General features: G+C 32.4%; 1 protein-coding gene and 1 long non-coding RNA gene across 3 annotated transcripts; both read left to right on the top strand.

Moving 5' to 3' along the window:
- The first annotated feature begins 339 nt into the window (after positions 1 to 339).
- On the top strand, positions 340 to 6,073 carry LOC146999528 (uncharacterized). 2 transcript variants are annotated; one of them, XR_015044137.1, is made up of 3 exons: positions 340 to 1,015; positions 2,774 to 2,838; positions 5,737 to 6,073. It is a non-coding gene; the product is annotated as an uncharacterized LOC146999528 (long non-coding RNA). The 2 variants fall into 2 exon arrangements; XR_015044135.1 differs by having other exon boundaries at positions 342 to 1,589.
- Positions 6,074 to 21,383: 15,310 nt separating this feature from the next.
- Positions 21,384 to 49,378, top strand: LOC118204470 (hepatic sodium/bile acid cotransporter-like). The gene is made up of 3 exons (XM_035376786.2): positions 21,384 to 22,036; positions 33,455 to 33,626; positions 42,301 to 49,378. The coding sequence occupies exons 1-3, from the start codon at positions 21,500 to 21,502 to the stop codon at positions 42,933 to 42,935; spliced, it is 1,344 nt and encodes a 447-aa protein (XP_035232677.1). The 5' UTR covers positions 21,384 to 21,499; the 3' UTR covers positions 42,936 to 49,378.
- The last annotated feature ends 11,570 nt before the right edge of the window (positions 49,379 to 60,948 follow it).

The following is a 60,948-nucleotide window of genomic DNA, read 5'->3' as shown; positions in this document are numbered from 1 at the left end:
ATTTATTGTAAATGAAGACAGCTTCTTCTCCTTTTAACTACACTCATGGACACAATCGTATTTTGGGATATTTTCCACTTCTTTTCCTTTTCTTTCTATAGGCCCTTTTTTTTTTACCTCTATTATTTTTGGGCCATTTATTTTAAATTTTATTTTGTCCCATCTTTTCTTTCTGGCCTTTTGAACTCGTAAAAAATGTACGAAGTTCCTTTTTACTCTCCTCAAACACGAAATTGCCCCTCTTTCTATATACCTTTCCTTCGCACCTGTGCTTGATTTTTCGCCCATCGGTGCAGAAAGACTTAGCGGGTGCAAAACAAGACATCTGTCTACTTTGTCTGTCTGTCTGTCTTTTTCCCTTCACCACATGTGTTGGTGTTGGATGTGCTCAAGGTGGACGTCTGTAATTTTTTTCTGTATAAGTTTTTAGTGCTGTTCATGGTTATGAATAAAAGTTTGCAATGAGTGGAACTAATAACTCCTTTCTTCTTGCTTAAAAGCAAGATTGCTAAAGATGCTATTGTACAAGAGTGTAATTTTGCCGGTTCAGTGAGAATGAAGCCTAAAAGGCGCATGACGATAAGAGTTTCCTGGCATGTCATTTTTTAACTTAAGAGAAAGGGAAGAAACTGGAGAAGAAGGGGCCACAAATCAAACAAAAGCCAGCCATCAGGAAAAGTCACTGTAAAATTAATTAACTGAGAGGTTTTCCTCCTTTTATAAGCTTTTTAAATCACGCACGAGCATATTTTGTTATTTTCTCGATTTTTCTCAAAAAGCAATTACGAGAGATCTATTTATTAAATGCTTAGCTTTAGCTAGGCGTAGCTTTCTCTTCAAATAAGTCGCGTGCAGCACTGCACGGGGAAATGAAACAATTCTATTAAAAAAAAATAGCAAACTAAATAAATCAATACAAAAACTGTAACAAAATTATTTCTTTAAAAGCCTTTTTGAAAACAATGATTTTTAATATAATATCTTTTTAATACGTGATCACGAAATTTCTTAAAAGGTATTAAGATGTTAAGCTATATATATTTTTTTTTGTTTTGTTTTTTAAAATATGCTATTTTATTAATACTGATGTAATAACTTTTTTTAATCACGCGATTAAAATCATGATTTAAATGGTTAAATTTTAATCAACAGTTTAAAATCAGATACACCCAGTGCTTAAATTGTGCCGGAGCCCACCTTAGCCCGGCTCCGGTACGCGTAATGGCAGACCGCACATTGAGTTGAACAGTGTTAAACGAATGTCGCCCAGAAACAAATTTGGCGTAATTATTATGTTAGCGCGATTTGAAAAGAGGATAAATACGGTATGTGGTAGATATACCGCCATCTGATTGTAAACAAATCCGGCGTTTAAGTCTTCGTAGAGTATATGTGCAATGTAAAGTAATTACTGTGTAAAATTAGATTTTTTTCCTGTACTGCTCCAACAACTGGAAAGTTGAACGATACGATCACGCTTAAATTTGATTGAAGAGTGCAAAAAATGGGTAAAGGAAGTCAGCGTAAATGCAGTGCTCCAGTGGATAGCGCGAGCTTCAAACCAAATGCTATTGCAAGATTGCTTTCAGGTATGTATATATTTTCTCATTTCAGTAAATTTGATATGTTACATGTGCAATATGTAATATATTGTATTTTAACACATATACAGTTCATTAACATTTTTTAACATTTCCTAAATTTCTATATAATGTAGCATTAAGAAAGATGTTTTAAGAAATAATTTGTTTCCTTACTGTTTTAATTTTTTCGAAAAGAAACATCATTTTCGAGAAACTTCAAGAAGAAAGTTATTAGTATGTACAGCATAATTTTATTACAGCTAAAACTGATGCAAGGTACTTGAGTCTTTTATCTCAAAATGTGCTGAAATGTTTTGGTTGAAGTTAATATGATATAAAATAGTGTAATAAATTGTGGTAAAGAATTGGTAAAAATAAAATATAATTAGTTCAAATTTACTTAACTCCTTATATTATCAAATATCTATTGAATAGAAAAATCTGTTGAAATATTAAATGTAACAAGTTCTATTTTTAAAAGGCAGATGATTGTACAGCATCTAGGAATTGATGATGATTTTTAATAATCCTAAAGTAATAGTAAAGTCAACAATAAAGTATATTTTGATGTATGTAATTTTCATCAATGATTACATAACATTGCACTTTAATATAAAGTATGCTTGGATTGTTTTCATGTGTGCTATATATTATTGCAAATTAGTTCTTCATAAAATTGTATATTTCTGCAGTGAAAAAGTATGTATGCAATCATGCAAGTTGTAGGAAAACATGTACGTGTACTGCACATATACCAGGAAGACAAGATAACAATCTGTCAATCATCATTTGCTGACTGTATCTGTCAAGCTGACTACACAGACTATAGTAGCCAAAGATAAGTTGTAGAAAGTGTGTTTCAGAGTTGAATATATGAATTAAAGTTAGTAGGATAATTATTCTTAACTAAATAGTAAAATTTAAATAAAATAAAGATAAAACCCCTTATTTCATTTTTTATAAATTCTCTTATTATTATGATGTGATTTCACAACCATTGACCTTCTCCTATTGTTAAATAATTCATTCAGCACTGAACAACATATTATTTTATTGGTATAAAAAATAATATATTTTGTATGTATGACCAAGTTATGATCTAAGATTTTTCAATACTTGAATCATCCTTTTAAAGATTTTTATAATTTTTTTTTTTTTTTTTTTTTTTTTTTTTTTTTTAATAATTTCAGGCATTGGCACAGTGAATGGCAGCTGAAAAATTTTGACCCTTGTTTCTGGAAGTGAAATGTTAGATGTAAGTAATGATGTCTGAGACCCTTATCACACAGCATTTGTTTCACATGAACAACTTGTTTCGGACAATTGTTCTGCCTGGTTTACTATTGAAAGAAAGACATGCGACTTTTTCCTTCCTTTCTAAAAAAATTGCAAATTGTTCGTTTTCAATCAATCAGCTATCAGCTTGTTTGTAATGGAGAAACAGTTCCCCATGTTAACCCCAAAGTGATCTATGATAATTGGCTGTTGTGACAAAGCAGAAAAATTGTTCCAAACAGTTGTTCTTCCGAAACAAACTGACGTGTGATAGCATCCTTACTGTTAATAATACTGTGAAGCACTTAATTGTATGCTTTGCTAATGAATATATACTAGGCAATTGTGGTTATTATGAAAGAGGTGAAATTTCAAATACAATTGTTTCAGTTACAATTATTACAGATATTATTTAATTTTGTAATAATGCTAATTAAAAATATGAATTAAGAAAATGCAAAAGTTAGTGTATAAGCATACTAAGTAGTTCAGAGTAAGACTTGTACTTAATTTATAGTAAGCACTCATTCACACATATGATGACTCGTACACTGATATAAATTTAGTATGCTTTTATACTGTTTACATGTCTTCTATATTCAGATTTGAATCATCATCTGCCAACAAATTCAGTTAATCAGGCATTGTTGACCTTATTAGTTTCTTGCAGATGTATGAACTTTGGAAACATTTTTTATATTTAGTATAGTTTTTGTTTGCTTGTTAGGTTTTCACATAATATCAACTAGAAACATTACCTCTTCATTTTAAAGGTCAAAGAGATAAAAAAAATTAATTAGTTAATATCATACCTAAAATGTTCTTTTATTACACAACTATTATTTAAGCCATCCAAATGGGCGCAATATTTTTATAATACTTTTATTTAATTTTCCAGTATATGTTATTGAAGCCATTCAAATCCCACTTGGGCCTTTTCAAGCATATTAGTTGTTGAATATTATGTCTGACTGTAAACACACAGGCAAAGTATGTATAATTATTATGTAATTTAACATATCTTTCCTTCAAATATTTCTTTAAAATTACAGGAGACAGGCATACATTTGAGCTTTGATTAACAGACTTAGTGTAGTCGCCATGACGGATAAGAAAACAGATCAATAATAGACCACCCATAATCACCAACATATAATGCAAGGATTTGAGAATAATGATTGTTTATTAGCATAATAGTGCACTGAATATTAGATATAAAAATTATAGAACTGAAAGATTTGTCACGTATCATCTTTGCTTATTATTATATATTTTGAAAATAAACAGTCTGCTTCTGCAACAGAATAAATATCGAGTGTCTTTAAATGTTTTGTATACCTGGAGCTTTACAGTTCAGTACATTATACAAAGAGCAGTATATAGAATGATTATCAGGTCTGCACAGAAATTTTTAATGGAAAATTCTTGTGTATAGATTTAGTTGATATTTTGTATCTTGTGTACAGATTTAGTTGATATTTTGCAAGACACTGCAATATTTCAGACTTTTATTCTAATTACTGTGACAAAACAATTGTAGTATATTACATTATGTAGCTTATATTAATAATTTTCATACGTGTATATGTAATATTTTGGCAGGCACAGGAATGACCAAAGCTTGACAATATAACTACATCATAGGCCGGGCATTGTTATGGCTGGATAGAAGGTTGCAAAATGACAACAAAGAAGGATTTAGCTGTTTAGATCCCACATCTTTATTCAATTCTCCCAGCATTTTGCCTTTAGATGAAATTCTCAAAATTATATATTCAATATTGATTTAAACTAAGTAAGATTAAATTTAGACTTTACGTCATATCTGCTTTAACAAACGAAAGAACAAGATGGAAGGAGCAGCTGCAAGGTCTTGTAGCAGCGGTAGAAGAAAGCAGTCTGACGAAAAATGGCATGTATTCAGTATGTGTACTAGCAGTTATATAACATGCCAGAATGTTCTCTATTTTACATGTATGTAATACATATTCTTTGTGTCTTGGTGATTACGAGATACATTCTACCTTGTAATAGAAACTGACGATCAAAAGATATTGATGAATATTTAATAATTTTGATGAGATTATCTAGGAAAGTAAAATAGTTTAAAACATATTAAATGTGGTTTTCCAGAATGTTTCCTAGCATAGTTTTTAATCTCAGACTAAATGATACACATTATCTGGAAGTTCATATTCTTGTGTCATAAAGTATGCTTTATTGTAATTAGTCTTAGATTGTAAAGTTAAATTTATGAAAGTATGATGAGTTAAAAATGTATTGCAGATATTAAACTAGATTTTAATTATATGCAATTTTGAAATTTTAGAGATATTGCTTCATGTAATTATTTTTAATGTTTTTATTAAATTCTTAATTAATGCTATCATGCATGCATTAGAAAGTGAAATGAAATAATACTTAGGGATATCATTTGGCTGAATTCTGTTGTTTCTCAGTTAAACTATTCTGTATTCAAAAAATTACTCAAGGATTCTCACGAATACCAGCTCAAACAGTTCCGAAGTATTTCTGCAAAATATACGTAATTACTTAAGAATTGTATATTTTTGATAATATTTTTTTAGCCTTTACAAGTTACTGCCAAAATTATTTTCTAATTCAGAAATCTTCGAGGGGATTAGTGTGTCACATAGTTACCCTGGTGCCACACTATAACACTGAAATTGATAGATGTATAATTGAAAGGTTAATCAAAAATGTCTAATTCCTCTTTTATATTTCAAGAATTGATACTACTGAAACAAGAAATATTGGTACATTAACATTTTCTTAACATTCATTGTGTATTTGTTATGATGCATGTATTAATGTCATTACAAGTTAGCATTTGGTAATGTTTGTTTCAACAATTTAGGGTTTGATGAAGTGCTACAGAGATTATCCTTAAAGAATGCATGCAGGCTAACCACCAACACAAGATATTAAAAGAGCAATGAAAATGAAGATTTAACTATAAAGAAAAATCTGACTAATATTATTACTCATAACACTTAATTGTTTCATATTATTGTAAATTTATGTGAGTTTTCCTGTATTCTGTTTATTTTGCAGCTTATGTTATTGTAAATTCATGTATGTTTTCATTCTTGCTCTGTCATGCATTTCATACAATAATCGTTTGTTGTACATATTAATTATGTGTATATTACATCATTGAATTACTGTATTTGAATTTTAATAAACCTTTTTACCATTCAGTAGTACTTTTCCATAAAACTCTGAACATTCTAAACATCCCATATCACTAATCCTCGATTCTAAATAATGCTTGAGTTTACTTAATTCATGTATTAATAATGAATTTGAAAAATAATACAGTAGTAACATATTTTGAGGTAAAACAAATACTGCTCAATTGGACATTTTAAAATGTTTTTTCTTTTAATAGAGGAATATTTTTTAAGGATTTAATAATTAGTATTTGAATATTGTATTAATATATGATTAATAAGTATATGAATATATTGTGTGTAATGAATAAGTAAGGCAGTGAATAAATTTTGAACAATAATTTCATATGAGGAAATATGATCTGCCTGGGTTAAAAAAATTAATCTTTAAATGCTATTTATGAGATTATTTGGCTGAAATCTGTAGGCCAAAAGCAGTTGAAGCAACCCACCCCCAAAAAAGAAGACATTTTAAATAGTTTCTTCCAAAACTTGAAATATTTAAACATTACACGACCCTAAATTTCTAATGAATTTAAAATACTCATTTCATTCAGTTCAGCTACTGGCCATTATATGAAATTTTCCTATGCTATTAAAATGTTCCTCATGATTTTGCAAGGTGAAGACCACAAATGTTCTGCCCTCATAATTAATGATGATATAATAAGCATGAAGTAGACTTCAGCATAAGGAATATGGAATATATATTTTGCTCTTTGTTTATTAATTAGCTTACTTTTAAAAAATTCATATCTTATAGTAAGTAATATTCATAATTTTTGTCAATATTTCATTGAAGTATTTAAATGTTAATTTAATTAGCAATACCTAATAATGTCAAATGCATATATTATTATACAGAATGGGATTCTAACCATAACACTCGGGCAAAGTGATATACATGTTAATTTTTCAACAAGTTTCTGTGTTATGCTTTTTACTCTCTACACAGTGTTTAATTTTTAATTATTATTTTTTATTATTTGTAGGACCTTAAATCCTACAAATAATAAAAAATAATAGTAATACCAGAAAGTGTGACTTTCTTATATTATCCAACAGGAGACCTATGTTCACATCTTATATTCTGAATTTACAGTTTTCTTTTGTAGATGACAGACAACACCATATATTCAAAAGAAATTAACATGCTGCAGGATATATGCATGTGTTTTTCATATTTACAGCTGTTGCATGTGATGTTATGTAATCAGGTAAAAAATGAAAGAATTAAGTTTATTGACACCAAAACAAATGCATACTTCGATATAAAGGCTGCATAAAAATGAAAATGGCTAAATTAAAATAGTGAATTGACGTTGTAGAGTTCTCATTTATTTTTATTAACCAGCTATTTTATGATAATTAGCTTTTCTTTCTTCCTTTCCATTTTCCTGCCAGAATGCTAATTTTGAGTTTATTCGTATGAGGTAGAAAGCAGTAGTATTGAAAGGAAGAGGTTTTAGGTGGTAGAATCTATTTGAATATCATACTACAATATTAGGTCTGAGATAATTTGTGCAGTTTTTTTCTGTGTAGCCTTCAGACTAACTAAAATTTACTTAGTTGAATTCATTTCATTACTTTTGATTTATGCCATAAATGCAGGCTGATTCTGGATGAACAACCTATGCACTCTGTTAATTTGTCAGAGTCTACAAAAGGGTTTTTTTACAACTATTCCAAACCTCTGTTGTAATTTCCAAAACATAACGAGAAGTCGCTTAAGTTTTCCAGAGTTCTCACACAGTATATATTACCAAAGTGGGTGAAACTCGTATAAGGTGTAAGAAAGACCGAAAGGAGATTTATTAAATCAAGAAAAGTAATCGGTGGAAAGGGCACGTAATCTTAATAATGAAAAATCGAATTTTACACCAAATATTCAAACTTTTGTAAATGTTTTATATTTAATTAGCGAGAGTTAAAAATAAAAATTACCTTTATATTCATAACATAGGTTACATTCTGTTAATTTCTCATAAATAAACATAAAGAATACATTGACAAAATCATTGTACTAAGCTATTTTGGTAAAATAAAATCTACTATTTTCATTGTACTTCAAGTTTAGGTTGTTTTCATAAAATTCTTTTACTAAACATTAACTTATACTTGATAATCAATCTTCAAGTTCGAAAATAAGTTAACTGTAATTACATTTGTTTTATGATCAAACATTTTAATTTGCATTTGAGCATTTCTTTTTCTGTTTGACATCTCTGCTCTGTTAAGGTTATAACCAGTTAAATTGTTACTGTGTCTCTGAAAAATCAACAGCATTCTTAAACACCATTTAAAAAATATTTCTGTGTGTAGTATTTTATCAGTAGAATTTTTTCTAAATAAATTCAGAAGTTGTTATGGAAACATTTGAAAGTACATGTCTTGAAAGAGAAACAGTATTCTTAATGTTTAGTCAATTATGATATATTAACAGCTATAACTTTGCATGTATGTTGTATGAATTATATATATATATGCATAAAGACCCAATTTTGGCAATAAGTAGAGCTGTTACAAAATAATCACGAAGTCTAATGGAACGTACTCGTCACACGTACTGGGGGGGAATCAAATTTATGTACGCATTTGCCAGTCTTAAAGAATTTTGAGGGGGAATTACAAATGTATCAATTTCTTATTAATATAAAATCATTTGTTAATATTAAAGAAAAATTTATTTATTAACTTACTAAGCCAGCTAAATCATAGATTGAAATATGTGTTTCTGCAGATATTCAGAACTTCCGGAACTACTAGTACATTCACAGTTACAAAATATGTGAAATATATTTCTTTTAAATGCTTGGAATATTCGGAAAAATATCTAAATTCAAAGAAATGGTAAAATGCGTTTCACTTGCAGATTCTTTGTTATTTATTTGATTATATCACCATTAATAACAATGTTCACCCCCCAAAATAAAAAATATATTGTTTATGTACTGGTCTTAGTTTGTTTCCCTTTACAAGTCAATTAATCTATCATCAATGACAATAGCTACCTTTTAAATAATCTTAATTTTGGTACTTAAAAGGTTTGCATTTCAAAATAATATTTCTATGCAGCTTTTAAATAAATTTTAATGCAACAGAAATCTAAATAACATATTTTCCACTGCAGTGGAATTCTAAATAACTTCAAATGCTGACTAAAATTCATTCCAACAATTAATCGCTTTAAATTTCTGTTCCTTGCAGATGATACAGGAAAAACCTTTTCTAATAATATATTTCTAATTCTACCAGGAAATATTGATAAATAACCCGATGAAAAAATTGATACAGGCATAGATGGAGGAGATGTAAATAATTATTACGAAATAATGTGAAGCAGTGTTTGCATTCAAAATGTAAGATGTTATACTTATGAAATTCTGCACTTTACTTTGGAACTGTACGAATTTTCGCTCAAAAAAAGACTGAAATTTAGGATATATTAGTTGAATATTTATTCATTACACTTTTAAGGAATAAAAACAATTCAGAATTTACCATACGTTCCATTCGTACATACGTAAAGAAACACGGACATACGTAAAAAATATAGCAAGTGTTTGCAAATATCATTGAAGAAATTTTACAATTCCTTAATGCTGTTTATTTAATTCTTTTAAATAAGAAATAAAAGCGCGAATATACGTTAACAAACTAAGCGGGAAAATCAAGTTTACATTACTGAGAATTATAACATGTAAACAAATTACATCTAAAAAATGAATTATTATGCAATATATGGTAACAATTATTAAATGCACTGTTAGACAAATTAAAATGAAATATATATTAGAAAAATAAGCAAGTACAATCGGTATGAACGTTAAAATAACTAATAAACAAAGTTCCACAACATTGAAGTTGTAAACATCACTCGACAGCCATGGAGATCACGAATAAGCTAGCATAGGGTTGCTTTTAGTCGCCAATATTTCTTCCCGCGCCAAAGGTACACCATCAAGCATGTGCAGTAAGCGAAATTCGCTTAACACTGTTCAACTCAATGTGCGGTTTGCCATTACGCTTCCGGTACTTCTGAATTTTTAAGATAAATTACAATTCTAGCCAGAGAGCACCGGAGCCCTAACTAAGATGAGCTCCGGTACTTCTTTTTATAAAACTGAGCAACAATTTCAAGGGGACAAAATAGAATTAATAACGTTTTAGTTTAACAATAAACAGATCTTGCAATACTCTTATTTCCCTAGAAATACGAGCTCATTAGAACATGAGACGTTCAAGTAAAGTCCCCTCACTCACATGCGGAAACCTTTCCCTTTAAGAAGGGCAATAAGTTTGGGGAAGTTTGTTTAGGAACGGGTATATTTCTCGCCCTGCCATCATTTCTTGTGTATTGTTATCGATGGTTACAGTTAGTTATCCTCGCAAGTTGTGTTCTTAAATGTGACAGAGAGTTAAGTGACAGAAACTACAATAAGAGTGAAATACTGAGATAAACTGTTCAAGTACGTCCTATACATCGTATTCCCAGAGTATTCACTAATGTAACCAAATACTGGGAGGGCGAAAAGCATAACCAGCAACTTTGCATTCATCCTTAGGAGTCAGATTCAGAACTCATTTTACCCCTGACCCACATTCGCTTGATGGCTATAATTATATCAGCAAGGAGCCGCGGTCAAAGAGAACGTTCTCTCTCACCAAGATTTTTCTCATTTTTTGTTTCCATCCACTCATACCCTCACGCCTTCATTCAGTTTCGCCCTCTTTTTAGCATTATCTGAATTTTCATCAGCTATATTTTAAGTATATTTAGTTTTTGTGATGATGGAGCCCACCGGATCCCGGCTCCAATGCTTCTTAGTTTTTGTAATAAATTATAATTATAACCGGAGCCCTAAATAAGAAGGTTGCGGCACTTCTTTTATGTAATTGAATAACAATTTCAGTAGAAATTTTATCTCGAAAAATTGTTTTTAGCAATAAAATTATATTAAAAATCGCTTATTTAATTTTAATGTTATCTCTTTACATTTAATTTAATTTTAATTATTTAATTATACATTAATTATTGATTAAATAACAATTTATAAACATTAATTAAATAGCTATTAATTAATTTGATAATAATTAACCATTTAATTTAAAATTATTAATGATTTTAATAGTCATTTTATGTATTTATTTACTCTTGTTCCTCTTTGCTGACGGTCTTCCATAGGGCTCCGGCATTTCTAATTTTAGAAATGGATTAACCTATCTACATTAAACATATACAAGTTGTTATAAATAGAAAAAAATCATTTATTATTACAAACTTTAAATCATATGTCTCAAGTAACTCAAATGATCAGTCTTCACAAGAAAAAAAAAAGTGTGTCTGTGTGTGTGTATACGTTTCGTGTATGCGAATATAAACTTTTTCCTTGCGTAAATGTTGGTTGGCCCTTTTCACGAACAATCGGATCCACTGGCCCTGAGAAGAGCCGTTTTTCAACATAAATTTTTGAGTCATTAGCGACAGAAAAATAATTGGGAAAGCGGGTGTTTCATCTATAAAAGAGCGCATTTTCAAGAATTCTAACTTCCCTACTCCCCGATGAAAATAATAGAATCACCTGAAGCGTAGACTGCCGTTCTGCGATGTAGACGCTAGTCAACACAAATGTAAACAAACTATTTTGCAGGACTTGTTGGAATGGGCAGATATTTCAAATGTGTCTTTACGCAACCGATCGGTCGCCTAGCATTTTCACAGAGCATGAGCTAAGTGTCCAACGTCGGACAGGTAGACACAGCCGGAGATTGAGGGGAGCGACTAAATTTCAACTCGGCAGGAAAATTTGATTGGTCAACGGTACACGTCACATGTGACGTCAAAAGCGGGGTGTTTTAGATTTACCCCACAGGATTACCTGTCTTTTTCGGTTGCTTGTTTTCTGAGCTCTGCAGTGATATTTTTTGGCGAGCTAAAAGAATTTTTTGATAAAATATTTTAATTGGTAATTTAGATATTGTTTGCTTGTAATTAAACACGTGATTACAAATTATTGTAAAGTATTTATTTTTGAGACAAACTTTTTGTAATCTATTTATTTTTCATGTATTGCCTTTTGAGAACAGATAAATTTAGCGGAAATTTCCTTTGTTGAACAAAGGAAAATGAAAAATGTTTCAGAATAGCAAACCGTGTTAGTTTCAGTCAAACATTAAATATTTTATACCATTTTTTGTGTCAAACATTAAATATTTTAATATCATATGCTACCATTTTTTTGTGTCAAACATTAAATATTTTAATATATGCTACAGTTTTTATTCATTTTTTAATATTTCTGATGACAAAATAAGTTTTTTATTTTCTATTGTAGTACATAACTTTTTGTTATAACAATGGAATATGAAAAGATAGCAGTATTTGAATGTATGTACTGCTGCAAAAAGTACAAAAAGAAAAAGGTTTTATATGAACACATTCGGGAAGTACATAAAGTACCTGTTGTGGCTGAAGGAAATTTGAAATGTCCTATTAATGCCTGCAATTTTTCATGTAGAACGTTTGAAGAGTTAAGAAATCACGCAAGAGATCAACATGGATACACTCTTAACTCCATTGAAATGACATTTAATACATATGAAGGTAAGATATTAGAAATTTGCATTTTCTGCGATAAACGTTTTTAATTTGAATTACCCCAAACTGAGTACAAATTACTATTTTTGCAAATTCATTCATCAAGTTGGGGAATAAAATACATCTATTTTTGTGAGTATAATTGATAACAGAATAATTTCCTTAGCATCTTGCTTTTTTCTGTTAGCCTGATAAACCCCCATTATTCTTCAGTAAAAATATTTCAAATAATTATTATTAATAATAATATTAAGATTAAGTAATATTTCTCTTCCTCAACTATTTGAAATATGAAGTAAACATTTTCTAAATAATAAAAACATATATAGAGATGTACTGCTACATAATTATTTATACATGTAATTCAGTGCTTCATTAAAAAAAAAAAAAAAAAGACTATCCTGTTATTACACAAACGGATCTCTTAATGCATATGTATGATGAAGATATCAAAAATAATGTGGATCTAATAAAAAAATTGTTAAAATCTTTATTAAAGTGGCAACCTTCAATCGTAAGTTTAGTATCATAATGATAGACACTTATTTTATTATATGTAAATGAGGCTTAAAATTTATTATATGTTATTTTAAAACTACTTAAAGAAATTTATTCAATGTCTTAAAATTTTAATAACCTATACACATTGTATCAGTTATCAAGAAACAGGCTACAATGTTTTTTTACTTTAGACATAGGCCAGATGACACTCATGCTATAGAAAATGTCTGATGACAATTTGTCTCTTAAGAATAAATTTCTTGCATTATTATACAATTTTGGAGAATATGTTTTAAGTCTAGTTTAGCTGGAACATGAGTACTAGTAACTGTCAAATAGGAAGAAAAATATGCCAATGTACAACTTAAAATAGAGTCGTAGCTAGGGTTTTCAGCGCCCAGGGACAACTGAAGGTTTCGCACCCTCTACTGCTTGCCAAGGATGGAAAACATTTAATTCTAAAATGTCGTAACATCAGTTTGGTGCCCCTTCGAATCTGCGCCCGGGGACAGATGCCCTCCTCTAGCTACGCCCCTGACTTAAAATTAGGCAACTTTATTTCAGTGTAGATTTTAAATAAAACTATCAGTTTTGAGAGCAATTAGACACAGGTCCCTCTTCTTGAAGAGAAAAAAAATTCTGCTAAAGTGACCAGTATCTATTTACAATCAGTGCCAAAATAAGATTTTGGTTAGTTTTAAATTAGTAATTTTGTTTTAAAAATTCACTAGTTCACAATTATAATGGGCTTTTATATTGTATGTAGGCTAATGTTTACCCTTCAAATTTAGATTTCTTACAATGGAAAAGTGAGGAAGAACGAAGGGAAAAAATTTCTTACTTTTTGAGAAGTACAATAACTCTTAAAGAAGGTGGGAAAAAGAGTTACTTCCTTTGTAATTGATCTGGATTTTATAATTCTAAAAGTAAAGGTGTAAGAGCTATAAAATCACAAGGTACCTGCAAAATAGAGGGGCACTGTCCATCTACTATTGAAGTTACCAGTAATGGCATTATTAAGATTTTATATTTCCAAACACACGTGGGACACACAGTAGATCTAGAACATTTGCCGTTAACAAAAGATTTGCGAGAAGTGATTGCAGGTAAGTTTCTTTATGAACTTGATTGTGAAATTCAATATAAAACAGACATTATTATACAACATTATCATATAAATGTAATATTTTCAGGTAAGTTAAATGAAGGCATTCCACCACAGAAAATATTAGATTCCACAAGGAATAGTATTAAAGAAGACATTTACAGGGAGCATTTATTGACAAAAAAAAGACATACATAACATTTCTAATTCTTACTGTATTGGTAATGATGAACAATATCATCCAACTGATGCTGTCAGTTTAAGGATCTGGATAGAAAAAAATGAAATGTTTAGATGATAATTCAGTTCTTTTTGTAAAATTCCAAGGAGAAGCAGCAGATCAGCACTTGGAAATTAGTGACTTCTGCATCATCATAATGACAAATGTTCAAAAGCATATGCTTTTAAAGTTTGGATCCGATAGCATATGCATCGCTAGCACACATGGGACTAATGCTTACAATTTTCAATTATCAACAGTTTTAGTCATAGACGAGTTTAATTCAGGATTTCCTGATGCTTTTTGCCTAAGCAATAGAGTAAATTTAGGTTCAATGCAAAAAATTTTTCAGTGTATTAGGGACAAAGTTGGACTGCTGTCTGTAAACCGCTTTATGAGTGATGATGCACCAGTATATTATACTGCGTGGACATCAGTAATGTGTGATGCCAAATTTAGGATTCTATGCACCTGGCACGTTAAAAAGGCATGGCTGCAAGCAGCAAATTCAATTATCCCCTCAAAGCGAAAGGAAGTTTTGAAATTTTTAAATGTAGTATCTGAATGTCATGATATAAAAGAATTTGAAGCACTGATATCTGATTTCCTCAGCAAACTCTTTGCTGATAGAGATACATACAAGTTTGCTTATTATTTTGCTTCAAATTATGCAAACAGATGCGAGTTGTGGGCTAAATGTTATAGAAAAAGATGTAGCATCACAACTAACAATCATCTTGAAGCACTGCATCGAGTTTTAAAATATTCTTATCTTGATGGATTGAAAAACAAGAGGGTTGATAGGTGCATTGCGAAGCTTATTAATATGGTGCAAGATAAATGGTTCCAGAAATTTATCAAAACAACAAAAGGGCCAAACACATCAAAGATCAACCAAACAAATTTACGACACGACAGCGCAATAAATTTTCCAGCTAATAATATCACAGAAATCAATGAGTTTTCTTGGCATGTGATTTCAGAAAGTGACCCTACTCTTGAATATACTGTTACTCAAATACATACACAATGCATTAATTGTAACATTGTTTGTAAATGGTGCAAAATTTGTAACGATGCATTTGTATGCACATGCACAGATGCCACGATTAAAGGAAGTGTCTGTAAACATATACATGCAATAATTTTAAAGACAAGATTACTTAATAGAGAACAGTCAGCTAAAACTAAAGAATCAAATGATGTAAAACCCTTTCTTGATCTATCAGCACAAAAATTAAAAAAATCAGGAACCAAGCACCATATTATAAATCAACTGAGTATCATATCAAAACTTGTAACATCAACAACAGTAAATAATATAACTTTGGGAGATATTGAAAACACACTGAATAAAGTGATTACAAAATTAAAGAACGAAAAGCCGAAATTGAAAATGGTGAACTATGAACCTACAAATAAAAAAGCAGAGAAACAAAAGAATTTCTTTTTTACGAGAAAGAAAAGAAAAAGTCCATGCAGTACTGAAAATATTGCAACAACTTCATACAAGAAAGCTGCTATAGAAGCCATTGGAAATAATGAAACTCTTATAATTCATGATTCTTTTGATCATATATATTGATATCTCATCATGTAAATATATTGTATATAAAATAATCTCTAAATAGTTTATAAATTAAAATATGATGAATTAAAAACAGTATATAAATTTAAAATGCTCTTAATCTTGTCACTACTTCATCCTTGCTAGTTACACAAGTAATTTATTAATCAGTTTTTGATCTCATATTCTGTCGCAGTATTTCACTACTAAATTATTAGTGTAAAGTTCTCCAGTTGATGGTACACATACAGTACAGTTAGCAACATCATTTTACAAAACATCGACATATAATGTGTTTATTAGGACGTATCACAACAATATGTGCAAAAGAACTAAAAGTTTCAGCATGAAATATGCAGTTACAGATTCAGTCAAATATAGATAGTAACATCATATACAGATAGAGAACATGATAGGAATAACAATCGCACTTGATTATTACAAAGGAAAATCATAATTCAGTATCTGCTGACAAATCAGAGTATGCTGGTATTTCTTTAAATAAATGATTAAAAATGCCACAAAAATATAATAAGTGCTTTAAAATTCTTAAATTCATATAAGTGTAAATCTTAGTATTTTTGAAAATGCTACTGTATTTTGTTATCGAGCATTTTTGAATCGCTAGTGATTACAATAACAATTTATGAATAGTGAAAACTTAAATTATTCCAAGAGAATTGATTAATAAATTTCATACAGTAAATAAATCATTGGGCTGCAAAAGTATGCAGATATATGACAACCAATAACAGAAATAAAAATAAAATCTTTAAAAATTTTATAAAGTGGCGAAGCATGCAAGAGCTATTTATTTATCTTGTAAACAATACATTTTCAGTAGAATCAGTACTTTAAAAAATTGATATACTTTGGAAACATGCTCTGCAATGTAGTTGTTTTGTGATGAAACTGTTGATAGTGATGCTTTGATAATGCTTTTGTTGATTTGCTCCACACAGTAAAACTGTAGAATTTATGTATACATAGCTCTTGTTTTTATGTATGGATGCAAATTATACAGCTTTTAATTTTTCATGAAACTTGCATACATATTAAAGTCAAGCGACTTTTCAGAATATTACAACATTATAAATCTCACACCTTGAGATTACTAAAGCTTATACACAGATTTCAAAGGAAAGAGTTTGTAAAGTTGTATAAGGGCCTTATTATTATTGATATAGACACAAGTATATAGTTTTCATTAATTAACACATTGTTATTGATAAAGATCTCTTTAATGATTCTTACATAAAGCTATTTGGATTTTTTTCCAGAGGAAAAACAAAGTTTCATTTAACCTGCGGGCACACGCACCGATCCGACGAACACTAGAACACGCGCCGGGTATGTCATACCCGAATAAAACGTTTGTAATTAAAAATTTGCCGAATAAAATTAATCGATTTTTAAAAGAAATTAAAATGTAAAACCAAGTTAATACTTCATTTTAGACAAAATATGAAAGAATAAGGAGAGGTAAAATTATTTACTTACAATATTTTGAACATTGTTTACAAAATGAGGTCATATGTTCCATACATAGACTCGTACTTTTGCTACAATTTTCACAAATGTATCTAGTCTTTCTATCTTTTTTCTTGGGGCACTCTGTACACCTCTTGTAAGTAATTTTAGGTTTTTTGGGGGGTGGTTCATTGTTAACATGTTCATCGGTGGTCAGTGTTTGTCTAGAATCAGGAACTACAGATGCTCGTCGTCTTTCATTTTGAACACTTTCTATTAACTGCATCCCTAAGGCTTTGAGAAAAGTACGCCTGGTATGGTATTCCGTTGGTGGTTCTTTCTTTGATAGTAGAATTATTCTTGCATTAATGGCAGCCCCGTTTAACACTGAAAAGAAAATCACCATAGGCCATCGACGTGCTACTCTTGCTGTAGAATACGCAGCTGCCATCTCATCTACAACATCGACTGCTCCTTTTGTCATGTTATATAATGTAATGATTTCAGGCTTTTTAGATTCCCCAGTAGATTCATCGAATTGATCGCCGGAATGCATTGTGGATAACAGGATCACACTCTTATTTTTTTTTCGGCACATAAGATACAAGTGTTGCTTCTTTCTGAAAACCAAAAATTGAAGAATATACTTCTCTTTTCTCTGCCAGAAACTCAGGTGGGATTTCTCTCTCATTTTTACGCATTGTACCTACTATCGTAATTTTCTTCTTTAGGAGATCTTGAGATAATTCAAATCCCATATACCAATTATCAACTGTTAAATTTCGACCAGAGTTGTATAAGGGCCTTATTAAACGTTTGACAACTTCGCTTGCACCATTTTCAACTTGAAATGGCCCATCTGGTTGTTTACCAGCATAAATTTCCATACTCCAGGTATAAAATACCCTTGGGTCTACAAGAGCAAATATTTTTATGCCATACTTGCTGGCTTGTTGGGCATATTTTGTTTGAAGGAACAACGAACTCTGAATGATTCCAACTTCTCATCAATGATCACATACTCTCCTAAAGTATAAGCCTTTTGGCAATTTGTGACAAAATTTCCAAAAAATTCTCTGATCGAAGCTAATTTATCAACGTCTCTTCTACTGAGACGATCTCTAATGTCATCAAAACGGAGGCATCGTAAAAGAAAGAGGAATCGGTTCATTGACATTTATTCCCGAACTATGTCCATTCCCGTTCTGCCTGTTGCCCACAAATCTCTTACGTTCACATGGGATGATTTATAAACTCCACATAAATACAGCAATCCAATTAAAGCTTTGATTTCCAACTCATTTGTTGCTTTCGCATCCCGTTCATGAGTGAAATTTCCACGTACAATCAATATAAATATTTGTATTGTCGACTATATGTTTTAACATATCTTCATCGATAAGCAGTGACCAGGAATCTAAAGGTGTTGAGGCGTCTTTAGAATACTTCGTATTTCTAGGGAGTTTAGTTATAATATTTTTGGCTCCAATTCTAACATTAGTCCGGAATTTATTTTTGTTCCATTTTACTCCAATTTTTTCCAACATAAAACTCATTGCTACATTGCAAAATTTCCTTTTCTGTTTCTGTATCTGAATCACTACTCTCTATGGATGAATCATGATGACTATTATATTCTTCGTCATCAACATATTCATCGTCTTCACTAAATGAATCCTCATCAGAAGAAACTGTTTTAAGAATATTTCTCAATCTTTTCATCTCTTCATCGTAAGGAATATACGGCGCCATGCTTACAACTCAAGAAAAACCTATACTTGAAAACGAGAAGTGCGAAGTGACTCACTGAGAAACATGAGTACACGCGCGGGTATGAGATGCCCAAACAATGCTGTTCCTAAAAAACCGTTGCACCTGTCACCTTAGGAATTTCCCGCATTCAAGTATGTGGCCTTGAACTCAGCTACACCAAGTTTCGTCCTTTTATGAAAGAATAAGTGATAAATATACAAAAAGAAAAATGCCCATGGGTATGACATACCCATTGCGTGTGCTCGCGGGTTAAGAAAATAAACCATAGAATATTCTTAATTTTATTACAAACTTTCATTACATCACATGAATCTGTAAATACTGAACTAATCGTTTTCAATTTAAATCACAAATGTATTCTTCATATTGATTTATTGACAGTATGAATAATGACCAAAACTTAATATTATCTGTATATAATAAGAAATCATTGATACATAGGGTAAAAATAAGCATGAAGTTAGACTATATTAGCATGCTAATGGATCAACTAATGGCAAAAGCCTTAAAAAACTTTACCTAATCATTTGTACAAGATTATTTAATGAACACAAAATGTATAGGAGTTACTCCAACCCTTTTTTGACCGCGGACACATTCTAACATATATTTTGAGATCTTGTACCCTTATGACTCAACATTCAAGCAGATTTCAGGCATGATAGACTTTTAAGTGCTTCTTTGTCATGAAATTATCTTATGATCATTTCATTCAACTACTACAAATCAAGGAAAGGAGAATTAATTACCAGTGTTTTATACTTTTAGCCACTTGATAACGTTACATAATATGGATTAACTCAAAGCAAATTCTACTGATTATAATCAGATAATTGCATATCTCTTCTGAGAATTTAGATTCTTCCGCATTCATTTCTTTGCAGATCTTGCTCTAAATGGATTTCAATACATATTTACCACTAATAATCGCAAATGATAACAAATAACAAATTAATTTTTATTCTAAACATGATTTGGGGTGGTTGCATAGGCGTTTTCGTGTTTTTCCTCATGTGTAATGTGTATATGAGCCAGTTTCCCTTAGAAAGTTCTCAAGAAGCCATCCTTCCTTGTAGGCAGTTAGCTCTCGAGTGTTTTAATCAAATAAAAACATATTTTTAAACTACAATTTCAAATTTTGTATTTTGTCCTTATTTATTTCACTAAATAATTAAAGTCCTCTTTAGTACATACACATATCAGGCGCTATTTTATCTTCATTTACAAAATAAAACAGTTGAAGTAGTTTTAGGACTTTTCTCTCATGGGGAAAAAATATCTGCATTTAATCCATTTCCTTTATGAAAACTGAAGTTTTCATACCAAACGAACTTCTTACAATATAATCTTCCTTACGAACTCTCTTATTTACCATATAAACTCTTATTTACCATATAAACCATTTCGGATCTTTGCTTTGGTAAATGGTCTAAGGCCTTTTACCAGTATATGGCTGTCATAATCCCTAAGGAAGCATATTAGAAAAACAAAACGGTCAGCTATACGCAGGGTTTAATTTCAAAAATTAGAAGTACCAGAGCCCTATAGAAGACCTTCAGGAAAGAGGAACAAGAATAAATAAGAAAATAAGATGACTAATCAAATCATTAACAATTAAAAAATTAAATAATTCATTATTAAAAAAATTAATGGTTAAAGTAATTAAATAATTAAAATTTAATAGTATGCAAAGTGATAAATTAGAATTTAATAAGCAATTTTTAATATAATTTTATTATTAAAAATAAAGTTTCCAAGACCAGATTTCTACTGAAATTATTGTTCAGTTACATAAAAGAAGTGCTAAAGCCTTCTTATTTAGGGCTCCGGCTAAAATTATGAATTTTTCCTAAAACTAAGAAGTATCGGAGCCAGCCTCCGGTGGGCTCCGACGCAATTTAAGCCCTGGCTATACGGATATCTTGGTAAAGCAAGAGAAGAACCCATCTTTGGTCATGACCAAACATGGCGCATGATGAGTTTTGATTGTAAACCACATGAGAGGCGGAGTTTAAATACGTCAAAATGACGTCACCAAAGCCAACCAATCAAAATTTCCTGCCAAGTTGAAATTTAGTCTCACCCAGATAGAGAGCAATTGCAGACAGCAAACAGGATCAGAAAACAGGTGAACTCGTTACGCAAAGAAGGTGAAATAGGTTGTGTTTATGTCAGTAGTTTGACTCCCTTGGTATCAGCTGAACGTTACCGAAATGTGTCCTGTTGTGCTTCTCGCGCTCTTGTTTAGCTTTTTGATGCTACTTTTGGAAATAACTGCTGCAATTAATGTAACCTTTTATCCAGCTAATTTAAAGAAAATCACTGAAGGTGAAGAAACTCCTGTTTATTTTTCTGTATTAGAAAAGGCCATCACAGACCCAGACGAAGGACTATACCGAGCGATTTCCAAAGACCCTGGTATTGCTGCAGTTAGTAATGGAACTTTCTTTCATCATAAGACTAATAATGGATCATTTATGGTTCGTGCTATATTTCTTGGAAAGACTTCCATTGAGCTAGTCAAAGAAGTGAATGGAACTGTAAAAGAACGCTCCAATGTATTAGAAGTCAGCGTTGTGCGTCGAATAAAAGCCATATCCAAAGCTTTCACCGGTTCAGTTGCAACATTAGTTTCATTGAATTATATTAACATGGGTTGCGCCCTTGATTTAGGAGTGGTGATGTCCGTTCTTCGAAAACCCATTGCTCCTGGTATTGGATTTCTATCCCAGTATGCTATAATGCCTCTGGTAAGTAATATTGCTTTATGGTAAGAAATTACTGATTCTTGACTTATTGCTGATGAACTATTATGTCAAAGGAGTCCTTTGTTTTGGATTAATGTTATTTCCTAAAATTAAATTTTATAACTTAAAAATAGTTTTGCAAATGGTGAAAATAAATTTGAACTAACAAATATGGGATAAGTATGAAAAATGAGTCATCTGAACAGTGAAGCTTGTTTGTAGCACAAGTGTCTATTCATGACACTTCATGCATTTAAGGCAAATATTTTACATGCTCTTTTGCTTCCTCCCTTCATTTATAAAAACATTTTTAAGGAAATCCTCAATGATTTGATGAGGCTCCGGTGCTACATCAGTAGTAACTTTTTTTAATCATGCGATTAAAATCATGATTTAAATGGCTAAATTTTAATCAACAGTTTAAAATCAGATACACCCAGTGCTTGAATTGTGCCGGAGCCCACCTTAGCCCGGCTCCGATACTTCTGAATTTTTAAGATAAATTACAATTCTAGCCGGAGCGCACCGGAGCCCTAAATAAGATGAGCTCCAGTACTTCTTTTTATAAAACTGAGCAAAAATTTCAAGGGGACAAAATAGAATTCCTAACGTTTTAGTTTAACAATAAACAGATCTTGCAATACTCTTATTTCCCTAGAAATACGAGCTCATTAGAACATGAGACGTTCAAGTAAAGTTCCCTCATTTGTTTAGTTTTCTTGAACTTCGTGAAACGTAAATTGCTTAAATATGACCATAACTATTTTTTTTATTAAAACGATATTGTACAGTATTTAAAGATGTAAAATTTCAGTATATAAAAAAGACATAGCATTAAATCTCTTCTTGAAACAATTTCACTGATCAGATTTCGGATTTTCCTCATTTGTTCTATCAGCTTAAAATTTTGTTTAAATCTATAAAAATAAAATTCCAATTTATGTATACTTCCGGAGTGTTATAGAAATGCTTTAATTTTTTGTACTTAAAAGTAAGTAATGGCCTTTATGCTTAATGGGCAAACTAAATTGCCTGTTCTTAATGTTTATAAAGCCAATGATTTCTTAGTACTTTTCAGTTATCAAAATGTATGCATGTATGTATATGTGCGCATACACACACAAAAACACAGATAATACATACATATATGCAGGGCTTAATTTCTAAAATTAGAAGTGCTGGAGCCTTATGGAAGACCATCAGCAAAGAGGAACAGAAGTAAATAAATAAATAAAATGACTATTAAAATCATTAATAATTTTAAAATTGGAACTACTCTGATATGCGCCCTCAAGTCGCCAAACATTTTTGGCGAGAAACTTCACGCTGCCATATTACTATCTAAATTTTTTGTCTATATTTCAAACTTTAAGCCTAAAATGTCTCCAAAAACGTGGTTTTTGCACATGCAAAAACTACGTTTTGAACACACGATTTAAGCTAAAAATCCGAAACAAAAACAAAAAATTTAGATAGCAAAAACGTAAAGTTTCTAACCAAAAATATTTGACAAAAATCCATGCACACAGCCACATGTTTTAACTTAAAAAAAGTCTACGAATGGCACAATGTAGGCAACGAACGAATTTACAAACTACGCACACCTCGCTTTAATAAATTAGCATAACAACAATAAATTTCAAAGAATACCATGTACACGGCATCCTGTTTAAACTTAAAAAAACATCTACGAATTGCACAATTTAGGCAAGGAATGAATCTATGAACTTTTTTGCACACCTCGCTTTAATAAATTTCAAGGAATACTGTGTACACAGCATCCTGTTTAAACTTAAAAAAACATCTACGAATTGCACAATTTAGGCAAGGAACGAATCTATGATCTACGCACACCTCGCTTTAGTAAAATAACATAATAACAATAAATTTCAAACAATACCATGTACACAGCGTTTTGTTTCAAAAACAACAACGACAGAAATTCGTACTAAATAACCAATGAACATAACATTCTACAAAATAAGAACAAGAATAAAATAAAATGCACTTATTATGAATTAATGCTTTTTCGAGCAGCAGAAATGCCAATTTCATACCGCCTTTAACATGCCGCCACGTAATCACTATCGTATTTACATGACAGCCAGACACACTCCAGAAAGTTCATACTATGGTTCACAAATAAATAAAATCACAAATCCTTACTTCTATCATGCACAAGCATTAAAAATAATCTCCCAGACCCTCCTTCCACACCTCCAAATACCCACTACCCTTCAACAGGATGGCCACAATGATATTTCCTTTTGCCGAATTTCAATTCAACAACTTCTTTATCTTTCCCTCCCATCTTTTCAGACATAGACGCGAATCAACGAGCTCCAGCTAAAGATTGTTCAACGTCAACAGGGTTGCCATAGAACACGCAATTGCGCCAAAAACCAGCGCAGAACACATATCGCCACATTTGGTGAAATTAGGGCGTATATCAGAGTTGTACCTTAAAATTAAATCATTAAATATTATCTAATTAATATTTATCAATTATTACGTAATTAAATAAAAATTAAGGCTAATCTTTGGAATATGGTAACAGGTAGTTTGGGGACATTTTGGAGGCGATAAAGGTTACTACCTAGGACTTTGGGAATAATGTGAGAAGTACTCAGTTTCGATTACACATTATTTTGTGTGAGGGAAATGAGAGATCATGAGATATGTCATGTGACATTAATGGACGAATCACTGTTCTTTAATCGGAAAAGGGGGTAAATTTGTAAAAATATCTGCTGTATTTTATAGCGTTAATTTCATTCTAAGTTATGTGAAACAGTGTTGTTTAATATTTGGATCCTATGGCCCTATATAAAGTAAATCCGAAATTTTTATTGTGTTTATATGTAATTGAAAATAATTGCTTAATTGCGGATAAGTATGAATGTCCAACATGTGGGAATGAAATGAGATTGTGTGAAAGGAAGGATATTACAGATAAGTTTGAATGGCGGTACAAGAAATCTGGTGAAAGTGGACATTTTGTGATCCGCCATGCAGTCAAGATTCTGTAGAAGATTAGGTAAGTTAGTATTTTTAATTATTTGAGGATATTATTTTTATGCATTATTCTAAATGTAAGGAGTAAGTAAATTAATATGGTATTATTGGAAAATTGTTATTAGCAATGATTTAGTTTAAAGTAATTAGGATTGTAAGCTAATTTTTATTAATTTAATGTATGTGCTTATTTATATTTTAAGTAGTGTTTTTTAATTTAATTATATTTTAATTTAATGATCGTGATTTTGAGAGTTATATGTTTGTAGTATTTTGGAATACGTTTGAGTAGAAGTAAATGTGCATGGAAAGAATTTAAGTATTTGACACTAAATATTTGGAACCATTTTTAATGTTTGCATTAGAAATTGGCAGGTTAGGTTTATAATACAATACTCGTAGATAATTTTAGAGGGAAAAGTTTTTGGATATTTTATTTATTTTATACGTGCAAATGTTCATCCTTGGAAAGGGTATATACTTTTTCGCGATCAGGTAATTTTAAATATGTGCTTTTTACCGAGTTTAAAGATTCACAAAATTTTCCTGGATTTTCGTGCAAAATTAGTAATTTATGAGAAAATAGCAGTGTAGATGGATAAAGTCAAGAGTGTGCGCAGTGCCATTTTTGTGCAATTCTGGGATATTTTTTTAAGTAAAAATAAGTCGACGTGTACATGGTTACTGTGTATGTGCGATTTTGAAAAACGCGGCAAGGAGTTTGCGATTCTGCACTTTTTCCCAATTTTGCAGTTAATATTTGTCATTAAGCAGTTTTGTTCCATAAAATTTCTAGCATAAATATAATTCGGCTAGCAGATTGTTGGAAAAAGTGTTGAGTAAATAAAAAGAAAAGAAACATGTCTTTACTTCGTGAAGACAAAATGGCGGCGAAAAAAAAATAGAGGGTTGCTGTAGCAGAGTTGGTCGCCAAATTATCGCCAAGTTACCATAATCCAAAGATTAACCAAAATGGATTATTATTTATTTAAAAGATTAAAGTAATTAAATAAAATGTACAGAGATAAACTAAAATTTAAAAAGCGATTTTTTAATACAATTTTATTGCAACTACTGAATTTCTACTGAAATTGTTGTTCACTTACATAAAAGAGGTGCCGAAGCCTTCTTATTTAGGGCTCCGGTGCACTCCGCCAAGAATTATGTTTTATACCAAAAACTAAGAAGTGCCGGAGCCGGGCTTCGGCGCAGTCTAAGCTTTGCATATATGCATACATGTATTTCTGAATTTGGTCCTGGTAACAGAAAAGTATTTATTTTTTTTTCATTAATTTCATAATCCATACTGTTGTATAGTTAATTTCAAAGTTTGTTATAATTTGCTTCATCCTATATCCAGTACTTGGAGTATCAATGCTGCATTCATTAATTTATATATTACATGGAAATTAATGTTTTAAGTTAATAATAAAATTTGATTAATTGAAAATATTTTAATGACATAATGCATGTTTTTATTGAAATATAAGTTTCTGTGGTTGTAATTTATATTGATTGATTGCTACACTTATTGGTACTTTTCCATCATACAGGTGCCATGAAAGAACATAAGATATTTTTTATTGTAACAGTAATAATAAATTCGATAAAAGTGTACAACTGGGTTCTCCTTGTTTATTGGCGATTCTTTTTCGATGCCAAGATCGGCGGCAGGTAGGCACAATTTCAAGATGGCCGCTACACAAAACCAAAATAAGAAGTTAAGAATTGCACAAGATCTGTGTCCATGTACACATCCATCTGTTTTTACTTAAAAAAAATCCTAGAGTTGCACAAACTAGGCATTGCGCACTGCCTTAAATATGTCCATGTACATATCAATCTATTTTCATTTAAATAAAATCGGGAAGCTAAAACAAAGTTAAAACTATCGTGGTAACCAGAAGTGAAGTTTCATCACCAAAATTTTGAAACAATTGTCGCCAATCGAAGGGGCACCCAATTCTACACTAGAGCCATAAATTCAAAATGCATTCACTGCCTCTTCCTCATTTTTAGGTAACTTCCAGGTTGTGAAATCCATCCTCCCACCCCCCTGTAAAAAACATGCTTTGGTTAATCTTTGGATTATGGTAACTTGGCGATTTTTGGGCGAAAATTTGGCGACCAACTCTGTTACAGCAACCCCTTTATTTTTTTTTTCGCCACCATTTTGTCTTCACGAACTAAAGACATGTTTTTCTTTTTATTTACTGAACACTTTTTCCAACAATCTGCTATCCGAATTACACTGATGCTAGAAATTTTATGGAGCAAAACTGCTTAATCATGACAAATGTTAACTGCCAAATTGGGAAAAAGTGCAGTATCGCAAACTCCTTGCCGCGTTTTTCAGAATCGCATATACACATAAACCATGTACATGTCGACTTATTTTTACTTAAAAAAAATCCCAGAATTGCACAAAAATGGCATTGTACACACTCTTAACTTTATCCATCTACACTGCTGTTATCTCATAAATTACAAAAATTTGCACGAAAATGCAGGAAAGTTTTGTGAATCTTTAAACTCGGTAAAAAGCACATATATGAAATTACCTAATCGCGAGAAAGTATATACCCTTTCCAAGAATGAACATTTGCACGTATAAAATAAATAAAATATCCAAAAACTTTTACCTCTAAATTATCTATTATATTATAAACGTCACCAACGAATTTATACCGCAAACATTAAAAATGGTTACAAATACTTAGTGTCAAATATTAAAATTATTTCCATGCACGTTTACTTCAACTGAAACGTATACCAAATTGCTATAAACATAAAATTCACAAAATAACTATCATTTAATTAAAATATAACTAAACCATGTACACGTCGACTTATTTTTTCTTAAAAAAAATCCCAGAATTGCACAAAAATGGCATTGCGCACACTCTTCACTATATCCATGTACACTGCTTTTTTCTCATAAATTAGAAAAATTTCACAAAAATGCATGAAAATTTTGTGAATCTTTAAATGCAGTAAAAAGAACATATATGAAATTACCTGATCGCGAAAAAATATATAGCCTTTCCAAGGATGAACATTTCCACGTATAAAATAAATAAAATATCCAAAAACTTTTACCTCTAAATTATCTATTATATTATAAACGTCACCAACGAATTTATACCGCAAACATTAAAAAAGGTTACAAATACTTAGTGTCAAATATTTAAATTATTTCCATGCACATTTACTTCAACTGAAACATATACCAAATTGCTACAAACATAAAATTCACAAAATAACTATCATTTAATTAAAATATAACTAAACCATGTACACGTCGAGTTATTTTTTCTTAAAAAAACATCCCAGAATTGCGCAAAAATGGCATTGCGCACACTCTTCACTATATCCATGTACACTGCTTTTTTCTCGTAAATTAGAAAAATTTCACGAAAATGCATGAAAATTTTGTGAATCTTTAAATCCGGTAAAAAGAACATATATGAAATTACCTGATCGTGAAAAAGTATACACCCTTTCCAAGGATGAACATTTGCACGTATAAAATAAATAAAATATCCAAAAACTTTTACCTCTAAATTATCTATTATAAACGTCACCAACAAATTCATAACACAAACATTAAAAATGGTTGCAAATACTTAGTGTCAAATACTTAAATTATTGCCATGCACGTTTACTTCCACTGAAATGTATACCAAATTCCTACAAACATATAATTCACAAAATAACTATCATTTAATTAAAATATAATTAAATTAAAAAACATTACTTAAAATATAAATAAGCACATACATTAAATTAATAAAAATTAGCTTACAATCCTAATTACTTTAAACTAAATCATTGCTAATAACAGTTTTCCAATAATACCATATTACTTTATTTACTCCTTACATTTAGAACAATGCATAAAAATAATATCCTCAAATAATTAAAAATACTAACTTATCTAATCTTCTTCAGAATCGTGATTATGTGGCGGATAAACTATTCTTATAGATTAAATAATCCAGTAGTCAACTGGCATTCTATTCACCCACTAATAAAAAATTAATAAAATTTCCCCCATACTCAAACAACTTTCAGCAAACCATGTACCCTTCCCTACACTCCGTTTCACAAAATGTCCATTTAACCAGATTTCTTGCACTGCCATTCAAACTTATCTGTAATATCCTTCCTTTCACACAATCTCATTTCATTCCCACATGTTGGACATTCATACTTATCCGCAATTAATCCTACACTCATACACCATTCAACCAATTCTTTTGAATTATCAGATAAACGCATTAAATATTTAGAATTCACTTTAGATAGCGCCATGCAATCCAAAAATTAATCAACACTCTTTCACACAACACACAATGAAGCTTAATACGAAATAATATAGTACTACAGTCAAAAGGCGTTAATCCAGACTCGTCGGGCTTCGGCGACTCCGGATTATACATCATCAGTTTAAATCTTGTAAGATGGCATGCAGAAATTCTAAAATTAAAAATATGAAACCGTAATTTATGAAATAAAGAACAATTATGATCTAAAGGGTATCAAAATTTACAAAAAAAAAGTGTAATATTTATTTGTTTACTTTATTAAACATTTCTTTCAATGTAAGTTGTTTAAGTTGCTTCGTTTTATGTGATAATACTTTCTCTTTAATTCTATAAACAGACATAATTTCTTGTTCAGTTACAAAGTTCCGCTGTACAAGTCCTGTAATTGCTATGCCGAGAATACCGACTAAGTTGTCAATCGAAATTTTTTCGTTTTCACTAACCTCTCTGTCACCTTCTTCATGTCTTTATCCATTTTTTGCAGCAATTCCACTTTTTGTTTGATGGACATCGAAACATACTTTCATTTTGTAGATCCTTTGTGAGCTCCAGCATCAGAAATTCTATTTGACATAATCGAAAGTTCAAGTTTACTTTTATAAAATTGCTCTTACAGTCTGCAAAAAATAATAAGCCGGATCCAATTCGAAGATTAAGGAAGAACGCAATCTGAAACATTAACTGAAATAGATAATTAAATAATTTTAGCTTATACCGTCCGTTATACATTAAACGCGCATGCGTAAATGTATTATGCGCATGCATAAAAGTACGCATGCGCAGAAAGTTTGTAGCTTTGAGGTCCGGATTAATGACTTTTGACTGTATTTTTGGAAATACTTGATGTATTCAAAGGTTAAATGCTATGACAGGTTTCACTATATTTTAAAATGTTGACAGCTATCTTAATTTCATGTTGTGTCTTTGATCAAAACAGCAGCAAGCCTCCAGTTACGGAGGATTATGTATGTATCATCTCATAGTAATATTACTTCAGAAACAAAGACCACTAATATGATAAATCTTACAAAAATAATATATGCAGTAAATCCTGTATATGTATGTGGCCATCAATAATTCCTAACAATTTTGGTTAGTTTTAGAGATTAGTAATAATACTGATGTTTATTTGCGTTTATTGGTCCTTGTGATCATTAACATTTACAATAAACATTTACTGTAATAGACTGTAAATTTTTGGATATTCTGCCTGTAGTGATGATAGGCAGTTAGTCACGGTAATTTTCACTTCACCATCAATGGATTCATTTCTCCGTGCCATTTATTCAAATCTGTGTGGGAATTTGGATCTCAAATGCCTGCACCAAATTATCAGTGCTTATAGATGGCTGACCAGAGAACCATTTGTCATGAGCACTTTCTTAGCCTACTTCGAACAGTTTTGCCCGTATCCGTACTTTATTCTTACTCATTGCATTGTACCTTACATCTTATATATCTGGTGATGAATATCTGTAGTTTTCATGATTTTTGCTGTTAAAAATGGGATGTCTGACTGTATTTCATGCGACACTCGATTTTTGTTGTACATTTTAATCTCCTATTAAATTGAAGCCATAAATACAAATGGGGTCACATTGTGTGCAAAGAATGGCAGGAGCTTGTGCATACATCCATTCTCATGCATTTGCAAAATTTCAAACCATATTCACAGATGGATCTTAATTAAAAAATTGTCTTTGTATTAAGAGCAGTGAATGCATTAAAACTGTTTTCTCATGCATTAACTTATAATGTTTTCATTTTTACCTGGAATAGAAGGATTTTTTTGGATATTAGATAATTAGTTTAAATCTAGTAAGGTGATGTGTAGAAATTATAAAATTCAAAATATGTAATAGTGATTATGAAGTAATGAAGCATTTATGACCTTAAAGAAATCAAAATCTATTTTTAAAAAAAACTTGCTATTTATTTGTTTGCATTATTAAAAATTTCTTTTAAGGTAAGTTGCTTAATGTGCTTTATTTTTTCTGCTAATATTTTCTCTTTAAATCACAGATGGTGTAATTTGTTGTTCAAAGTTCGGCTATTCGTGTAATTGATGCCTAAAAAATTTCTACTGAATTGTCAGCCAAAATTTTTCTGTTCGCAACAAACTCTTTGTGTTAGTGATATTTCCTGAATTTAAAACCATACTACAGATTTTGCCATCCGTTAGTTCATTAATAATCTGGGCATCATCATAGCAATGAAAAACTTCATTTATTGTTTTATCATCTTCATTTAATATCACATCTCCACATTTCTGTAGACATTCATTAACCTAAAAAAATAACTTTTTGTTTGCGATATCTGAACATATGCGAATTCACGACTATCATCCTAAAGCTTAGCTAACATCCACTTTACACTGTTAGCCTTGTCTCATGAAATTGGCGAATAAAGATATGTTCCACTAAATTTTGTCTTGCTTCTATCGCATGATCAAAAAGTTAAGCTTGAATTATATTATTAAGTATACTTATGCCTATTTTCCCGCACATGCTTAAGCCTTATCCGAGTTTCCAAAAAAATGAATTCCCACATATACTTAATCTTATCTAGGGCCAGTGCTAAATATTTAGTGTTTAGTACAATCTCTGTGGGTTGAAAATTCTGCTGCCTGGTGACTCCCTAAATTGTAAAAATTTTGCCATCCCTAATGTTGTTGCTCAGAGCTTAACTAAATTTTTAAAATTTTGCCAGCTTTTGCAGCCACACCAACTTTGGCACTAATCTTGGGCTTATCTGAATAACAAATTGATTATTGTCAATTCAAACAGCACTAAATGTTCGTAGGTAAAATATTCTTTTGCCTATGAATATAACATACAAAATCTAATTTTTGCATATGGAAAGAATTTCTGTTCAACTTCTCCTCTTCAGCACACTTATCACTTTGCAGTGGAGTTAGCTGCAGTCTGTAATCATTGCCAAGCATAATGTCAACATTAAAGATCATCACAATGAAAATCTTCTGTTATATTTTGATAACAGAAGCTTAGCCATCATAAAGCTTAGCTAGCGTTCGCTGTACACTAATAGTGATGTATCATGAAACTGGTAACTGAAGACATTTTTTTCCATTAAATTTTAAAGGCTTATGCAGGGCCAGCACTTGACATTTTGCTTCCCACTGCAGTCTCGTGGGTCAAAAATTCTGCTGTCAAGCAGCTTCTTAAATTCTAAAAATTTTGCATCTTAGTACCATTCCTTAATTTAGTTCCTCGGTGCTTCTTTAAATTTTTAAAACTTTGCATCCCTTAAAATCTTTCACTTGATGCGACCATACCAGCTTATTGAATAACAAGTCAGTTATCCTCAATTCATATACACTAAATGTGATATTTTGGCCTATTTACAAAACCTATTTCTTGTATACTGAAAGCAGTTTCTGTTAAATTTGTCCTCGTCAACACTCTTAATACTTCAACGAATTTAGCTGAAGTCTGTAATCATTGCTTAGCATAATGCCAACACAAAAGGTTACTATGTAGTCAATTATTAATATTTAAAAAAATTGTTTAGATATCGCTGCATGAGTCATTTCTCAAGCTGAAGTGTGCTGATAGCCATGTAGTAATGCAAGCAAAAAATAATAAATAATGATTTTCCAGGTTCGCATCAGTGCCGAACTCAAATTAAGAAAAGGAAATCTCATTTTTTTATTATGAAAAAATACCAAATTTGCAAGGGTAAAGCATTAAAAAAAGAAAGAAAGAAATGTTGGTGGTGATTGAGAGGTCCGGATCTCAGATCATTTCAGAAGTTGGACACTCAGATTTTTTTCTTCGTGCTATACTAATATTTTAAAAAAAGTGTTTAGCCATCACCAGTGCTGTAATGAAATTAAAAAAAGGGAATGTTTTATTATGAAAAATTATCAAACTCCAAATGTAAAGCATAAAAAATTTCTAAAAAAAAGAAGGGTTGGGTTGTTAGTGTTTCAGACGTCCAGATTTTGTCTGGATTTCAGATTATGTACTGTATCATTGCCATCATGAGTATTTAATTTTATTGATATCTTTATACTGTTGTATTAAATTGCCTTTATAAATGAATTTTTCTTATATAGGTTTCGTATGCGCTTGCTCGGTTGCTGTTTGATGATGTAATTTTGCAGCTGGGACTTTTTACATTTGGCTGTAGCCCAGGTGGTGGTGCTAGCAATATGTGGACTGTTTTATTGAATGGCAATTTGAATCTTAGTTTAACTATGACTTTCATTAGTAATCTTGCTGCTTTAGGTAAGTCTAAAAAAATTGCAAAATACTTATAGTTTCAGTAATTTGTTAGCCTTCATTTAGTAGAGACATGAGCATGTTAACTTATGTTAAAGCGTGTTATGTTAAAGCATGTTAAGTCTGTACTTAATTCTTTAAATGCAAGAAGGAAAAACAGGACTTAATTTCTAAAATTAGATGTGCAGGAGCCTTATGGAAGTCCATGAAGAAAAGTAAACAAAATAAAATAAATAAAATAATAAATAATAAAAAGTGAAATTAAATGAAATGTAAAAAATTAATAAATTAAACACAAATAATCAAATAAATTGAAATACCAGAGTTCCTATTTGAGGCTCTAATAGGAATTACAATTTTACCCAAAGACAGAATTGCCAGAGCTGACTTCCAGCTGACTTTGATTCTTGGAAAATACAAATATAATGCTTCATTGCTTGACCACCAGTAAACCATTATATTCATATTTTCCAAGAATCAAAGTTGGATGGAATTCATATTTTTGCATTCATTACTCATATTTGAACTGGTATATTTTTGCAACATTATATTTGTATTAATGAAGTATATTTGTACTGCACAAAGCCCAATTTTACCAGCTCAGATGGAATTTGGGCCTTTCAATGCAATACGTTAAATGTTTCTTGATAGTGAATTCCCTATAAAGGGAATGTTGAATATGTAGAAAGAAAACTGTGACCCTTTGCCACAGTGTTTCAGTTTTTAGTAGAGAGGAAGAAGCTAAAACTGTCTCATGAAAGATTGGCATATTTTGTCTGATGGGAGAGTGGTGCAACTGGCATCATGTGACTGTGGATTTCTGGGGAAAAACAGTAATAAGTTATTTTATTGAAAGGATGGCGAAAAATGTATGGAGACACTGGTAGCCATTAAAATTGCAACACCAGGAAGGAATGATCTGCCGAAGCCAAAATCACATGAAAGGAAGAAAAGGTTTGAATATGCAAATGATTAGTATTTCAGCCTATTCTAGATGATGCAGGAGGTAGAAACAACATCTAAAGCACTGCATAAAAGAAAAGTTGTAGTGGATGTCTCATTCAGAAGCACTCTGTAAGGCCGGTATTTGCTCAGAATATCGTGTTATCTCTCGAATAATATGAAGAAGTGCTTACCAGCAAGTATTGGAATGTGATAGAGGCAGAACCGTTTCTTATCGAGAGTGTGGATAATGGTTCCATGATATTGCCCGTTGTGTTGGTCAACATCCAACCACTGTCATGCGAATACGGAATCAGTGGGTTGCTGAGGATCTTATTGAATGGCATGCAGAATCACAATCCCTTCCTATGACTAATGCCCAAGAGGACAGACATATTGTGAGGTCAGCCCTGCAAAACTATAGAACCACATCACAGATCATTAGTCAGGAAATGGGCATGTTTGCAGCATGCCTAGTGTCCTCTCGTATGCTGCGGTGACATTTGCAGCCACGTGGACTGTCAAAAAGACGACCATTACTTCGGCTTCCCTTGACAATGCAACGTAGAGAGAGACAGCAGCTCTGGTGTGTCAGACGACAAAGCTGGATACAGGAGTGGCGCAATGTTATCTTTTCAAACAATTTCCGGTTCTTCATGCAGTATTCTGATGGCCATATATGTGTATGCAGGCTCCGAGGAGACCACACGTCGCCTGCTTGCATTTGATATTGGCTTAGGGGTCCCTGAACCTGGTGTAATGATGTGGGCAGTCATTGGGTGCACGACATGCATTCTCTAGCTCAGATCAACGGTAATTTGAACGCTGCTTGGTACGTTTCTGATATCTTACGTCCAGTGGTTGTGACATCTTCGAGGCATGCCAAATGCCATCTTCCAACAAGATAATACAAGACCACATGTTGCATGTCGTGTTCTGACCTTCCTCGATACACAGGGTATTTGGTTGCTGCCCTGCCCTGCATATACTCCAAATCTGTTACCCATTGAAAACATCTGGTCATGGCTTGCTGACAGACTGGCCTGCCACCCCTCTCCTGCTAATATGGTTGATGAAGTATGGTGTAGACTTGAAACCGCATGGAATGAGTTTTCAATTTCTGTCATCCAAGCCTAGTTCAACTCCATGCCTAACCAGGTAAGGACCATTTTAGATGCCCAGGGTGGCAGCTGTTTCTACTGATTTCACACCTCTGTAAACCCCCAAATTGCTTACAAATTTAATCGTTTTATCTTCATGCCATACTGTTTATCTGCAATAAATATCTTTTTTGTATTTACTTTTCCTTCATGGTGTTGCAATTTTAATGGCCAGCTGTGTAAATTTACTTTTTATAAATATATTAGTACAGTTAAACTTCCATACATGAACACTCTTGATTCTGAACATATTTCATCTTGTGGGTCATTGACTGCATTAGAGAACATGTCCATGAGTGATATTCAGTACCAGTTGCTGATTTACATTCTCATAAATACTCGCCTTTTTTTAGAGATGGTCATCTATTTACAGAAGGAAGACACTACCCAAATTTTCATATTAAAGTGCTCAAAATAAAATTTAACTTAGATTTTGATGCACTTTTTACAAATTTTGGTACAAATTTGAAAAGTGTCTTGACAACATTTATTTTACAGCATGAGTAAATTTGGCTGAAAATATGATAATTAATTTAATATCAAAATGCTTGGAATATGGGGTACTTTTCTAAATATGCTGTACCATTTCAAAAACATACCAAAATGTGGAAGTTATTTATCTCTTGAATTAAGAGGATGGTCTTGTATTCAAATAAACAAAGTATTAATACAGTCAAAAGTCTTTAATCCGGACTCGTCGGGACTTCGGCGATTCCGGATTATAGATCATCAGTTTAAATCTGTTATGATGGCATGCAGAAATTATAAAACTAAAAATATGAAACCGTAATTTATAAAATAATGAGCAATTATGATCTAAAGGGTATCCAAATTTACCAAAAAAGAAGCCTAATATTTATTTGTGTACTTTATTAAACATTTCTTTTAACGCGTGGATGCGTAAAGCATACCTTACTCATAGCCGAAATTAGAAAATTGCAACCAGAAAACTATGTGATTTGTATTCGTGATATTTATAATGACGAGGAATTTGATTTAAATCATATCAAAGACGGAGTACATCGAAATTAAATACTACATTTAGTAAGGAATTATAAGCCGACTAAAATAAAAACATCTGCTCTGAAGATAACGATAGTGTTGACAGATCAACTTCCAGTTCATTGCGCGCCGCGACGTGCCCCCCCCCCCCCCGCCGCGCAGAGCAGCGTGAAATTGATAAACAGATTTCGGAACGGTTACATAAACAAAGGATATGCTTTTATCCATTTTTTTGTAGCAATTCGTTTTTTGTTTGATGGACATCGAAACATACTTTCGTTTTCTAGATCCTTTGGGAGCTCCAGCATCGGAAATTCTATTTGACATAATCGAAAGTTCAAGCTTACTTTTAGAAAATTGCTCTTACAGTCTGCAAAAAATAATAAGCCGGATCCAATTTGAAGATTAAGGAACAACGCAATTATCAACATTAACTGAAATAGATAATTAGATAATTTTAGCTTATACCGTCCGTCATACATTAAACGCGCACGCGAAAACGTATTCTGCACTTGCGCAGATGCATATGCGCAGTTGTAAATGTCTTGCGCGCACGAGTAAAACGCCTATGCGCATGCGTCAATGCGGCGCATGCGCAGAAAGATTTTAGCTTTGAGGTTCGGATTATAGATCATTCCGGATTACGGGTGTCCGAATTAACGACTTTTGACTGTAATAAATTTTGTTGGAAATATTTTATCTAGCCTATTCTTTTAATTTTTAAAGCCATGCATATGCACAGACTGTTCAAAAGTATGTGTAATGACCTTAAATCTTCAAATATTAATTTTAGATGCACATTTCCAGTAATAAAGTTCAGAATTTTATGAAAATAGTACAGTACAAATCCGGACTCATCGGGACTTCGGTGATTCCGGATTAGGGATTTTTTCTGGATTATACGAGTAGATCAACAATTTAAATCTGGTAAGATGGCATGCAGAAATTATAAAATTAAAAATATGAAACCATATTTATGAAATAAAGAGCAATTATTATCTAAAGGGTATCAAAATTTAAAAAAAAAAAAAAAAAAAAAAGCTTAATATTTATTTGTTTACTTTATTAAACATTTCTTTCAATGCAAGTTGTTTAAGTTGCTTCGTTTTTTGTGCTAATATTTTCTCTTTAATTCTATCTTCTGTGGATCTTATCTTTACAGCTGGCATTAACTACAAAGAGTTCTAACCAGTATCCTTAAAATTATAACCATTTAAACATTTGCTTGGTTTTAAAAAAAATTAAAAATGTACTTCTAGTACATCGTCGCACGAGGCGAAAGTTCAAAATGCGAATTCATGAGTATGTAAAATAAGAATGAAACATATTCTTCGTCTTGTGCTACGCTGGCGTGGAGGCAGTCAGAGGAGAAGTCACGTGATCTTGAGAAGGCACCTGGTTGATCGAAATCAGTAAAGTTCTTAATTTAATGATAAAAGCACTTAATATGTAATAAATTTATATATATTCCTTTAAAGCATCTCTCTTCTATAAACAGGCTGTCTCTATAAACAGTATCTCTTCTCTTTACGCGCATGCGTAAACATATTATGCAAATGCGGAAACGTATAATGCGCACATAAAGTTTGCAGCTTTGAGGTCCAGATTATAGATTTTGGATTAAAGACTTTGTACTGTAGTAGGTATGTGGGTAGGAAGGGTTCTGTAAAATAAATATAGTTTTTATATGGACCCTATGGAGTAAAAACTCCCTTTGTAAAATATTATTTTGCTGTCATTAGTTGAAAAAATAAAATGTTGCATACTTTTATGTGAAAAACTTGTTAAGCTAACTATTAAAAAAAAGAAAAAAAAATTTCATTAAATTTAATTGCAAATGCATATTGTCCATGAAAAATCTATGTTTCATGGACAATATGCATTTGCCATGCTCATGCGAATTCATGAGTATGTAAAATAAGAATGAAAGATGTTCTTCGTCTTGTGCTATGCTGGCATGGAGGCAGTCAGAGGAGAAGTCATGTGATCTTGAGAAGGCACCTGGTTGATCGAAATCAGTAAAGTTCTTAATTTAATGATAAAAGCACTTAATATGTAATAAATTTATATATTGTTGCATGCGTACGGGTTCGTTATGAAATGAATGCACAAGTCCCATGAAAAATGAACAAAAATTTATTATTATCACAACAAAAATGCTTAAATTTTCTCAAATTATCATGCAGTATTGTAATATATCACAGTAGTTATCTTTTAACTACTCAAATGTCCAATAGAACATAATTCAAAACAGCTAAAGAAAGCTAATCCACGAATTTGCTACAATCAACAAGGGCAGTTTTCTAAGCAACTACTACGAACGGAGATGTTTTCCTCCTTTTATAAGATTTTAAAATCACGCGCTAGAATTTTCTGGTACTTTCTCGAAATGAAAAAGACATATTTATTTACTTAATGCACACGCTCTTGTATTTTCAATTTTCCGGCTTAGCTTTCTTTTAATATTCGTTACGCACTGCACTGCGCGAGAAATAAAACCATTTAATTTATAATTGAACTAACATTAGCTTTTTAAATACCAAATTCGTAACACTGCCCCCTTCCCAAGGACTGCACGTCCCGGGCAGTACAATCCCTGGACAGGAAGCTAAACTTACAGCTGTGACATAAATGCATTAATAAGCATTACATTACAATAATAAACAACATGAACAATAAATGCAATAAATAAAACAAATCAAATGCTATCAAATACAAATCAAATACTAAATGTAAATCAAATCAAATACGCATTTAAAAACAAAAAGGACCATGGTCTTATACTATTTACAATTATTTACATTACGTTCTATGGCCATAGTAATGAGCTAACCTGTCGTAATGAACGACTTTAGGTTTAGAGTTTGAAGACTTACGAATCCGAACCACGACGTCATTCAGCCTGTTTAGGACTGTGTACGGGCCATCCCAAGGTGACTGCCATCGATGAAATATTGCAGGGACAGTATTTCCCTTGTTGCTGTCGGGCGCTCCGAAAAGGCGTGATGTGACAGCCTTTCAACATCCGGGGTGAGCTCCTGAAGTGTTTCGGTGAGTTTCTGTTGACGGGATTTTAATTGGAGCCTGCTGTAGTCTTTTAAACATTTCTTGCCGAAGCGCAGCTCCAAAGCGCCGGATAGAGCTTCGAAATCTAGCCTTTGATTTTCGGGAAGCGTCTGCAGGATATCCGCTGCGTCTGCTCTCAGAGAAGTGGCGAGATGACAGGCCTTAGCTTGGGAGTCCCATCCATTCGCATCCGAAACTATAGAAAATTGTGTTTTATACACTTGCCAGGATGTCTTCCCGTCATATGTGGATATCTTCAGAGATGGACGAGCAGCCATTGGTAAGAATTTAAAACCCTCAGAATTGCTTCCTTCTGTCGCTGTGTTCTTCTTTAAAGTGTCAACTTCTTTGGCAACAGCAGCAGAAACCCTTTCCTCAATTTGTTGCTCTACCGCAGAAACTCTTTCTTGAATTTCTCCAACTTTGTCTTCAACTGTATCCATTCTTCCTTCCATAGCTTCGAACTTGTTTTCTATTATGCAAGTAATTTCTCTCTTCAATTCTTCTTGACCTACTTTCATTTCCTCTTTAATAGATTTCATCTCTCTTCTAATGGATTCTTCTTTTTTTTTTTTTTTTTTTTTGGACTAGCTTCCATCTTTTCTTTCATTTCTTCTTGTCCCGTTTTCATTTCTTCCTTAACGGATTCCTGGCCCAATTTCATCTGTTCCTGTGCCGTTTTCATTTCTTCCTTAAGGGATTCCTGGCCCAATTTCATTTGTTCCTGTGCCGTTTTCATTTCTTCCTTAAGAGATTCCTGGCACAGTTTCATTTCTTCTTTAACGGATCTTTGCCCAGCATCCATTTTCTCTTTAATTTCTTCTTTAAAAGATGTTTGGCCAGCTTCCATCTTTTCTTGGAATGCAGTGAAAGCAGTAATGAGCTGTCTCAATTGTTCTTCCATCCCTCTTGTTATTGGCATTCAAATCCCACTTCTGACACCAAAAATTGTTGCGTGTGTACGGGTTCGTTATGAAATGAATGCTCAAGTCCGATGAAAAATGAACAAAAATTTATTATTATCACAACAAACATGCTTAAATTTTCTCAAATTATCATGCAGTATTACAATATATCACAGTAGTTATTTTTTAACTACTCAAATGTCCAATAGAACGTAATTCAAAACAGCTAAAGAAAGCTAATCCGCGAATTCGCTACAATCAACAAGAGCAGTTTTCTAAACAACAAACTAAGCAACTACTACGAACTGAGATGTTTTTCTCCTTTTATAAGATTTTAAAATAACGCGCTAGAATTTTCTGGTACTTTCTCGAAATCAAAAAGACATATTTATTTATTTAATGCACGTGCTCTTGTATTTTCAATTTTCCGGCTTAGCTTTCTTTTAATATTCGTCATGCGCTGCACTGCGCGAGAAATGAAACCATTTAATTTATAATTGAACTAACATTAGCTTTTTAAATACCAAATTCGTAACAATATATTCCTTTAAAGCATCTCTCTTCTATAAACAGGCTGTCTCTATAAATAGTATCTCTTCTCTTTACATACATGCGTAAACGTATTATGCACATGTGGAAACGTATAACGCGTTTATGCATGCGCATAAAGTTTGTAGCTTTGAGGTCTGGATTATAGATCATTCCGGATTAAAGACTTTGTACTGTAGTAGGTATGTGGGTAGGAAGGGTTCTGTAAAATAAATATAGTTTTTATATGGTCCCTATGGAGTAAAAACTCCCTTTGTAAAATATCATTTTGCTGTCATTAGTTGAAAAAATAAAATGTTGCATACTTTTATGTGCAAAACTTGTTAAGCTAACTGTTAAAAAAAAAAAAAAGAAAAAAAAAAAAAAAAAAACATTTGCATTAAATTTAATGGCAAATGCATATTGTCCATGAAAAATCTATGAATTTTCAAAACAAGCAGCTGCTTTTTTTGTTGCTGCTGGCTAAATTTTTTTCAAATGTTTTTCATTAAGCTGGTAAATAAGCATATAAAAGAATTAAATTTTGTCATTAAATTTTGAATGGTCTTGAGACTATCTTTGTGAATTTTGCATATATAGGTATGGCAATTTTGTTTTTTATAAATATTTCAATTATTGGAATTTTTACTATATAGCTGTTATATGCATTTACTTTTCCTCTTTCCTAGAAAATTTCACTCCTCGTGTTAACACTTATGTAAACTTCTCACCTTTATTTTAACAAACTTTGTAATGTGAAGTATGCATATCTGTGAATAATTTTTAAGGAAAGTCGTCTTAAAAAGTAGATCAGAGTTCTTAACTTTAAAAATCTTAAAATGTGGAAACTACAACTATTTTATTGTCACTACAATAAAAAAGTTGTAGAAATATGTATTCCCACAATTATATACCTCATTCTCTACTTTTTAAAATAATTTGTATTCAGCTCTTCAGTCAGCATATATAATTACAGATACTACTTAAATCTCCGGTTCTATTTAACAGCTGTTGCATACTAAGTAAATATCACAATTAATTTGTAATATATATATATATATATATATATATTTTTAGGTATGATGCCTCTCTGGCTTTTTACTCTTGGCCGAAGTCTTTTCTCAGGAATTGCCACAGAAGTGCCTTTCATGAATATTCTGCTTACTCTCGTTTCAATGTTAGTTCCTTTAGGTGTTGGATTGGCATTTCAAAAATGGTTGCCAAGAGTAGCCAAGTTCTGTCGTCACATCTTAGCTCCTGTGTCGATAGCAATGATTCTTTTCATAATCATATTTGGCACATATGCCAACCTCTATATGTTTAAACTTTTTACGTGGACAATACTCATTGCAGCTGCTGCAAATGTGTGGTTAGGATTTCTTTTTGGAACTCTCATCTCCAAAACATGTGACCTCCGTCTTGAAGATATTGTGGCAGTTGCTGTGGAAACTGGTGTCCAGAATACTGGGATTGCAATTGTCTTATTGGGATTTTCCCTTGAGCAGCCTGAAGCTGATCTGGCAGCTGTGATACCTGTTGCAGCCTCCATCATGACACCTCTTCCACTTCTCTGCGCCTATTTATTTTTGAAAGTGCGGAGTCGATATTTCCCACAGGTCCAAGAATCTCGACTTTATGTCATGGATGATGAAGAGGAAAAGAAAGTTCTACCTACTCCTGACAGTTCAGATTCTGTATCAAAGGTTTTGTGATAAAAAAATATGGGAGAAATATTACTGCTTATAGAATATAGGGAAATTATTTTTTTGCCTTATATATTTTTAATTTAAAATCTGGGCTTAAAGATTAGTATCATATTATATTAAATAAGCTTTATATTAGGTCATAAAGTATAGGAGTAATTATGTATCTCTGAAATTCTATAATCTGTAGAATATGTTAGAAGTAATATTAGATTATAGTTTTTTAATATTGAGTTTATTTACCATTGTGTACTGTTCTTAAAACAGATATGTTTTGTCTGAATCTCAGTTATTTTTAGAATACTTTTTAAGTTTTAAAAATATAAATATCTCTGTGGATGTAAAAAAGGATAATTATTTTGATATTTTATTAAAAAAAAATGTGATTTTTGTAGAAGAATTTAGTATACTTATTCAGTCTCGAATATGTGATCTGCAGTTTTTCGAGGAAAAATAACTGAAAGAAATTTAATTGTTAAATTGTGTAATGAAGGTATTGTATTAAGGTTTACATATTTAATCAGTAAAAATGTTCTAAAATGAATTAGAAATTTTATGCGAAGCTTCGTGCTGCTCATTTGAAGAAGTAACAGAAAATATGCATTTATGTCCTGTTTAAAATAAAATGTTTCCCTTCAGGTATTACAAACTAAATGATGTATATTAAAAATTGTTCTGCAGAGTGGAAAATATGAATTGTTATAAGAATATTTAACTTAATGAAAGTTAATTCATTGTTTATTGTTAAAAATATTTTAAATGGTATGAAGACAGGTTATTTTGAGATTTAAGTGTCATGTTAGTATGCTTTTATAAAAATGTTTATTTGTTTACTCTTGAGTTAAGAGTATTTTTTAAAAAATCTGTTTGAAAAATACTTTTTGAGCTTTCTAGATGTGTCAAGTATTTTGAATTTTTAATGAATGTATAAGTATACATGTGTGAGTAGTTTCACCAGTTCATTTTTGAAAAGTCACTATCATTATTGTTGTAATGTAAGTAAAAGCATAGATATAAATTAACAATGGTTTGAAAAATTTTCACCATGTAAATTATCCTATTAGTTTCAAAAAATTTAACCTAGAAATCAGTTTTCTTCCAGAATTAACCTATTGACAGTACCTTTGCTCTACAATTTTTTTTTTTTACAGTAATAGCCTTGTATGCATAGCTATAAATTTGAAAAAAAGGTTTTTGTAAAAATTTTCCATGTAATGTCTTCTACCCTAGTGGTCTCAAACTGGCAAGCCATATGTGACCCCTGAAGCAATTTTATGTGGCCTGCCACTTCATTGATGTGTTTGTTGTTAATATCATATTTATAGATTTAGGTATCAAATAAATTCATTGTTTAGTGTATTACAATATAGTATTTATTAGGAGAATAGAAAGGTACCAACAGGCATTACATTGCAATTAAGTTAAAAGCTAGCATTTGCACACAATCAAAAGTGCAAATGTAATGCATAGAAAAGCATTCTGACAAGAACATTAAAAAAAAACTGAAAAAAAGAACAATCATTTCATCTCCCGAAATGAAATTTTAAATTGTAAGTATAAACAATATTAGAGGCACTGAGATATAGAATGAAAAATAAATATAGAATGAGACTGTCATTTTGCTTATTCCCAAATTTTGTCCCAATTGGAAAATTTTCTCTGAAATTTTGGGAAGTTTTCATAATTTATTTATTTTTAGTTTATGTTGAACGTAAATTATTTAGTGGTTAGTTAAACATATTAGAATAGATTTATATTATTATGTTAGTCTCTGGAAAATTTGGAAAATTTTCATAATTTGTTTGTTTTAAGTTTATGTTGAAAGTAAGTTTTTAGTGGTCAGTTGAACATATTAGAATTATTTGAAAGAAATGTAAAAATTTAATATTTAGCTGCTAATATGTTTGAAATAGTGAGACCAGCAAAAATTTCTTACAGGTATTTTCTTGCAGATAAAAGATAAATACCATAAATTTGAATTTTTTTCCTGTGCATTATTATTATAGTTATTTATGCATATTTTTATGTATAGTTAGTAAATAATATTTGAAATTAAGTTAAAATTTAGTTAATTATTTGAAATTTAGTTTTGTTTTATTAAAAAAAAAATTATGGCCATCAGCTTTCAGGTCATGCATTTGGTCTGCATACGGTTTGGCTTTGAGACCACTTTTCTACCCTATGGGCATTTATATCATGTATAAAATTGTCTTTAAAAGTGATTGTTATATTATGATTCGATATTTGAATTATTATTATTAATTTATGCATGTTTGTTTAATTAGAGAAAGAAGAATCATAAAAGTACAAAGTATTATTTTATCCCTTAAATTATGTTTTACACTTTGTTGTGCTACAGTAGCAATAGCACAGAAACATAGATGACTTTTGGATATGTCTCAGGTTCATACAGTGAAATATTATACAATATTTTATTGCATTTTAGATGAACTCTAAACCATAATCTGAACTACAGGTGCTGGTTAAAGGTGTTTTCCCATCACAGCAGACAGTGTGTCTGGTGCTCTCGAATACAATATTAGTACCAGAAAAATAGCATACTTAAATTGATATTTTGACACCATTTGCTGCATTATACTAGTATCTTGGGTTGCCACCCATGTAGCAGACCCCTTAATCCTAAAGCAAGTTTCTATCTCTGAACCCATTTCCAAAATCAGGTACACTTGTGTTTAAAGGTTGCATAATTTTAAAATATCATGAAAAATAATTATGTGAGATATTATGAATTTTTGTTTTTTGTGTTTTCTGTTATTAGAATTTTTTGTTCATCATAGCCTCCTTTAGAATAAACTACATATCTGCACTGTAATACATATAGCAGCCTTGTATCAGTAGTGGGCCATGATTTTTGCCAAAAGGAACTCATTTGAAGAAAAGGTATTTTTTAGTACCAAGATCAGCTAGAACAATAATGCATTACATGTTCTAATAAAGTTAGCAAACCAAGCAGAGGAGAATATCAAAAGTGATTATGCCATAAAGTAATAAGAAACAGATAATTTCTATAATATAATGGATGTCATAAACGAAAAAAAAGTTCATAAATTATATGGCTTAAGAAAAGAACACAGCCAGTAAACTATTCAGTTTTTCAGTCTGCATACTAATTCCATGCTAATCATTTTGGATTTATATAATATTCCATTTTGAATTGACAGGTGTAATGTTTCATTTTTACAGAGGGTGTTCAAACGTTTTTGTAACGATTTTGCAAAGATTTATATGTAAATAAACCTTAGAATTTTATTTTCTTATATGCTCCGTCTGATAGCTCTTTTGTTGAAATATCATATTACGTTTTGATTTCCAAGATAAAAGTCCTTTTGTTAAAACATCAAGGTAGATCTTATTCCGCTCCTCCTTCATAATCTACCAGAGTCCATCCAATGTTTTGGGATGCCGCTTATAAAGATCTTGTTTTAAAAGTCCAAATGCACAGTAATCCACAGGAGACACATTAGGGTACTTGAGTGGAATGCATTTAAAAGGAACAGCTTCAATTCCGGTTTCATTTCTCTTTTCTTTTTTTCCAAAAAATAGAGCAGTAGTAGGCTTGGAGTCTTATCCTGATGGAACTTAACACAGTGAAGATTGTTTAGTGAAGGGATGGAATTTCTTCTTTAAAAATAGGTATTAAAACATATTTCTGATAGTAATCCGAATTATTTTTTTTTTTTTTTTTTTTTTTTTTTTTTTTTTTTTTAACTTTCCTTATTTTAAGTTATCCGTTGTAAGAGAATCCAGTAATAACCATTGTTCCGTACTTGTAACTTTATCGTTTGGCTGTCAGAGCACTTTCCGATCGCTTCTTTATTACTGTGCATTTACTATGTTAATCTGTTAGATCTGGCAACAAGAAATAATGTAAAGTTTAATCTCTGATAATTGGCAACTCGGATATTATTACGCAAAATGTATTTACTGGAATGACCGTTTCTGTTCTTGCTAAGAATAAATAATTAAATGATATCATTAATTACGCATCTTATTTCTTACTACGCAAAACGACGCACGCTACGTACGCACAACCATAAAAACTTTCAAACCAACATATTAAGTCTTTTCTCCTCTTTTTCAATAGTAAATCGGTCTTTTTCTATTGCAATCAGATAAGTATATCCAAGCCACATCAATTGTAACAATATATTTCCATTGTTCACCTGCCAAATAATTTTCATGCAGCAATCTGCACATAGTCTTACATTGCGAACATTTTTTTGTTTTGATTAGCTCTAAATCAGATTTTATAATTTTTTTCACAGTTTCTACAGAGATATATAAAGATTTTGCAATAGCTCTCTGAGGAGGGAGGCTGGATTTTCTTTAAAATATGAGATACGACCAGGGGCGTAGCTAGAGTTTCCAGCGCCCGGGGACAACTGAAGAATTTGCGCCCCTTTCTGTGTGCCAAGAATGGAAAACATTTCATTAAAAAATTTCGTAGCATCAATTTGGCGCCCCTTGGATGCTGCGCCCGGGCCCCACCCTAGCTACGCCACTGGATGCGACTTTAGATTTAATAAGAGCTGTACTTACCTTTGTTGGGTATGCATTTTTTGCCTTTTTCCCAGTCAGATGTAAATTTTGACGTTTCTTTCCTTCCATATTAATTATGTCACTTATTTTAGGTATAGGAGTGTTAAAACCATGCTTTTCACATCTTTTTTTAATAATTGAATAAGAGTATTTCTCATTGGACAGCGCAAAAATGTAGCATTCGATCCACTGTTTACTTTTCAGCGACATTTTAAAGAAAATAATATTTTTAATGCTGCAGACGATATTAAACCTTGTTCTAATTTTATACCAGTCACGTTTATATTTTAAAATTAATATTTAAATTCATGGAGAGAATCAAAATCGTTACAAAAATGTGCAAATATTTCTGTATTGTGTCTGTATTCTAAAATGTGCCTCTGTATTTCTTATTGCTTCTAAAAGCACAAAATCTTGAAGAATCTAGTAGACATGCAGTTGAAACCACACTATTGTCATACTGATTCTTGATTGATGACTTGGTCTAAAACGGCTCCATAGCTTACTGTGCATGCTTTGTGTGGTCTGTCACAATGATCAGTCGAAGGACTTGTTTGTTTGATCAAGGTCTTTTTTTGTAATTAATATAAAATCAGAATTATGTCATGAATTATTTTACTTCTTTCTTACTAACCTTTCATAAGAATGCTTTCATGAACATGAATTCAATTTAACACCGCTAGTTAAGAACTTATTTTTGACAGCTATGGCAATAGCAAGTCTGCCTTTGTGTTGAACCAAACATACCCAAATTGGTCTAATTTGCTTGCAAGTACAGATATGTTTGAATTGCACATGTTGTCAAAAGAGATAAAATGGCATTCTTTTCGATATTTTTAGTATTATATAAACATTTACAGCAAAATATTAGGGGACCAGCATAGCCCCTTCGGTTATGTTGACTGCATGCTGCTGCAGTATATAATATATATAAATAAATTTGTATAAAGCATTTGGGTGTTATAAAGTTGAATTTTCTTGCTAAACATGATTAGGATATAACAAAAAATTATGTTTAGGTGAATGGGACACTTATCCACAGCCTTGCTTTGCATCAATTGCCTTTCAGCATCTATGAAATGAGCAGTATGAAAAAACTAATTTTAAGTCTTTGGGTTTGAAACCAAATAAGGCTGTCAAATGTTTAAATGTGACAAAGCAGTAAAATGTGATAAAAAATGAATTTTCAGATATTAAAATGACATTTATTTATTTATTTTTTTCCCTCGTTTGCTGAAAATTTAAGAATTTGTATGTACAGAAAGAAAACGTTAAAGGAATAAGGTATCGTAAATTATAAAATTGTAAATATATGCGATTTAAAAGAAAATTAAATTATTTATATCCATTTTTAAGTGCTAAATCGCGGGAAAAAAAACCCCTTTTACGTATAGTATTTTTTTACACTTGAATATTGTCTTTTTTGTTATTTTAGCTTTATTTAACTGTAAAATGCTTTTACATTAAATTAGTTTCAGCATCATTTTATCTGCTATTCTTGTTTATGCACAATATGTAAATGTTCATAAAATGCACAAGTTGTATTTAAAGTATACATTTCTGTCAGTACGCAGTTAATGGTCTATTTTTTGATTTAACACCATTGCATCGGTGTTTCAGTATTTGTATAATAATTTTACGCATTTATCGTATTTTGTTGGCTAATACAAGCAAAGAGCTCAAAAATTTCATATTGTAAATCTTAGTAATGTGCCATTTCCTTCTAATTTTTCCAGTCTTGTTTTTTGCACAAATTAGTGTCATCGAATTTCGATTTAAAAGCATTTCTTGTAAATTCGTTTTTAGTTTTTACTGCCCCACCGGGATATTTAATATTGTACGTTTTTGTTTGTTTGTTTTCTTTAATAAAATATGAACTTTTTTATACATAATATGCTTTCTTGTCTTTTTTTCTGCATATTATTATAGTTTATGTATAACATAGATTTCTAATTTATAAAGTCATTATTATCATATTCAGGTTGCAGAGTTCTTAAACACCGAAACAGCTCTTGAACTTAACTAGATTTCTGAAAGATGTGTTAATTTGCAGTAAAGTTACTATGCTCTGTCACATGAAACCGACTGCAGGGCCCCGAGAGGCGAATTATGGAAGTTGACGATCTTATCGCGAAACCTATGCGAAACACATGGAGGTAAGAAAGGACTACTTCCTACCTCCATGGAGAGACAGCGGGGGGGGAGTGCTAGTACTACGTAAGCATGTGGAAAAGTCACCGACTGAGTACGAAATTGCGCCCTGAAATAATTTGAATTGAAAGCTTTGAAATGTAGACTCTTCTCAATCCGAATCACCAGCATAAAACATCACTGATCCTAAGTGTGATATAAGGGAAATGCAAATTTATTAATGAAACTAACGTGTCAATATGATGAAATGTGAATATGTGAAACTGAAATTCTTATGAGTAAGCAAATACTTTTCTTTAGATTTTTCTATGAATTTTCGTCGATGAGGCAGAAACCCAATGAATCGTAAATTTTTACTTTATCAATAAAAATTGCTTTCCTTGACATGTCGTCTGTTTGGGTTACAACTTGGCTGCTCTTACCAATGAGTTACCCCTTTTAAGAAATAAAATGAAAGAAAAGCATTCTTATCTTACGTCAGCGGGTAATAAAACGGGATTTGGACGTCTTCCATTTTGTCAACGTACTGTTTCATGCAGGGCGATGGAAGATAAACCGGCTGTTGGCCTTCTCATAGCCATGTGCAACAAACACTCTCAGCTCCTTAATAAAATCGTAAACTGTGGAGAAATCGTAAAGAAATGTGGAGGGTTTTCATTGGTTCCAGCAAGTGGGCATTAGCTAAACAGAAAATGGGAAATTCTTCTTGAAGAAAAATTTCTGCAACTATTGTGAAAAAAGAGAGGTCATACTTGAGAATTACTGTCCTTTCAAACATAGAAGGTATCATTCATTTTGAACTTCTCTTTGGATAAATATGTCATGGGCAAGGTCTAAATTGTCGTTCTAAGGTGAAGTTGTAGACTTTAAGCCCAGGCCTAGGCTTTGCGAGGCCCTAAAATCGTCCTTGGTCTAAATGCTTTTAGATGTCAACATTTATCCGTGTAACTGCTCTTAGTTTTCAAAATTTTTCATTAAAATCAATTAAATATTCATCTTTATTTTTAAAAACATGTTGCAGTCAGAAAAATTTGGTATGCTACTCGTGCCTATTTCAGAACGTTTACATTTTTGATAGCTTTGCAGTAAGAAGAGAGCAGCAAGCTGTAGTTCAGCTAAGCCGAAGTGTAGAAAGCAAGAGACTTACATTCAGGATGAATTCTTAATTGAGAATAAGTTATTTTTGGCTGTCAGTGCATTTCATTGGGTAATTCACTCTGCTGTAAAATAATTATTGACTGGTTGTGTTTTAGATCCATTTGCATCATCAGCGTTGTACAAGAGTCATGTGACATAGATTAATTTCGAAATGACGTGATGCAAACAAAGAATTACTATCCTTAGAAAACAGAGGGAAGATACCAAATTAACATTAAGGGTCTATTGGTAATTTAAATTATAATTTATGTTTATATATATATTTTTCATATTGCCCCCCCCCCGCTGTTTATGAAGAGAAAGGCTTAGCGACAGAGAAGGCTTGACGAAAAAGCATTAAAGCACTAGCAAATGAAGAATAGTGATCATAGAGTTTTGACCAATATAATTAATTAAATAATTGTAAAATATAATTTTTGAATATAAGATTTTTTAAAGAAAATAAATTTAATTTTTAGAGTCCTATTAAACTTTTCAGTATTTCAGTCCAAAAGTCTTTCTGTTTTAGTGTCCACATAATCATAATTCTTTAGAGAAAGTTTTTATTCTCACAGAGTAGCATAAATAAAACCTTTTACATAACCAATACTTATTCTAATTTTGTCTATATTCAAATATGAGAAAGCACGTGAAACAAATGACGGGGCATAGTAAAACCTAAACGCTATGTTCCTGAAGCACTTCCTTTGCTTTCTCACTGGCAGTTGTAAATATCGTAAATACTGTGCAAAATTTCTCTTCCTTTGCTAATACACTAATACATTCCTTTCAAAAGGCATTTCCCTTGCCAAGACTTTTTCTTGAAGGGGGGAATATGTAAGATAAAAATATGAAGGAAATTTATTTACCAAATTAAACTTAATTGGAACGGTTCCTTAAATTCTTAATTTTAGTTTCACACATTCCCTAAGACTCCATATTGCACCACGTTACATCATACTTTCCCTGCAATAACTGCAACGCGAAATTTTTGCCCAGTCACTGCTCAGGGTTAAAACAAAGACTTTCCGAGCTTTATAAATACTACTGCACTTAGTACGCATCACTCTTTCGCCTGCTTGCTCTGCCAAGAAAAGTCACGACTCTTTGCTAAGCTTCTTTGTCTATTATCTAATATGTAAGCTGCATATGTAGAAATTGTGGGGCTCGTTTAGCACCCCTAAAGTTGTACCAGTTTAAGCAAAAATGTATTTCTGAATAATAGTTTCTTTTCAAAATAAAAATGATGTTTTAACCAGCAAGTCAGTTGTGATTTTCGCTGCAGTCAGATCTACGCAGCAGTTTTCTCGGCCATGACTAAAATATGGATTGGTTTCATCTTCTCTAGTCAGCTTTCTGCTATATTCTGTCAACGGATCACGGCTGCGAACCCTTAAATTATCACTCACACATACATATATATATATATATACACCGTAGAACCTCTGTTAACCGTACGTCTATCAACCGAGCTGGCAATCAATTTAAAGAAGTCATTATGAAATGCTGAAATATTAGAAAGGATGCAACAAAAATCAGTAATATCGAATTTTATCCATGATTGATCTCTTTCTTATCCTTAATGGATCATTTAATGACATTAATGATTAAAATGTAAAAATATGATTTACATTATTTGAAGATAAAGCCAACACTAACACATAATGAATTTATAAACATGTTTTAAAAAAATGAATTGCATTTCGGAAGGAATAAATGTAAAAAACAGCGAACTACGTTTCCAAGATTTGTAGAACGAAGAAATCACTCTCTACCTAGATCTGGAAAACAGTAAAAATTTCAGTAATGCTGAGGATGGCGATGAAACGGAAACGAAAAATGTGAGAATTAGCCATGCTGAAGTCTTATTTTTGGTTTATTTTGATTATAGAGAAGCATATCAGAGCTATCTGCCTAAAAGGTGAGATGCTGTCATAGGAATTTAAAAAAAAAAAAAAAGGTCATCTTCACGTTACATATGGAGAGCAACCAGAAAATTCCTATGCAACCAGACCATTCGCCTGGATTTAAATCCCGGCAGAATTAACAGTATTCAGTGATTTCACCGTTTCACCACTACTAGGCACTGAAGCCCTAAAAAACTCTTTCATATTTAAATCAATGTGCTGATGCTCTTTCTTTGGATCTTTTTTTGATTAAAACTGGCATCATCTTGCGGCAGCTAACAGAGTTACTGAATTATCAAAAAAAAAAAAAAAAAAAAAGTAAGCTGCCTTAAAAAGGGCAGACCAAAGGTTTAAAAGAAAAAAAAGTTAGCAAGATTTCTCAGTTTGTGTAACCTTGATTATTATAGTTTCTCCATAAATATTTTAGTCACGAAACAAAATGTTATCTGGATTATTTGGTAACTGTGAAGGTAACAACTTTTTAAAAGTGTTCCTTAAAATCTAGTAAAACTTAAATAATTTGAAACAGTGCACTTATTTTTAGAATTTGAAATGAACAATTCCAGAAAACCGTATGGGAAGAAATATTGCCATGATTTAAAAGTGAGTCTCTATTAACCAAGTTTTTCGATTACCCTAAGTGGTTAAAGTCACAACTGCATCGCGTAAACGAGGTTCTGCTGTGAGCATGTGTATGTATATTAACATCTTTTGATTCGTGTTCTTCTTGAATGCCTCTTCATATTGTGACGGTTTTTGTATTTAGTTTGCTATTTTTAGTAAAATTGCAATTAAAATTCCTTTGTTTCCCCCTGTAATGCAGCGCGTGACGAGTTTTAAGAGAAAGCTATGCTGAAAAAGTAAAAATACAAGAGCACGTGCATTTTAGCATTTAATAAATAAATATCTCGTAATTGTACCCTTTTACTTTCCAGAAGCCTCAAGATAGTACCAGAAGCCTCTCGCAACTGATTAAAAAGCTTATAAAAGCCGGAATAAAACATCACAATTCAGTTGTTTATTAGGTGTTTACTTAGTTCTTGTTGTTGATTGTAGCGAATTCGCGGTGAGATCGGATTAACTTTCTCTGCTTTGAATTGTTTTCTATTTAACGTGTTAGTAGTTTAAAAAAAAAATAACTACTATGAGATATTGTGGGTGGTCCGCCGATAACATCGCGGCAAAAACATCGCGGACGAAAACGTCGCGGGGAAAACAACGCAAGGCGAAAACATCGCAGTTCATAAAAACATCGTGGTACAAAACATCGTTGCGGAAAATAAAGCGGTTCAAAAACTTCGCAGTTTAAAAACATCGCCGTCGGAAATATCGTGGTAAAAAATAAAATATCCAGAAATCATCGCATGACGATAACATCGCAGACATGCTTTTTTCAAGTTTTAATATTTGTAAATGGATATTTCCATAATGATTTGTGAGCGCAGGATGTAAAGAAGGATAATTTTTACTTTCACATATTTTATTAACTAATAAATTTTTTGCTGAAAAAGTAAGAAGGTAACTTAAGCATAGAAGATTAAATGCTACTTATAGATTATACTTTTCATGAAAAATCAGTAAAAAACTATAAAAAAATTATTTATTAATGGCCTTTGTTAGTTAACTATGTCGGTTTAAAATTCTACTAAGTGATATAAGTTGCATTAATTTTCTATGCTTAAGTTTCCTTATTTTCTCAGCAAAAATTTATTAGCTTATAAAAAATATGAAAGTAAAAATTATTCTTCTTTCCATCTTGCGCTTACAAATCATTATGGAAATATCCAGATACAGTTATTAAAGCCTGAAAAAAGCATGTCTGCGATGTTATCGTCATGCGATGATTTGTAGATACTTTATTTTTTACCACTATATTTTCGACGACAATGTGTTTAAACTGCGAAGTGTTTGAACCGCTTTATTTTCGACGACGATATTTTGTACCACGATGTTTTAGAACTGCGATGTTTTCTCCCACTATGTTTTGTAGCACGGCGTTTTCGCCTTGCGTTGTTTTCTCCGCGACGTTTTCGGCTGTAACCGATATTGTGATATTGTACGAATATCTTTGAGGAAATTTCAGCATTTTGTTTTACACTGACTACCAATAAGTATTTGGACACCTGTGATAGAAAAGAAAAACTAACTTTATTCAAAATCAATAGTAGGTAGAGCCTCCACGAGAGGTAATTACAGCGTGAACCCTCCGGGGCATCCTTTCCACAAGTCTTTGTATGACAGCTAGTGGTATTTTCTTCCACTCGGCTTGGAGAAGACATAGAAGTTCCTTCACCGATTTTGCACGGGTAGTGCACCCCTCAATTCGGCGATACAACTCGTCCCAGAGGTTCTCGATAGGGTTCAGGTCTGGACTCTGGGCAGGCCAGTCCATTCGATGAACTCCATTGGCACCATACCAAGCCTTGGTTAACGTCGAAACATGACAACTGGCATTGTCGTCCTGAAAGTAACAGCGGTCCAACCCGTAAAACTCCACAACGTATGAACCACATTGTCATCCAAAATAGTACAGTAGACATCGGAGTTGAGCTTACCATGAATGGGGACCAAGGGTCCCAGCCCATACCAGGAGAAACACCCCCAGACCATAATTCCACCTCCAAGGAACTTGACTGTTGGCACAATGCATTCTGGCAGGAGACGTTCTCCAGGTAGACGCCAGACCCAGACCCTGCCATCCGAACAGTAAAGGGTGAACCTTGATTCGTCACTCCAAAGAACCCGTTTCCACTGATCTGCGGTCCAATTTCGATGTGCTTTGCACCACATTAACCGAGCAGCGCGGTTGGACTTTGTGATCAAAGGCTTATAGGCAGCAGCACGACCATGAAAACCAAGCAGATGTGCTTCCTTACGGATGGTATTCATTGAAACAATACTCCCGGATGCCTGTTGAAACTCCTCTCGGATGAGGGCCGTCGTTTGGGTGCGGCTCTTCCGAATTTCTCTGGACAGCACTCGTCGGTCTCTATCTCCCAGATTTTCGTTGGTCTGCCGACTCGACGCACATTCCGACAATCACCGCTCACCTTCCACTTCTTAATCACATAGGCCACTGTCGATTTTGGGTACTTCAGATCGCTAGATATGTCCCTTAAGGATCGGCCACATTTGTGATACCCGATAATTATACCTTTCTCGAAATCAGAGAGCTCCGAACTGCGAGGCATCTTGCATGCGACTAAAGCCGATGCTGTTTCCTACATGATATATACCGGCGGAGTCCGTGACGTACCTTAGGACCGCAGATATAGTCATTTGCATAGGTGTCCAAATACTTATTGATATTCAGTGTATATTTTGATATAAGAATAAATTTTATTACCTTTTATCGACTTGTGCGTTCAACCCATTTCGAACCCGTACGCACGGAACACCTTTTTGGTGCCAGAAGTGGGATTTGAATGCTAATCACAAGAGCGATGGAAGAACATTTGAGACAGCTCGTCACTGCTTTTGCTGCATTCCAAGAAAAGATGGAAGCTGGCCAAGCATCATTTAAAGGAGACATGAAAGATTCTGTTAAAGAATAGATAAAATCCGTTAAAAAGAGATGAAAGTGGGCCAAGAATCCGTTAAGGAACAGATGAATGTGGTTCAACAAAAGATGAAATCTGGTCAGGAGAAGATGGAAGAATTCTTTATATAAAAAAAAGGAGATGGATGCTGTTAAAGAAGAGATTACCTGTATAACTGAAAACAAATTTGAGTTTATGGAAGGCAGAATTGACAATAAAGTTGGATAGTCGTTGAAAATAAAGTTGGATACATTGAAGAAAGAATTTCTTCTGTAAAAGAACAAATAGAAGAGATAGTTTATTCTGTAAAGGAACAAATAAAAGAAAAAGTTTATTCTGTTAAAGAACAGATAGAAGAAAAAGTTTCTGCGGTTGAGCAATGACCAGAAGAAAGAGTTTCTGCTGTCCAACAACCAACTGATTGACAGGGTTTCTGCTGCCGTCGCCAAAGAAGTTGACACCCTAAAGAAGTGCATAGCGACAGCAGGAAACAATTCTGAGGGTTTTAAATTTCTACCCATACCTCTCGTCCCTTTCTGAAGCTATTCGCTTATGACGGAAAGACCTCATGGCAAATGTATAAGACACAATTTTCAATAGTGGAACGAAAGGATGGGATTCCCAAGCAAAGGTCTGTCATCTTGCCGCTTCCTTGAAAGTAGACTCAGCAGATATTCTTCAACCTCTCCCAGGAAGCCAAAGGCTAGATTTCGAAGCACTATCCAGCGCATTGGAGCTGAGCTTTGGGGAGAAATGTTTGAAAAATTACAGTAGGCTTCAATTAAAATCCTGTCAACAGAAGCGCACGAAAGCACTTCAGGAGCTCGCCACGGATGTCGAGGGGCTGTCCCATCTCGTCTTTCTGGAGTGCCCGAGAGAAAGAAAGGAAATACTGTCGCTGCAGTACTTCATCAATGGCATTCGGGATCCGAAAATACAGCAAGATCTACGAATGCCGGATGTCAAAAACATAAAAAGCGCTCTGCTGTAGGCTGTGAAATTTGAGGCAGCCCAGCAAGCAACTCGTAGAGATCGCCACCCAGTCAGAGCTGTGCAAGTCCGCGAGCCAGTGGATCAAGTGGCTCGTTAAGATGATTTATCCAGACACAAATATATGCTTTGATACGGGAAAGGAGTGAGAAAAAACTGACTCTAAGATGTTGGAGATGTGGTGCTGAAGGCCACATACGACGGCATTGCAGAATACCCCAGAGCACGAAAAATAAGACAGACGATTTAAATAGACAATTAAATGCCATGGGACGGAAAAGGAGTGACAAGAAACCAAAGTGCTGGAACAGAAGCAGCGTCTCTGCTCCCACGTCAATCGTCTATCATCTCAAAACGGTAATTCCCCTAATTTTGCTTGATGCTTTCGGAGCTCGTAGAGAGAATGACGTCACGGCATCTGGTTTTCATCACAGCTCCAAGCGATCGGCACTACATAATTAACCATAATCAGAAGAGATCATCACTTGGAAACGCCGCCTCTGTGTCTGAAAGACCTTGTTTAGAAAGCTGCCGAAATAGGGTATAGGAAATAGGGTTGAAGATTAATGCGGGACTACCGGCTATTCCCCATCTCAGATGCTCTTCGGTCGTGACCTTCGTCTGCCTTGTGATCTCTTGTTTGGTCACCCTCCGGATGCGGATTTGACGCCTGAAGAACATATCCAAGATCTCCAGGCCAGGTTTGAAGTGATGGTTAAATTTGCACGAGCGAGAACGAGTCAGCCTGGCGACGGAGAAAATGAAGAACCGATACAACACCAGAGCTACTGGACATCGTTTCAACGAAGGATGCAAGGTGTGGTTGTGGAAGCCGACTCGATAGAAAAGACTCTGTCCTAAACTACTGTCGATTCTGCTTCGACAGGACGTCGAACTTTTCGATTAATCCCAAAAGTATCTACTTCAGCGCGATCTTTTAATTCTGCACTAACAGCGTTCTTATCTGGTCATGGCTTGTACCCCCAATACTTAGCTAGATTCAATCTTCGTGATCATGATAGATGTGATTGTGGGGAACTGGGCTCAGTTGATCATTATGCTTACGAATGCGAATTCACCCGGCAATTTCACCTTAAATAACCTTCTAATGCTTATTGGCAGCATTGGACTTCATAATTTTTAAAAAGCAATACTGCCATCAACAAACTCTCACAAATCATAAGTATTTGCAATAGTCGCTTCACTTTCCCAACTGAACGCTAAATAGCATCAAAATTATGTCAGCATCTCTGGTGAAACTTAATATTAAGACAGCCTGAACTACATTATACAACTGAACAATTAGTTCACTGTGAATTGCTTGCACCAACTGGAATTATCTAACCTCAAATAAAAATGTAGTAGTGGCAGTCTGGTTATTAAAATTGTGATGTAACATTTACATATTCTTAGTGTAACAAACATGACAAGTATGCTGAATGGTACTATATAATACGGTAAACTATAGCAAGAAATATTCTTTCTTGTATCGTTAGCAAATGCACAGCACATTGGAATTTGTTTTATGTAATACATAGCAAATAATTTGGTACATGGTTATGAACAGAATGATTTAGGATTATAATTGTAATGTATGTGGCTATCAATTATTTAAAGCTTATGAATTGTGTAATTTATGCATATTCTAATTGTAATGTATGTGGCATATCAATTATTTAAAGCTTATGAATTGTGTAATTTATGCATATTATAAATTGTTCTGTAATATGTTTTGTTTAGTTTGTGGTTTACGATATGGATGGTTTCTTGTAATGCCTATTTATTGTTGGATATTACCCTTTGGAAGTACTGTAGATCCTCTTGTAAGGTTACCGCATTTTGTAAAAGACTATTGTTGGAATTTGTATAATATGAAAGTATCTCTAATGTTTTGTAAACTGTACTGCTCTTCACAGAATCCAGCAAAGCATGTGTTTCTTTTAGTATTGCAAGTGGTAAAGACTGCTGTAAATAGTATAGTCTAATGCAATGCCCTGTGTCATGTCTTGAATTAAGTTCAATATTTGGCATGTAATGCTGCACAAAGTACTTTTTACTAGTGATACTACTAAGTATTATTATACAGAAAAATGATTAGCAGTGTATATATTCCACCTTTTATTATATAAGGCATAGTAACTTCACTGTTGCATACAGAGTTCAAAGAGCTTATTCTGAGGAATGGCAATATTTTGTTTCTGTGCTAAGCTGTTAATTAATAGTACCGCAGGAGGTTATAATTCTATATAACACATGTTCTAAAGTGTGTTTGTCACACACAATTAATCATCTTTATTTTTAATATTGAAACCTTGTTGCATTTTAAGTGTACGCTCGCGTGTTGTGATGAATTTAGTACATAGTGTTTCTCAGTGAATAATTGTTGAATGTATAACAATAGTGTCATAAATGGTATGGTTCAGTATAAACATTAAAACTATATTCAGCTTTAATTATATAATGTAAATAACCTGTATAAAAATGTTCAGCATATTGTTAATGTTAGTTTACTCCAGTAAAGCAGGTATATAGCGATGTATGTTATCCTTATTTAAGTTTTGTACGTATTTTTCTTCTAATGTTTTATTTTTAGCTTATGTTAATAGTTTAATTGTTGTTGTTTGTTGTTTTAATGTTATGTTTATTGTTGCATTGATGCCATAGTTGTAAGTTTGGCCTCCTTTCCACTGCACATAGTGCAAAGTTCGTCTAAACTCAATCTTGCAATGTATCTGTAAACTTTTTTTTTTTTTTTTTCTTTGATTATGATTTTAGAAAATGCCGTTGGTCTGTTGGGCTGTGGCGGCAGCTAGATTTGTACATCCTTTTCCGCTGTGGAAGCTACAATCCCGTTAGGTTAACCCTTAGGTCGGGAGTCCTCACAGTGGCGACCTTGGGATTATCCATGCACAGTCCTAAACAGGCTGAAGCTCACCAGCGGCCGAGTGGTAAAGACGCTGAACACTGGTAGTTTGGTCCGTGGTTCGAATCCCGCGAACGGGCTGGCTGCATCGGCGTTTTCGTGGTTTTCCCCATGTGTAACGAGTATAAGAGCCAGTTTCCCTTAGAAAGTACTCCACGAATGCATCCCTCCCTTTAGGCAGATAGCCCTTGTATGTTTTGCCATAATTGAATAATCCAATCCATCCTAAACAGGCTGAACGACGTAGTGGTTTGGATCCGTAAGTCATCGAACTCTAAACTTAAAGTCGTTCATTACGACAGGTTAATTCCTTACTATTGCGATAGTACGTTGTGTATATAATGTAAATAGTATAAGACCACGATCATTTTTGTTTCTAAATTTGTATTTGATTTGTCTTGTATTTCTATTGATAGTATATGATTTGTATTTAGTATCTGATAGTATTTGATTTGTTTCAAATTACTTATTGCAATTATTATTTATGTTTTTTGTTGTTGCAATGTTATGTTTATTGTTGCATTGATACCTTAGTTGTAAGTTTGGCTTCCTTTCCAGGGATTGTACTGCCCGGGACATGCACTCCTTGGGAAGGTGGCAGTGTTACTTTTTTTATATTTAGTTGGCTATTTTTAGTAGAATTGTAATTTAAATTGTTTTATTTCACCGTGTAATGCAGCGCGTGACGAGTTTTAAGAGAAAGCTAATGCCGAAAAGTAAAAATACAAGAGCACGTGCATTTTAACATTTAATAAATAGATGTCTCGTAATTGTACTCTTTGGCTTTCCAGAAGCCTCAATATAGTGCCAGAAGC

The sequence above is a fragment of the Stegodyphus dumicola genome, chromosome 1 (genome assembly GCF_044657685.1).
Source record: "Stegodyphus dumicola isolate Sdum_Otavi_A_Nest chromosome 1, ASM4465768v1".
NCBI lineage: Eukaryota > Metazoa > Arthropoda > Arachnida > Araneae > Eresidae > Stegodyphus > Stegodyphus dumicola.
The sequence above is the reverse complement of the archived record's forward strand: the minus strand, read 5'-3'. Positions and strand labels throughout refer to the sequence as shown.

Coding starts and splice junctions, on each gene's coding strand:
- LOC118204470 (XM_035376786.2), top strand. CDS start 21,500: ATGTGTCCTGTTGTGCTTCTCGCGCTCTTGTTTAGCTTTTTGATGCTA. Junction 22,037..33,454: donor AGTATGCTATAATGCCTCTG/GTAAGTAATATT, acceptor TTTCTTATATAG/GTTTCGTATGCGCTTGCTCG. Junction 33,627..42,300: donor TAGTAATCTTGCTGCTTTAG/GTAAGTCTAAAA, acceptor ATATATTTTTAG/GTATGATGCCTCTCTGGCTT.